This window comes from Urocampus carinirostris, chromosome 3 (assembly GCF_059441175.1).
Source record: "Urocampus carinirostris isolate Australia breed hairy pipefish chromosome 3, RoL_Ucar_1.0, whole genome shotgun sequence".
NCBI lineage: Eukaryota > Metazoa > Chordata > Actinopteri > Syngnathiformes > Syngnathidae > Urocampus > Urocampus carinirostris.
In genome coordinates, this window is record NC_142351.1 from 65,822,533 (window position 1) to 65,894,621 (window position 72,089).

The window sequence follows — 72,089 nt, forward strand, 5'->3', positions numbered from 1 at the left end:
GTGTGGATACACGCTCGTGTAGGAGACTGTTGCATGACTGTGAACACTGCATTTTGTTTTCCAAAACTTTAAGTAACTTTAAGTTGATTTTTGATGAGTCAAAAAAGTATTGGAGAAACTACTGTTACTTAAACACAATTTATTTTTCCATCACATTCCAGTATGTTTTACTCCTGAGTGGCAACAATTTTCATCCAATTTTTCTCAATGTTTTTTTTTAAGATAGTGGTGACCTCAGGATAGGAAGAGCCTGGACAAGGGCCTTTCTCACGGGCAGATGACTGTAATTCCCTTCTCTCCGGTTCCCCAAAAAGAATGTGGCATCGTTTGAAGAATAAAGCCAGCATCCACCTATTATCTCTTAAACAAAATGGGGGTTGTTGATGCATGCTTTCATCCTCTCCCCTTTAGATCGGAATTCCATGCTCTTCCCAAAAAGAATGTTGCTCCCATTTGTTTTTTATCATTTGAAGAATATAGCCAGTCTCTGCTCTTGTATATCTATTGCAAACGCGGAAGTGCTGATGCACATGCCATAAAAGACTATGGGTGAAAATGGGGGGTGGGGGGTTTAAATTTTCCGGCCTGCAGGCACTGCCTTGTAGATATTTACCCATCAGAAAAAGTACAGTACTGCAAGTAATAGTCAAATCACATAAGCAGCAACATATTTTCAAAATAAGAGTTGTAAAATAGATGCATTTTACTATACATGGATAAGATAAATATATGTGTGTACTGTATATATAACCGCGGTGTACCCGCCCCACCAGTGTTCCACATTCATGCTGGACACTATTTGATTAGCACCTCCACTGGCTTTCAACATCGTTAGCAGCGCACTGGAAACTGATCTGAGCTAATCTAATAGTTTCCTTTTCAGTTGACATGAAATACATTTCAGAAGATCAACAGTCACAATACATTTTAAGTAGATACTTTGATCAGGTGATCGTATAGTTGATTTTAACTGTGGTTTTAACTCTTACAGTGAATTCATTTTGACATATTTCTTGGTCTGAATTTTAATCAACATCAACCTTATTTGATATATTTGTGAAAGGCTCCAGCACCCCCGCGACCCTACTGAGGATAAGCGGTGAAGCTAATGAGATGAGATGAGACAATAACTAGTGTCAAACCGGGAACAATTTACACACACCCAATATGATTAGCACTTTGGCTGGCTATCAACGTCTGAGGGAAATAAGCACTTACGTAAATAACGACGGAAACAAAACGAAAATACATCCTAACAGTTGGACAACTATTACATTACTGTGTATGTTGCAAGATTTGTCAGTTTAGTTTTAATGTTGTCAATAAAGTTTTTGCGGAGCACCACGTGATGGCTAACCGTTAGCAGCGCGCTGGAGACTGCTAGCATTAGCCGATCTCGTCATAAAATCTAAACCTTACTCTTACCAGCAGATAGGGCTGTTGGACTCGTGATTGAAGGACACTTATACACAGACTATGCAAACATTTCAGCAGGAATTTCAACAAAAGTTACATATATATGTATATATATTCATCCATCGATCCATTATCTGCACTGCTTATCCTCAGCAGGGTCGCGGGGGTGCTGTAGCCCATCCCAGCTATCTTGGGGCAGTGGGCAGGGGACACCCTGAACAATCGCAGGGCACACAGGGACAGACAAATTACTCGCTCATTCACACGTAGGGACAATTTGGACTGCCCAATTAACCTGACATGCATGTTTTTGGAATGTGGGAGGAAACCGGAGTGCCTGGAAGAAACCGACGCAAGCACAGGGAGAACATGCAGATTCCACACAGGAGGTTCGATCTCATGACTTCAGAACTGTGCCGGACACGCACTAACCATTGCGCCGCCGTGCTGCCCTAAAATATCTATATATTAAAGGACTTCATACGATTGACTACAAGTTACATGTATTCAGTTTGATGTAATAGATATTAAAAGGTTAGGGCAGGCTGTGTGAAATGATGTTTTGTTTAGAACACTTCTGATAACAGGAGGCCTGGGTGTGCTGACGCAGGACGACCAGAGATTGTTAGGCACAAAACAGCTGCCTTGGCACGCCCATGGGAGGAGACGATACGCCATCATGCGGGGAGAAGATAACCAATAAGAGAAAGCTAAAGTTAGCTGCAGATGACACATTGCCAATAGGGGAATAGTAGGATGTCTGCTTTGTTTAAATGTATGAATGATCCCGGGCAACTCGGATGGGGGCCCTCTCCTGTGGGATACACTTAGTTCTGCTGTTAGAAATAATAAACAACCCGCTCCCATGTGGAAATGCTGGCTCCTGGTCATTTCCTTTCTCAAAACGAGCGCGCATAATTGTTGGATGAATGTAGGTCGTGTTTGGTTAATGGAGTTGGATGACTAATTCGAACAATTTTATAAAACGGTACATTCTGATAGTTTAAATCCCAACAATATGTGTATGTATATATATATATATATATATATATATATACATACATATATACACACACACGCGGAAGTATGCTGGAAATCACATGGACAAAGGTAAGACCTTCTGGAGGAAAGTTTTATGGTCAGACGAAACAAAAATCGAGCTGTTTGGCCACAATGGCCAGCAATATGTATGGAGGAGAAACGGTGAGGCCTTTAATTCCAAGTACACCATCCCTACCGTTAAGATCGGTGGTGGTAGTATTATGCTGTGGGGCTGTTTTACTGCCAATGGAACTGGTGCTTTACAGAGAGTAAATGGGATAACGAAGAAGGGGGATTACCTTCAAATTCTTCAAGATAACCTAAAGTCATCAGCCTGAATATTGGGTCTTGGGTGCAGTTTAGGTGTTTCAACAGGACAATAACCCCAAACACTTATCAAAAGTGCTAATGAAATAGTAAGTCCGGCACGAATTAAGGTTTTAGAATTGCATTCCCAAAATCCTGACTTAAACCGCATTGAGAATGTGTGGCTAATGCTGAGGAATTAAGTCTATCTCAGAAAGACATCAAATTGAACTCAAGAGCACCAATTCTGTCAAGAGGAGTGGTCAAAGATTCAACCAGAAGCTTGTGTATCACTACCAAAAGTGTCTAATTGAAGCGAGAATGGCCATGGGACATCCATCCATCCATTATCAGCACCGCTTATCCTCAGTAGGGTTGCTGGAGTGCTGGAGCCAATCTCCGCTATCTTCGGGCAGTGGGCAGGGGACACCCTGAACTGGTTGCCAGCCAGTCGCGGGGCACACAGAGACGGACAACTCACTCGCTCATTCACACCTAGGGACAATTTGAACCGGCCAATTAACCTAACCTGCATGTTTTTGGAACATGGGAAGAAACCCGAGTGCCCGGAGGAAACCCACGCAAGCACGGGGAGAACATGCAAACTCCACACAGTAGGTTGTATCTCATGACCTCAGAACTGTGTCGCACACGCGCCAATCACTGCGCTGCTGTGCTGCCCGCCATGGGACATGCAGTGTTCGCGTTTGCCCGCGTCCCTGCGTCCTAGACGCATCATTTTTTTGACACAAAATTGTCATTATTCCTCGATTACTTTTTTTATTAACGAAGATTTACTGCACTCCAAACTTTTCGTCAGGCAAATCCGCCATTGTTGTTATGGTCTCGCGCCGATCTCGGCAAACGACATTTCGTTGCTTCGAGTCATTGTTGTGGCGGTTGTCGAGTGAAAGAGAAGTATGCCTCCGGAAAAACAGTTGGTATTAGGTGCAAATCAACAAAAAATTTGTAATTTCTTCAGTGTCAGTAATAAGTCGAAACATAATACAGAAAGTGGTAACAACGGCAATAATTCCGGCACGAAAAAACGGCGGAGAAATTCTTGAGAAGATCGTGCAGGCAAGGGAAAACGTGTGTTGAAGCGAACTATTCGACGAAAGAAAATAAACAAAATAATACTCCTATCAAGAAAAGGACTTTTCTGCAAAAATTGACTAAATTATATTCCCGGTTACGCTATGAGGAGCATGATAATGGAGGATACATGATCTGTAATGCGTGCACCCAGCAACACAACACCACCAGCTTATTAAGGTGCATTTTACTAAACAATTGGACCTTGAGAAAGCATTACAACAGTGATGGGACAGCAAACCACAAAGAATATATTAAATGAAAAATCTGAAGTGATTAAAACTGCATGAATATATAGAATAATATTTCAGCAATACTATTTTGTACAATGTACAATATCTTTGAGAACTGAAAAATCTGAAGTAATAACTGCTTTGTATAACCAATTAAGTGTGATGGTTAAAATTGAATGAAAATAGATTTATATTATATATTTGTCGCCGATTTAAAATTTCAACCTCGATAACACTAAATTTTGGGGACCCATAGATCTCTGTCGGGACCCATAGATTTTTGGGCATGCGAGTCCCCGGGACCCATCACTTTTCAGTGTTAAAATGAACACTGGACATGTTACCAAATATTAGGGCTGCTGTATGAATATTTTTGACCCAAGTCATAAAAGAACCAAACCTCGTGAATGTTTTATTGTGACAATGAACTATCTGATCCAATCACTTCATCAAAGAAAATTCAAAATTTTATATATATATATATATATATATATATATATATATATATATATATATATATATATATATATATATATATATATATATATATATATATATATATATATATATAATATGTGTGTGTATATATATATATATATATATATTATATCAGTCTTGTGTTTTTGTTTATATGGTAGCGATGGCCCTCGGAAGAAACTGTTTCCTGAGCCTGTTTGTCCTTGTTCTAAGAAATATGTAGTTTGCCAGAGCGCAGCAAATCAAGGAGGTGATGGCTAGGGTGAGAGGAGTCTTTAAAAATGTTGTTGGTAAAATCCTGCCCACTGGGTATAGAGCAGTCAATGACTTCCTGGGCTGTGTTGATTACCAAGGTTTTCCTGTCCACACCATGCTCCCAACATACCACAACGTAATGCCCTATTCCAGTATGTTCTCCCCTGTGGCTCTGAAGTGATGAATATATGTAGATAATTTTACATTTCTGATTTTAGTTCAAATAAAAACGTAATGACAAAGCAACTACCCCACCCCGATTGACGCCAAAGTCGTTTATTCTCGCGATATCTCGTCACGCCCGCCCACCTGTTAGTTCCAAGATGGCGAATTAAAAGCATCGCGCATTCGAGGTAAGCACGAATATCTTCAGCTTTTAGCCCCTGTTTGTTTTCCAAGACAGTTGGTTGCATGTTATTATATCAAATATGATTCTGCTGGAAACTGAATATATTTTCTTCCTCATTAAATGGAAGATGCCGTTTTAAGGACTCGTACCCGGTGGCCTTTGCGCCTGAAGCGCCATTTTCAATGTAGCCGTGATGGCTAGCTTAGCAAGCTAAGCTAACTGCTCCCGACGTCAACTTTGTGTGCGTTTGTCACGGCAATGAAAATACTATAACCGGGCATAACGTACAATAGGTTGTATGTGTCTCGGTTACCTTAGTGCTCATTTGCTTTTATTCTTGCCTTGGTTTACAGAAGCAACTGGTGACATTAGCTCATAAGGAATTACGGTAACGATAGGAATATCTGACGTTATGTCCCATTTAGTTCAACAATCCTAGAAGTATATTCTAACGGGCCTGTGATGTATGCATTGATCTTTGGAACTACCCAAAAGGTTCATAATGGATACTTCGATGACGTGTGTGATTATTTTCAAGTATTGAGAAAATAAAAAAGGGATGGTGCGTATTGTTTGCCCATTAAATGTTGCTATATTTTTTCTTGCGCAGTGTGACAACGTTACTCACTACGTCTTCCAAAAAGTTACTGAAAATATTATTTTCTATATAGTAAAATTAGTTACTACGGATAGTACATATTTCTGTTTACTTTAAAAAGATGTGGTACATCAAAGAATTTTAGATTTTCTGAGCAGAATTTTAGTCTGTTCACTATAGAAGAACAGAGCCACTATGTTACATTATTGCACCTCACTAGCAACAGATTTATCCTACACTTGAAGTGCAACACATAGAAACCGTGAACGATATAACTATCATCAGTAAAAAACATAAAAATAGTTTAATAAATTAAATCCAACTCTGACAACCTGAGCCAAAGGGTCAAGTATACATATGCTAATGTACTTCCAAGTATTTTCACACTTCAATTAAAGTGTTTAACCATGCAGTTTATAATAAACTGGACAATTCCTGTGGCAATTGTAAGAGTTGTGATTGATCTGGAAGATGATCCCGGCATGTATATATAACCCCGGTTGTTAGCATTATGAGTTAGCATAAAGTTTTTAACTCAGAAAGATGTTTCTGTCATTTTTTACTTGGTTCTGTGGGGGGGGGGACGCCCCCCCACACACACACACCCCTGGTACTGGCAAGTTCATTTGAGATGGGCCCACAACCGTTAGCAACAAGGATATGCCTTGTGGAGGTCTAAAAAAACACAATCATGGTAATAACTTAGTAATAACACTGTTCTCATCTCATTAGCTGTACCGCTTATCCTCATTAGGGTCGCGGGGGGGCTGGAGCCCATCCCAGCCATCTCCGGGCAGTGGGCAGGGGACACCCTGAACTGGTTGCCAGCCAATCGCAGGGCACACAGGGACAGACAACTCATTCGCTCATTCACACCTATGGACAATTTGGACCGGCCAATTCACCTGAAATGCATGTTTTTGGAACGTGGGAGGATTAAAAGATTCAAAATGTACATGTTCAAAAGGAATGAGCCTTTCTATTTGAATCGGCCCATCCGTAATGCATTGAGCCCATTCAATTTCCTGAGTCGTTAGCATATTAGAATTAGAATAAATTTTCAGCATGAAGAAGTTAGCATTTAACCGTTAGCATCACTTTTTAGCATGTCTCCATTAGCATAACTCATCAACATGAGGCCATTAGCATAATTTGTAAATATGAAGTCGTTAAAATATTGCCATTACCAACATTTTTTAGCATGAAGAACTTAGCATTTAGCCGTTAGTATCAATTTTTAGCATGTATATGTTAGCATAACTCATCAACAAAAGCTCATTAGCATAATTAGTAAATATCTCATCTCATCTCATTAGCTGCACCGCTTATCCTCAGTAGGGTCGCAGGGGTGCCTGGAGCCCATCCCAGCAATCATCAGTCAGTGGGCAGGGGACACAGGGACAGACAGCTCGCTCGCTCGCTCATTCTCACCTAGGGACAATTTGGACCGGCCAATTAACCTGAAATGCATGTCTTTGGAATGTGGGAGGAAACCGGAGTGCCCGGAGGAAACCCACGTAAGCACGGGGAGAACATACAAACTCCGCACAGGAGGTCCGGTAGCTGGATTTGAACTCACACAGGAGGTTCCCAAGACCTTAGAACTGTGCCGCACACGCGCTAACCACTGCGCCGCCGTGCTGCCCAATCTGTAAATATGAAGTTGTTAAAATAAAGCCATTATCAAAAATTGTTAGCATTTAGCCGTTAGCATCACTTTTTAGAATGTATCTTTGCATAACTCATTAACATGAGGCCATTAGCATAATTTGTAAATATGAAGTCGTTAAAATATAGCCATTACCAAAATTTGTTACTATTAAGAAGTTGGCATTGCCGACAGTGTTTAGAGCTAGCTTGCGCTAATACTTGGGCTGGCTGTGCCAGCCCAACTCGTCACCAACAGTTTTTACAGCTAGCATAAGTAAGCATAGCATCAACCTCTCATCGCTACGCCAGCCCAACTGACCACCAACAGTGTTTACAGCTAGCTTGCGCTAATGCTTGGGCTGGCTATGCCAGCCCAACACTTTGCTAGCGGCGCACATAGCTGTTAGCATCGTCTCTCTAGCATACACTCTTTGGAATTCACCATTTACCCATGGTTAAAGGTAATGTGGGTCTGGCCCCTTCAAGCCACCCTGGACAGTCCCTGATTACTATGACTACCCTCAGGAAAGCCCTGGTTGCCATGGCTACCCATTGAATTGTATGTATTCTGGATGGGAGATTCTCAAAACCCATTATTTCGGATGGGGACTTTTTTTGAGACTTGTATCGCTTATCCATATTGTCGCACGAGAGTCCTGATCGGGCCGGAATTTTTAGTATATGGATCGTTGGGCTACTCCAAAAGCACTGGGAGGAGTTCCACACGGAATTTTGGCGGAAGAAGATGGATATAATAATAATAGATAATAAGCAATCAACTCTCACAACATGAGGCAACTGGTAAAATAGAAACAGGCAGATGCACTTAAATATTAGTGACTATCCAATCGCTCTCTCTACATCTCTCACTCCTCCCCTCTCTCCCTTGTCTCTATGCTCCCTCTATCCCTCTCCTTCCTGTCTATGATAGCTGACCAGACTTCTTTCAGTGAGGAGAGAGCAGCAGTTTTGGAACGATTTAGTGTTTATAGACGCAGGAACCACCGAGATAGAATCCTACGCTAGTTCCCTCCAAGTGAGCTGTAAAGTATTGTGAATTTATAAGCGCTCTTAACCTTGTTATTACTGTAGGACGTTCTCCATTGTATTAATGTAGATGGCTGCCGAGTTAGCTTGAATGAGAGCACAACAAAGAATAAGCAATAAGATAATCCTTTATTCGTCCCACAATGGGGAATTTTATTTTGTTACGGTAGTAAAAGACGATGAATAACAGTTAAAGAATATCGACAATATAAACAAGGAATAATTATAATTGAAAAAAAATACAAATTACGGATACTTAAAGTAACCAATCATTCAATCAAAACTCTTTATTTGTCCCCAAGGGGCAATTAAAAGGCTCACAGAGTAAGCCTACAGCATAAGAACAAATATTATATAATATATAGTTCCAAAGATGAATGCGACCACATCAAAGACCCGTTAGAATATACTTTTAGGATTGTTGAACTAATATATACCGGAGCCATATACCCTTAGTGGGAGGAGGCTAGAGTCAAGAACACATTCACATTCTTGACTCTTTCTGGGGGGTTGCTTCAGTGGAGGTGATTCCCACCCCCCTAGTTTAACCCAACTGATGTATTCCAAGCCCTAATGCCGGGCGCCAAGCAGGAAGGCAATTGGAAACAATGTTGTAAGTGTTAGGTATGACCCAGCCGAGGCTCGAACCAGTAACCTCCCAGTCTCGGGGCAGGCGCCCTACTTCCAAGCCCACTGATCCTTAGATATAGTTCAATGAAAAATAGGTATCGATTCCACTATGTGAAAGAAATACTAATTTCTCGGCCTGCTATTTTGCACGTTGATTTGACACGATGTGTCCCCAGCAAAAATGATGCGTCTAGGACGCTGGGACGCGGGCAAACGAGAACACTGATATATATATATATATATATATATATATATACTGGACTGTCTCAGAAAATTAGAATATTGTGATAAAGTTCTTTATTTTCTGTAATGCAATTAAAAAAACAAAAATGTCATACATTCTGGATTCATTACACATCAACTGAACTATTTCAAGCCTTTTATTATTTTAATATTGCTGAATTTGGCTTACAGCTTAAGAAAACTCAAAAATCCTATCTCAAAAAATTAGAATATCATGAAAAAGTATACAAGTAGGCTATTCAACTAATCACCTGAATCATCTAATTAACTCGAAACACCTTGCGAGGGTTTCCTGAGCCTTAAAAACACTCAGCTTGGTTCGGTAAACTAAATCACAAGTATGGGGAAGACTGCTGATCTGTCTGCTGTCCAGAGGACCATCATTGATACCCTCCATCAGGAGGGTAAGACACAAAAAGAAATTTCTCAAAGAGCAGGCTGTTCACAGAGTGCAGTTTCAAAGCATATCCACAAAAAGTCTGTTGGAAGGGAAAAATGTGGCCGGAAACGCTGCACAACCAAGAGAGATGACCGCAGCCTTAACAAAATTGTGAAGAAGAGCCGCTTCCAGAATTTGGGGGAGCTTCAAAGACAGTGGGCTGAAGCTGGAGTCCAGGAATCAAAAGCCACAGTTCACAGACGTGTCCGGGAAATGGGCTACAATAGCCGTATTCTCATGGTCAAGCCACTTCTGAACTCAAGACATCGGAAGAAGCGTCTGACTTGGGCTATGGAGAAGAAGCACTGGACAGTTGCAGAGTGGTCCAAAGTCCTCTTTTAAGACGAAAGCAAGTTTTGCATTTCATTTGGAAGTCAAGGCGCCAGAGTCTGGAGAAAGGCTGGAGAGGAGCAAAATCCAAGTTGCTTGAAATCCAGTGTGAAGTTCCCACAGTCAGCAATGGTTTGGGGAGCCATGTCAGCTGCTGGTGTTGGTCCACTGTGTTTCATCAAGTCCAGAGTAAATGCAACTGTGTACCAAGAGATTTTAGAGCACTACATGCTTCCATCTGCTGAAAAGCTCTATGGAGATGAGGATTTCATTTTCCAGCATGATCTGGCACCTGCCCACAGTGCCAAAACCACCAGTAACTGGTGCACTGACCATGGCATCACTGTCCTTGATTGGCCTGCTAATTCCCCTGACCTGAACCCCATTGAGAATTTGTGGGGTATAGTTAAGAAGAAGATGAAAGACACCAGACCTACAAATGCAAATGAGCTGAAGGCCGCTATCGAAGCATCCTGGGCATCAATAACACCTCAGCAATGCCACAGGCTGATTGCCTCCATGCCACGCCGGATTGATGCAGTAATCCGTGCAAAAGGATTCCCAACCAAGTACTGAGTGCATCAATGGACATTTTCAAATGTTTGATTTAGTTTTGCTGTTATAAAATTATTTTTTTACTTGGTCTGAGGAAGTATTCTATTATTTTGAGATAGGAATTTTGAGTTTTTTTCAGCTGTAAGCCAAAATCAGCAATATTCAAATAATAAAAGGCTTGAAATAGTTCAGTTGATGTGTAATGAATCCAGAATGTATGACATTTTTGTTTTTTTAATTGCATTACAGAAAATAAAGAACTTTATCACAATATTCGAATTTTCTGAGACAGTCCAGTATATATATATAAACACAAAGTGAATACAGCAGCAAAGCAGAAATTGTCTATTTGCTTCTCTTCAAGTTTAAAGATTTGAACACATTTAAAGTAAATGCAGCTAACATCCCCTTGATGTTATTCATTCATTCATTACCTGCACCGCTAATCCTTAGTAGGGTCGCGGGGTCTTGATATAATATTCTTTGAAAACAGCCAGTCACTTACAGTCTCCTTTTTTGTATATTTACAGTCGCCATGGCGTAAATGGGGTGGGCTAAATTTCTCACAGAAAGCCAAGGGCAAGGTGGCCAAAGGGCTGCTACCATCATCTGGTGAAATGGTGATTTTTCTTTTTTTTTATTCAAATTTATTTCATACCGCAGTCAACATTTCTGCTGGGCCACATATTATTAATTTTATGACAGGCCGCAGGCCAGTAATAATTTGATCACGGGCTGCTACGGACTTTGGACATGCTGGGTTTAAGGTTTGGATGGCTCCGAAGAAACGGCGCCTGTGAGTGTTTGTTTCAAAAGGATATGTCGCATCTGCCATTGAGCAGGTGATCAAAAAAAGCCTATGATTTTCTTGGTTTTGTTGATGACCCTAGGGCTAGATTAGGACTGCAGAGCTTAAAGCTACATTGAATTAAATGTTTTTGTGAGATTGTTCATATTTCCAACTGAATACGACTTGTATGTGATATTCTTGACTTTTATGCAATCTCCTGCGTGAATGCCATAGTGTCCTGCATGCGCAGAAGAAAACACGTGATGTCACACGCAATGCGCTTAGTGTTTGTGGAATTACTCGTGGATGCTAACGGCGGAGCGTATCTTGCAATTTGAAAGTTATTTTGTTACTAGAGGCTGAAAAGAGTTGTCTCCCAATTATTAATTAAATCCAAAACCTCACTTTCTTTCCGTTGAATGCTCTCATGTTTTTGTCCGCCATCATTGATTTATTTGCTTCCTCTCACCTCGTGAACACAGAATAGTGAGTTTGCCGCCTATTGATGACATGCAGGCCGCATTTATGCACCTCAACTATTCACAAAGCAGTCTCATGCTAAAAGATCTTATATGTATCGGATTTAGGACCGCATACAAAGTTTTCTGGGTCTTTTTTTTTTTTTTTTTTTTTACTGACTTTCTACCACTGGGAGGCACTAAATATTACACACTGTCCCTTTAATTATTTATTTTTTTAACATTTAAATTATATTGCTCCTAGTAAGCTTCATGTTTTTTTTTTTTTTACCTGCGAGTATTTTAAAGCACAGATACAGGTTTCCCTTTGTTTGGTCTTGATGTGTTTCAAGCCACCGTGTTTGATATATGACCAGCAGAGCACCGTTGTCTGCAGCTAAAGAAAACCTAATTGATCAATGTGTAGCAGCTCGATGCCAGGCAAACATGGCGGCAACCACCAGGTATCGATTCCACTATGTGAAAGAAATACTAATTTCTCGGCCTGCTATTTTTTCGGGTTAAGAATTAACAATGGTATTTATTATAGTTCATGGATTTTTTTCAAATGTTTTTTTTTTACTGAATGGAAGTCATCACCACTAGTAGGCACTATATATTACACACTGTCCTTTTCAGGTATAAAAAAATCGTATGAGTAAATAAACAATTCAATATTCTTCACTATACTTCAGGGCGCTTGTCACGTTTGTTTCTCAATTTCGAAAGATAATTTACGGATTTTTTTTTACAAACTAGTCACTTAAGCGCCGGAAGTAATCGCAGAAACCAACCAACGCGCACGCGCTTAAAAAATCTCGCGTAATTGAAAATAGTTTGTAAACACTGGTCAAAGAAAATTACATTTAAAAAATAATTTCCTCTCAGGGTAGGCAAAAAAAGTTTGACTTAAAACGGTATCAAGTTCTAATTGTAGTGAAATATCATATAAAAACGATCAAATCGTATCTGTTGACGGCTATGCGTCCGCTTAATACGTCACTTGAGGTTCTTATGAAGAAACGTATCACCGTCAGTGTACATCACTGTTGCGTATCGAATCAGTTGAGATCCAAGGGTGTTTTTATTGTATATTATTTTTAATACAATCGTCTGTGTGTGCGTGTGTCAGCGCGACGACAATGATTCAGCGACTTGATCCACGCGTCGCCGCTCGCTAGCTAGCTGTAGCCGGCCAGCTAGCGCGTGCTCCGGCTGCCGGATGAGTCAGGGGAAGCGCGGAACCAAGCCGCAGCCGACGCAGGTTAGCCCCGCTGCGATCGCTTCAATTCCACACCTGGAATGGTTTCGGACACCCGGTCATTGTTGTCGTTGTTGTCGAGAAGCGACACCATAAAAAGCTGCGTTTCTTTTTTCATTTGTCGGCCTACACAGCCCTAAGCTAAATTTATGCAATTGTCAAATCCGAATATCGTGCTGCCTTTCTTGACAGTTACGACTATGGCGACGTAAACAACGTTTTTGTTTTTATATCAGTTCCAGGATAATCTTTTTGTGGAATCCGCCCCAACTTGTTTGCATCTGAAGGCTTTAAAACCTGTACATGAAAGCACACTCGAGCGGCACAGGCTAACAGCAATTTTCGCTTCGTTCGCTTGTATCTATTAGATATAGACAAAATATACAAATAAGTGTTTTTCTACATCGATTGCTTCCGTATTTTCACCGAAAGACGTATAAATCACTATGTTAAAAGCGTCCACCTTTGCCAATCGGTTCGTGTTTGTCATCTAGCTGGTGTTAGCATGCTAATAAACTAGCAACGTAGCAGCAACTTTACGCTGTCATCGTTCGGTGATTGCGAGTTCAAGACATCCGAGGAATGGCGGGTGACCTCAGAATCCTACAACCGGGGACCTAAAAAGTAGTTACACGACTTCCCAGTTGAGTTGAATGCAACGTGTTACTAGCTAGTCAGCTGTTAATTAACTCTATTTGGAACAATTGTTTTATGATGACTGTAAAGGACTCTCTCAAAATCCCAATTTGGTGTGTTGTGTGTGTTTAACGACGGATAAGTATACTAAGATAGTTGAGTGATATTATTTAAGCATTTTGTCATTAAAAATGTTTAATCAATTTCTTCCTGACCCAGCAATATCATGAATTCCAACTCGTAATGCATTTTTTTGCTGCACTCTTCTAGGTAACGTGACTTAAACATGGGGATAAGTGACAACTTCCAAATCGTCTGTATGTATAGCTTACATCAGCAATTTTGATTTGCATCGTTATTAATGCAGAGTTTTTTCATCAGGAGCTTTTACCAAATCACCAAACATGAAGGTGGACAGAAGCAAGTTAAAGAAAACGCCGACAGAAGCTGTGAGTGTTATCAATTCAGTGTTCCATTGCAGACTGCATTCGAGATTCCGCTCTAAATGTCTATTTTTTAGGCTAATAGTATCACATTTTAAATATGCAGTTAAGTCTTTCACAGTAAAAAGTAGTCCATTTTCTATTCCAACAATACTTGTTTACATTTTAGAGAGGCATTCAAATAACTTGTGTTCCTTCCAAACAACAGCCTGCTGACTGCAGGATACTAATAGAGAAGTTAAAAGCATGCTCTGATGACCAACTGCTCATTGAACTACAGCACATCAAAACCTGGAATATTGGCAAGGTTTGGACCCCGCTGTTCCTCTTTGATTAATAATGATATGTTTTTGTACATTTCTGAATTGGTACAGCTTTTTTTTTTTTTTTTTTTTTTTTTTTTTTTTGCTGTGGAGTCATAGGTTGTGACGCTTACTTTTTTTTGTCTGTTTTTGCCAGTGTGAGTTATACCACTGGGTAGATCTGCTGGACCGCTTTGATGGCATTTTGTGTGATGCGGGCCAGACAGTTGAGAATATGTCGTGGCTGCTGGTGTGTGACCGGCCAGACAACAGCCAGCTCAAAGCCTTGCTTTTGGCAGTGCTCAACTTCACTGCATTACTCATCGAGTACAGCTTTTCCAGGCACCTTTACAGCTCCATAGAGGTGAGTCTTCAACAAAGATATTCTAACATAATCCATTTTGATGATTAAATCTTTTCAGAAATAACCAGCATAATAAACATTTGATCACATCTTCTTACTTTATAGCACTTAACAACACTGCTGGCTTCATGTGACATGCAAGTTGTCCTGTCCGTGCTGAACCTCTTATACGTGTTTAGTAAGCGGTCTAACTATATCACCAGACTCGGATCTGACAAAAGAACACCACTCTTGGCACGTCTGCAACATTTGGCAGAGGTTGACTCAACATTACTTTTTAAATTATTTCAGGTTTCATTTGAATAAAAATGAGTTTATTTTTGCGTTGCTTCCATTTACAGAGCTGGGGAGGAAAGGAAAATGGTTTTGGCCTAGCTGAGTGCTGCCGGGATCTCCTTATGACTGTAAATTACCTATTCTACAAGACTGTTTTATGTGTTGCTTCAATAATTTTTTTTTTTTCTACCCTCCCCCACCCAAATGGTGCTTGACCAGAAGTACCCTCCCAGTGCCACCACACTGCACTTTGAGTTCTATGCTGAACCGGCTCTTGAAGTCAAAGTGGAGAGGAAGGTAAAAACAAAGTTTTTTTCTTATGACAAAAAACATAATTTCTTCCTTGATTTTATCTATTTTAAAGCATACATCTAATTGTTTTTCCAACAGACAAGCAGTAACACGCTACACTATATTCATATTGAGCAACTTGACAAGGTATCCGCTGAATTTTGGCTTCTCTACAGAAATAAAACCATAATGCATAATTTTAAGCGTAATGTTTTTTTCCGTTTAGATATCAGACAGTCCATCTGAGATCATGGAATCGCTCACAGTTATGTACAACATACCGAAAGACAAGCAGACGCTGCTCTTCACCCACATTCGTCTTGCTCACGGCTTTTCAAATCACAAAAAGAGGCTACAGGCTGTGCAGGCCAGGCTTCATGCCATCTCAATATTAGGTGAGTAGAAATAATTAACTTTGGATTAAGAATCATGTATTGTTAAACCTGCACCAGCCACTACTCAAACTTGCTCTGTTTGACTTTGCTTTCTCAGTGTATTCAAATGCGCTTGGTGAGTCCACCAATAGTATTCTGTATAACGGCTTGATAGAGGAGCTGGTGGATGTATTGCAGATTACAGACAAACAGCTTGTGGTAAGTGCAATAGTTTCGTGTTGATGTGTGTATGTTGATCGTTAAAAAGATGTTAGTACTATTTTTTGGAAGTAGATTGAATATTATAATGAACGCCCCAAAAACGTGTTTTTTAACAATAGTAGTCTGCACAATTGTAGATACCATACTTGACGTGAAGTCATAACACAAATACTGTAAAAGGAATCCCCCTCTCCCTAAATACAACTCAACTGTCCCTGGTTAAAAAAAAAAACAATGTGGCGTCTCTTCTTTTGAAGACATTTTCAAGGTGTTCCAAATTACTGCTTCTAAGCTTGACTAAACCTCGCCAATTTTATAAGAACAGTCTCTCAAAAAAGATCTTCACTTTTTTTTTAACTCATCAAAACAGGTTGTGGTTGATAAATAAACATTTAATTTCAAACTCACTATTTGACTTTCAAGGACATCAAGGCGGCATCTCTGCGCACTTTAACATCCATTGTTCATTTGGAGAGAACGCCCAAGCTTTCCAACATCATCGACTGCACCGGCACCGCCTCCTACCATGGCTTCCTGCCTGTGTTGGTACGCAATTGTATACAGGCCATGATCGGTGAGTGTGACTATTCTCCTACAATTCAATGGACGTCTGATTATGAGTAGTTTTAATTTTCTATCCTTTGGTTCCCAGATCCTTTGATGGAGCCTTACCCACATCAGTTTGCTACGGCACTCTTTTCTTTCCTCTATCATTTGGCCAGCTATGATGCTGGGGGTGAAGCCCTTGTCTCTTGTGGAATGATGGAAGCCCTGCTCAAGGTATAGAATGCTGCTTTAACTTGTCCTCCTTTTTTCAATAGCATTATTATTCTATGCAGGTGATCAAATTTCTGGGAGACGAACAGGACCAGATCACTTTTGTTACAAGGGCAGTCCGTGTCGTGGACCTCATCACTAACCTGGACATGGCTGCTTTTCAGTCACACAGTGGCCTTTCAATTTTCATCTGCAGGCTAGAGGTTTGAGATGTTTTTTTAGCAAAATTGATATTTTAAGCCAAATGGCCATAAATCAATATTGCCTTCTCCAAAACATGCAGCATGAGGTGGACCTGTCCAGGAAAGAGTGCCCATTCGTCATTAAGCCAAAGATCCGAAGGCCAAGGCCTACTGTCGAGTCTGAGGACATGGATACCGACATGGAGAGTAAGTCGGCTGCAGTTAATTTATTTTTGAAAACGTATACGCTAAACAAATTAAGATTTTTTTTTTTGGGCTACACATTACACAAAGCAATTATATGCAAATTGTGTTAGACCTGCATTCATTTGAAACACTAAATATTTACCAAACATTTATTACATTTTCTCAAAAAAGCCTTTTAAGGTTTAAGGTTGAAGATGGCGGCGCGCGCGAGTGCAGCAGCTTCACATGTGTCTCCAGTAAATCTTTTTACTTTTAGTGTTCTTTTATTGCCCAATTTCGTTGTCACAATATGTTAACCCATTTTGTAACAATGACAATAAAGGTATATTCTATTCTATTCTAAACACAGTGGTAAACATGAACCTGCTTATTTTTTTTGTCCTGACATTAGTTTTTGTATATGGATGTTTGCTTAAAAAACTAGTTTTAAAACCAATGGGCGCACCATGTTTAAAGCCGCAGTCTCAGTTGCTGGTTCTATTTCTGTATCCACACATGCATATGGCGCACCTGATTAATGGGCGCTGGTGTCCTCTGCTATGTTTGCTATACAACAACACAGACAATTATATAAGTCTGCATATTTAGAAATACATTGGGAACAAAACTGAGTTAGCCTGTTGTTTAAGTATTGATTACTAAAAAAAAAATAATTATCAATAGGCACAGGCATGGTAAAACATACGGATAAAAAAAAACAAACTGGCACAAAATAGAGTTTGGTACTCTACTCACATTTTTTACCAGTAATTGTTATCAATAAACCGATCGAGTTCTCACCTTCTGTTTTTTCTCTGAATAGTTGCGCTAAATCTCCATCAAACATGCTAGGTTCACTTTTTTCTCTTAGTGACTTTTCGTGCCGGTCGGCTCCTCGGAAATGAAGCCGGTTTTTGCAAAAGCTCGGACAACTGTCCCAGCAGACAAGTTAGCCCAAGCATCTACAATCAATATTCAAATTGTGGCATAAACACGCCCAGTGCTGCTTTTCTACTTTAAGTGGAACTGTGGTCTCCGTTGCTCCACTGTGCCTTACTTTGAACAGTCGGTTCCCACCAATCTCTAAGTTGACGTTCCACACCTCACCCATTAGCATTCTCATGGTGTTGTCTATTACATCCGCCTTACAACACTCAGGACGTACCGCACTTTTTGAAGAAAATCTTAAGACGTTTATGCGTGCCCTATGGCAGTGTTTTTCAACCTTTTATGAGCCAGGTTGGAAAAAATTTGCGGCACATCACTAACCAAAAATATTTTAAAATTACACCGGACAGTATGTTTAATTACAATATTATAATACCCCCAGTTTTTACGGTACAGACACTTGACAATGACATAATATTTGCAGAAAATGATTCATAAATATTCTATAAAATTTTAAGTTTTAAAAAGTGACATTGGATAATTTCTCACGGCACACCTGACGATCCCTCACGGCACACTAGTGTGTCGCGCCACAGTGGTTGAAAATCACTTCCCTATGGTAGTAAAATACGGTGATTGATGATTCCATAAAAATATTCCAAATATTTATTTGTACTGTCTTACAATCAAATTCAACAGCATCCGAGGTTGCTTCAGAAAACAGCCCTGGACCATCAACGTCCTCTGCTTCCAGACCAGAAGTGGAGCAGCGAACATTTAACAGTACTGTACACACGCCCCGTACAGGTATCCATCGAATTGTAATAAACAATTCCCACATATTGCAAATGCATGAGTCGCATTTCTGACCTTTTCTGCAGGGACACAATGTATTCCCCAAAGGGCGGCTCTGTTAAAATCCATGCTAAATTTTCTCAAGAAAGCCATCCAGGACCCTGCATTCTCAGATGGCATTCGTCATGGTGAGTCATCCTCTTCACCCAGGGCTACATATTGACAGGGTTGGGTAGGGTTACTTTTACTTGATTACTTTCAATTACTTTTGGATTACTCCAATACCAAATATGCTAATAAAAGACAAAAGAAACTAAATATGAAAAAAATTATGACTCACAACACGTGGTAAGCTTTCTCTCCTCTTTTTGATCTCTTTGATCTCCAGCAAAACTAACATAAAATGCGACAAACAAAATGAAAATAAATCCAAACAGCTTGCGAACATCATTTTTGCCGTTCCATGTATTCCGTTACTCCCCAAGCCTGCACCAAATTTAGTAATTTTATTCATATTTAGTTTCTTTTCTTTTATTAGCGTTTTTGGTATTGGAGTAATCTAAAAGTAATTGAAAGTAATCCAGTTAAAGTAACCCTACCCAACCCTGCATATTGAGGCGTTGGCCAGTAGTATGGGCTCCTCACCTGCAGGAAAGATAACCGTAATCTTAAAAAGTCAAGTTCAATGTAAAGCAAGTGGAGCAGTCACACACATAGATTAACTGTATTATTATTTTCTGTCCATAAACCTACATTATATCCTCCCCTTGGCATACACTTCCTTCCTTAGTACAGGCAACCACAACAATGTGTGTTGATTTTAACCTAGTCGAATCTGGCATGGCAGTTGGATAATAGAGAAGTCACGTTAATTTGTATAGCCCTTAATTACTACACTTTCTTAAAGGGTTCATTTCCACTTGATGTGGTTGGATCATATATCAGCTAAATATTTTAACAACCAAGGCCTTTTTTATTTAGTTTTTTATTTTTTTTAGTTGGTATTTATCATTATTCTTATTATTAGTATTATTCTTATTTATTTGAAATTCTTTTAGTTGTCATGTTGATTTTGTTAGTTTATGCACAATATCCCTCTTCAAAGTAATTACACTCATTATGTACAGTCTATATTTTAGAATTGAATACTTCATATTAGAGGTGAATACTATTGGATAATTTTTATATTGGTCTACATATTATATATTTTGTCAACTGCTGAGCAACCGTAATTTCGCTGTGTACAATACCATAATAATAAAGGTGATTTTGATTCATAACGCAAGTGTATGCAGTCTGATGCTGTTTTTTTTCCCTCCCCTACAAGTCATGGATGGATCCTTGCCTACCTCACTCAAGCACATAATCAGTAATGCAGAATACTATGGACCCTCACTGTTCCTTCTCGGTAAGTTCCCTTAAACTCCTGGAGAATGCGGTTCTTTCTGCATTATGTTCATTCCATAATAATTCTGTTTTTCTTTCCCTTGTCCCTTTGGGTTTTTAGCCACCGAAGTTGTGACGGTGTTTGTGTTCCAGGAGCCATCCCTGCTTTCCTCGTTGCAGGACAATGGTCTCACGGATGTTATGCTCCATGCCCTGCTCATCAAAGACGTTAGTTCGGCAAGATACTTTATACATTTAAAATAACCTAAAGATTCTTAACTCATTCAGCGCCAGCCTCGCGCCAATCTTTGATGTCTTTAGCCGTCCATGGCAGCGAATGAGTTAAATTTGATGGGGGCACATTGTCATTGCGTTTGACCTTGAAATAATTGCAGTTAAACAAAGCTCTTTGTAAACTTTGACTCTAGGTTCCTGCTACTCGTGAGGTCCTGGGATCCCTCCCGAACGTGTTCAGTGCCTTGTGCCTGAATGCTCGAGGACTATTGTCCTTTGTTCAGTGTCAACCTTTTGAGCGCCTCTTCAAAGTGCTTTTGTCTCCCGACTACCTACCTGCAATGCGAAGGCGACGTAGTTCTGACCCTTTGGGTGCGTTCCATAGTCCTTGCCGTGTTAGTGGTTCTTTTTTTGCCTACTTTGATGATTAATTTTCTTCCTTTTTGCAGGAGATACTGCATCCAATTTGGGAAGTGCTGTTGATGAGTTAATGAGACACCAACCAACTTTGAAGACAGATGCCACTACTGCAATCATTAAGGTCGTTCTGAGTCTTCTCCCCTGATGTTCTGGCAATACCGTGAACCCTAACGGTTGATTCATAATTTTAGTTATTGGAGGAGATATGCAATTTGGGCCGAGCTCCAGAATATGTCTGCCAGAAACCGTCGATCCAGAAAGCAGACGGTACCGTGGCCGTGCCCCCAGCACGCTCTAGCCATGCTGCTGAGGAAGCGTCGAGTGAGGATGAAGAGGAAGAAGAGGCCCTCCACACATTCAACCAACAGCAGGGGGAAGCGGAAAGCAACAGACAGTCAGTTCCACTTAAATTGTATGAAATTTGGTGTCTATTTTAAGAGAGATACAGCTCCAATTATACAAATGTAATGACTTGGAAAATCTGTTCAGACGTTTTTACTCTACATCATTGTAACACTTAACTTATTTCAGGGTGGTGGGAACTGAAGAGCGAATACCAATTCCTTTAATGGATTACATTTTGAACGTGGTGAGTGTTGAAACGGGCGAATGATTTATTTATGTATGCCACAATTACTTTATTAACCCACCATGACTGTTTTTTTAGATGAAGTTTGTAGAATCCATTCTAAGTAATAACACGACGGATGACCACTGTCAGGAGTTTGTGAATCAGAAAGGCTTGCTACCTTTAGTCTCCATTCTGGGCTTGCCCAACTTGCCAATTGATTTTCCAACTTCTGCAGCCTGCCAAGCTGTTGCTGGAGTGTGCAAGTCAATTTTGGTGGGTACATTTCCGATTGAATTTACTTTTAACAAGTCGGCATTCAAAAATTAAAACTAAAACTTTGTTGTTTTTTAATTTTCAAAGACTCTCTCACATGAGCCTAAAGTACTTCAGGAGGGATTGTGCCAACTCGACACGATTCTGACATCTCTGGAGCCCCTTCATCGACCGATCGAGGTCCCGGGTGGATCTGTACTTTTGAGGGAGCTGGCCAATGCTGGGCACGTGACCGACGCAACATTGTCAGCTCGTGCCACTCCACTGCTGCATGCACTTACTGCTGCACACGCATACATCCTCATGTTCGTCCACACCTGTCGCGTCGGACAGGTAATACATTTCAGAGTTTATTTGATCACATTCTATCTGAAGTTTACCAAATGTTGCTGCTTTTCTTACACCAGTTAATTCAGCTGTTTCAATCTAGAACTGTTTACTGTTTGTCGTTGAAAAAGTTTTGATTGTGTGACAGCAACTATTGTTTGCATTTCAACAGAGTGAGATTAGGGCAATCTCAGTCAACCAGTGGGGATCCCAATTAGGTCTGAGTGTTCTCAACAAGCTGAGTCAGCTCTACTGCTCGCTAGTGTGGGAGAGCACAGTTTTGCTGTCCCTTTGCACGCCCAACAGGTATAATCACTATTGTCTCCACTTTTTTCTCATCATGGTCCACTATTACTTTCCTGACTTGTTGGTCATACAGTTTGCCTCCAGGCTGTGAGTTTGGGCAGGCGGACATGCAAAAACTCCTACCCAAAGAGGAAAAACCCAATAATAGTGCTGCAAATACTTCAGCCTCTGGCTCTAGGAGAGCAGGTACCCTTTTTAAATACAGCTATATTTACAGTTGTTGCCTGTATTTAAGAAACACACTTTGCCATCTATTTATGTCTATAGATTCAGAGCCAGAGCCTTCCAGTAGTGGATTGTTGGAAGGAATTGGTTTAGATAGTGATAGCTTGGCTCCCATGGAGACAGACGAACCCACCTCAACAGACCCCAAGACCAAGTCCAAGTTGACCCCAGCAATGGCTACACGCATTAAACAAATCAAACCCCTTCTCTCCGGTGAATCTTTTTTTCGTAACACAACAGATTTTGGATTATATCTATAACTTTTGCTGTTTTCAGCATCGTCTCGACTGGGGAGGGCACTTGCTGAGCTGTTTGGCCTTCTTGTAAAATTGTGCGTCGGCTCCCCTGTGCGCCAACGCCGTTCTCACCATGCCACAACCACGGGCACAACACCAACGCCTGCTGCCCGAGCTACTGCCTCTGCTCTTACGAAGCTTCTCACCAAGGGCTTGAGTTGGCAGCCCCCACCTTACACACCAACCCCTCGCTTCAGGTGAGACCTTTATGACGCTCAAAAAAGGAATGTCCGGAGTGTTTTATGAGCTTTTGTGCTGTGCATTTTTTAGGCTGACTTTTTTCATCTGCTCTGTTGGCTTCACATCTCCTATGCTGTTCGATGAAAGAAAGTACCCATACCACCTGATGCTGCAAAAGTTTTTCTGTTCGGGTGGACATGATGCCTTATTTGAGTAAGTAATTTGAGAACAAAATCTCAACCATCAAACAGGCATTGTGAATTGTGGGATAATCTTTTACCAGGACATTTAATTGGGCCCTTTCAATGGGTGGAAAGGTTCCTGTGTCTGAGGGTCTGGAACATGTGGACTTACCGGACGGGACTGGAGAGTTCCTCGACGCTTGGCTGATGCTAGTAGAGAAAATGGTGAATCCAAGCACTGTGTTGGACTCTCCACATTCCCTGCCAGCAAAGATGCCTGGTGTCACACCAACCACGCCTCAGTTCAGTGCACTCCGCTTCCTCATAGTAACCCAAAAGGTGAATTTCCTTGATTAATCTAGTGCTGTTGTATATTCTTGTTATAGTTATTCCAAATTGCTATGTCTCAATATTACATGGTTGTCATTATTTTAATCAGCTGGTGACAACAACAAATTTTATATGAAACCGTTTCCCCTTATTTAAGGCTGCCTTCAGCTGCATCCGCAGCCTTTGGAACAGGAAGCCCCTTAAAGTTTATGGAGGCAGGATGGCTGAATCTATGCTGGCCATCCTCTGTCACATTTTGCGAGGAGAGCCGGTGATCCAGGAGCGGCTGGCCAAGGAGAGAGAAGGAACAGTAAGACCAGATGACGAGGGGGCTCCTCCTCCTTCTCTGGGGCAAAGTGGAGCTCCTGGTTTATCGACAACAAGTGGAGAAACGCCAGCATCAGCTGCACCAACGACTGGACCTCCAGCTGGGGGGTCAGCTGAGGAGTCCACTAATTCTACTCCAAGACGGGAACCACAAGTTAACCAGGCGCAGCTTACGCAAGTAATATATTTTTATTAATTACACCTATCTGGTTTTGTATTTAGTGTGTATTCATAAGTTTCATGTTAAAAAAAGTTTTTTTTTCTCTTTTGATTCCAGCTGATAGATATGGGTTTCTCAAGAGAGCATGCAATGGAAGCACTATTGAACACCAGTACCATGGAGCAAGCCACGGAATATCTTCTTACACATCCTCCTCCTCACCTTGGGGGAGCAGTCAGGGTGAGATTTATAAACTGCTAACAAAATCTTGAACTGACCAACACTTATTTTAAGGCTATTGACAAGCTTGACTATTTTGGCTGAAGGATCTCTCCATGTCTGAAGAAGACCAAATGATGAGAGCTATTGCCATGTCACTTGGCCAAGAGGTCAGCATGGAGCAGCGCTCCGACTCCCCTGAGGTTATTCTTTATCATTTGTTTGGAAAACTTAAGGGTTGGCATGTAGAGGAACTGACATGCCTAATAGAGAAAATGTTGTGAATGTACAGCGTTAAGACAAATTGTTGACCAAAGCATCTTCTAGGAAGCGGCACGTCGGCGCGAGGAAGAGGACAGGAGAGCCAGGGAGCGTGCAGAGGAGGAAGAGGCCCGCTGCTTAGAGCGCTTCATGGAGTCTGAACCTCTCGACCCCCAGGAGCTGCATGCCTTCACCGATTCAATGCTGCCGGGTTGCTTCCACCTCCTTGATGAGCTTCCTGACACGGTCTACCGGCTTTGTGACCTGCTTATGACTGCCATCAAAAGGAGTGGTCCAGAGTACAGAGACCTCATCCTTGGTCAAGTGGTTGACCAGGTAAGTCATTTTAACTTTAGTTTGTTGTACCACCTTTGAATAGCTGTTATGTACGGAATTATCTCAAAAGCTTTTTTTTTTTCTAGAAATGGTTCCAATAATTTGCAACTTTCAAATCATTTCTAAGCCTAATAGCTACATTAAACCAATGTGGCATCTTGTGTTAATGTTTAAGTTAGGAGTGAGTTCTGTTTAGTTGTAGAACAAAATGGTTTTTAAATGTGTATTGTAAATCGACGTCGGCAATTCAATTATTGAACTGAGGCATATTGATGCATCTGTATGATTGTTTCGAAACTTTGTAATTGTGGTTGTTTACAGGTTTGGGATGCAGCGGGTGTGTTGATCAAGGCAGCTGTGCCTCTCACTACTAGTGACACAAAGACTGTGTCTGAATGGACTAAACAAATGGCCACGCTACCCCAGGCGTCAAAACTGGCCACTCGAATTCTGCTGCTTACCTTGTTATTTGAGGTAGTTTAATGGTCTTTGCAACAGGACAGTAAACTCTTAAATGCAGAGGTTTTTTTCATTTTTGATTTTGATAGGAGCTGAAGCTCATGTGCACCAGGGTTGTAGAAAGGAGTGGCATTCTGGATTTGTTGATCAAGCTGCTGGAGGTGGTGCAGCCCTGTCTGCAGGCTTCAAAGGATCAAAAAGACATACAGACGCCCAAGTATGTTTTTGATATCACCATGATCGAAAAAACTGCTTTGAAATCTAGGGCATCTGTTGATGAATAATTGCATATTAACCTTTCAGATGGATTACACCAGTCTTGTTAATTATTGACTTTTATGAGAAAATGGCAGTATCTTCCCAGCGCAGAACACAAATGAACAAGGTAAAATTTAACTTCTTGATCATTTTATGGAGTAATAAAATGTAATCAAACTAAAATCAAAATACTATAAGTCGGGGCCCTGATGGGGACCTTTTTTTTTTCTTCCTTTTTTTAAAGACATTTTTAACGAGTTTATTCTTGTTTACATTGTTTTCATTTCTCAAAGTATCTTCAGCCTAATGGGAACAACTGGAGATGGTTTGATGACCGGTCAGGCCGTTGGTGCAGTTATAGCGCCTCAAACAACAGCACCATTGACTCTGCGTGGAGGGCCGGGGAGACAAATGTTCGCTTTACAGCTGGACGCAGAAGATACACTGTTCAGTTTAATAACATGGTGCAGGTAATACACACATGGATTTCACAAGAATTTACTTTTTTATGTGGTGTCCACACTGTTCTCCTAAAATCTTTTATCGTTGTAGGTTAATGAAGAAACCGGTAATCGCAGGCCAGTGATGTTAACTGTGCAGAGAGTTCCACGCTTATCCAAACCAGCAAAGGCTGGATGCGTAACAGACGCTGAGAAAGAAGAGGTAGATCGGCGCAAAGCAGAGGAAACTCTGACTGATCTGGACACTGCGGCCACAGTGGAATTGAGTGCCCCTAAGGATGTTTCCAGCCAACTCAAGGAAGAGACATATTGCTCCACACCTTTCCAGGAGACAGAAAATGTGCAAGACTCTAATATTGTTGGCCTGAGTGATGACATGACTACTGTTCTCATCCGGGCTTGTGTCAGCATGATAAGTGTCCCGGTAGACCCTGACACACTACATGCTACACTGCGCCTCTGTTTGCGTCTGACACGAAAGCACCACTATGCTATGATGTTTGCCGAACTGAAAAGCACTCGAATGATCCTTGGCCTGACACAGTCCTCTGGTTTCAATGGTTTCACACCTCTCGTGACACTTCTTTTCAGACACATCATAGAGGATCCGGCTACTCTGCGCCACACAATGGAAAAGGTTTAAGGCGCTCATTTTGATTCCCTTTACTTCCTATTTTATGGGTTGGAGTCGTGTAAAAATATTTGATTTTTTTTTTTCTCTTCTACAGGTGGTAAGATCTGCTGTGACTAGTGGAGCAGGGAGTACCACATCAGGAGTTGTGTCAGGCAGCCTTGGCTCAAGGGAAATAAATTACATTTTACGGGTTCTGGGGCCTGCTGCGTGTCGCAACCCTGAGTGTTTTGCTGAAACTGCCAGCAATTGCGTCCGCATCGCCCTGCCTGCACCACGCGGTGCTGGCACAGGTAAATGAGTTAGGATTTCAGTGCACAATTCAATTTTTTTTGGAGCGTCACTCATTACATGTTTCTGTGTTTCTATAGCCTCCGACGACGAGTTTGAAAATCTACGTATTAAGGGACCAAATGCTGTGCAGTTGGTAAAAACAACTCCTCTGAAATTGTCCCCACTGCCTTCTATTCCTGAAACAATCAAGGAAGTGATATATGACATGCTCAACGCCTTGGCTGCTTATTATGCTCCAGAAGAACGTAAGTTATTGATTTGGGAAAGACTGGCTATCCTGTTTAACTACTTGCAATCTTTGTTCACCAGTCTTCTTCTTCTCATTTTCAAACCTCCCATGTTTAAAGTTTTAGGTAAACCACAGTACAAATGTAATTTGTATTTGTTTGACTCATTAGTAGACTTCTAAAGTCATGTAAATCACTGCAGCCCTGTGGTGATCACATTTGATTTGAGTATTTTCAATATGATAGTTTAGCATGGTTTATGCGGTTATAGCTGAGCGTCCAGATGAGCGTGTGGCAGCCGTTCCTGGTAGCCAAGACCTGTGCCAGATGTTACAAGACGTGGGTGATGATGTTTACCAACAGTACCGTCTCACTCGGCAGGGCAGTGACTTTGACTCCCAGTCTGCATTTCATATCAATGTGAGTTTTCTTAACGATAGGGGGCATTCATGAAAATGTTGAGGTTATAGCAGGGAACTCTTTTATAGACTCAGGTTTTTGCTGCGGATGGAGCTGGGGCAGAAACGTCTCAGTCTGGAACACCACAAGGAGAAGGTGACTAGCTTGACGAGCAATATATTAGTCTGCTTAAACAACTGTTGAAATTTACTGAAGTCCACCTTAAAATAGAAAAATATACAAAACCATTGCGGTAATTTTTTTTCTCAAGTTAAAGTACAATGTAAATATTCTTAGCCTCCACACCTGAAGAAATGCGGGAGGAAAAGAAAGAGCAAGAGGGAGATAAGAATAGCAGCTCAGAGGAGGCCAAAGCTGCAAAGGTTAAGGCGAGCAAACCTTTAATGCCAACTTCCACTATCCTGAGACTTCTGGCTGAGCTGGTGCGCTCGTATGTGGGCATTGCCACACTAATTGCCTCCTACTCCTACACTGCAGGGCAGTCGGAGCTTATTAAGGAGGTGGGTCATGACCTGTTGTCAGCAGTTATCCAACCTATTATTATTATTATTATTATGTTCCTCATAGCATTTGTATTCTGAACAGGATTGCAGTGTGCTCGCTTTTGTGCTCGACCACTTGCTGCCTCACACACAAAATTCAGAGGACAAAGACACTCCAGCCTTGGCTCGCCTTTTTCTTGCCAGCTTAGCAGCTGCTGGCACCGGCACAGATGCTCAGGCTGCTTTGGTGAATGAGGTGAAGGCAGCTCTTAGTCGAGCATTAGCAATGACAGAAGGTGCTGAGAAGCATGCAAGGTACGCAATATTGATTACATACCTTCTGGTATTACCAGTATGTTTTAGTAAACTTTTTATGCATTTTTCATCTGCTTTTTCCATGATCCGGCTTCCACAGACTTCAGGCTGTAATGTGCATAATCAGCACCATCATGGAATCATGTCCCTCCACATCCAGTTTCTATAGCACAGCAGCAGCTAAGACTCAACACAATGGCATGAATAATATCATCAGGCTATTTCTCAAAAAAGGCCTGGTCAGTGACTTGGCACGTGTGCCTCACAGCTTGGACTTGTCCAGGTATGTCATTAGTTAACCGTGGTATTGCTGCTTTATTCCACAATTGTAACACATTAAAAGTGTACTGTATATTTAATTTTTCTTATATGATTGTTTTAGCCCCAACATGGCCAACACGGTGAATGCTGCCCTGAAGCCTCTGGAGACGCTGTCTCGCATCGTTAATCAGCCTAGCAGTTTGTTTGGGAGTAAAGGTTGTTCAAACAAGAACAAGACTGATCATGACACAGCAGGCGCTGCCAGAGATAACAACAGTAACACGCAAGATCAAGGTTATTACAATAAAATTCTATACTTCACAAAAGGACTATTTAGAGAAACCATTGCGAAAAATCTGGCACTAGGCCACTTCCAAGTAGGACACCTGCCCCAATGTGTAACCATGTTGAAATAAGTACGGTATTGTTGTTTGGCATCTGTTGTAGGAGAATCTGGCGAAGCAGAACCGGTCGAGGGCAACCACAGAGTGCAGGGAGCAGATACCGACCTGATGGATGGAGAAACGGAGGGAGATACAGTAGTCATTGCTGGTCAGCCAGAAGTTCTCAGTACGCAGGCCATGCAGGTGATAGGCATTGTTTTGTTCTATCTATTTGTAATGTTTCCGTGGTAACACGTCTACATGGACATGACAAGATATTTACATGTGCTTCAAGGTTGAGAATGAGTTGGTGGATCTGATTGATGAGCTACTTGAGAGAGACGGCGGCACTGTCAATAGTACAATAATAGGTAAGCCTGTTTGTGAAGTCAGCATTTATTTGTGCATGAGGTGAAATGAAAAAAAAAGGCAAAGATTGATTCCATTTTCTGTCAAGTCGGACGAAGTGCTGAGGATGAATCACAAGACGATGTGCTGATGGAGGAAGCCCCCTCCAATATCAGCCAAGCTTCCACTCTTCAGGCAAACAGAGAAGGTAAGTTGGTAAGAATTTTTGGTCATTGATATTTTTAGAATTATAAAATGTAACCTTCTCTAATTAGATTCCATGAATATCCTGGAACCTGAGGACGAAGAGCACACACAAGAGGAAGACTCCAGTGGAAGCAATGATGATGACGACAGCCAGGATGAAGAAGAGGAAGAGGAGGAGGACGAAGAGGAAGACCCGGTTAGAATAAACATGATTTTTAAAATTTTGACCTGACCAGTGTTGCTTGTAAATACTCATGCTTTCTACTTTCTCGCAAGGATGATGAGGAAGGGGATGACGATGATGACGACGAAGGTTCAGAGATGGAGTTGGATGAGGATTTCCCTGACATAAATGCTGCACCTCACATCCGCTTTGAGAGATTTGACAGAGACGATGACCTCATTATAGAGTTTGACAACATGTTCTCTAACAATGGTAAAACTCCTGTTTGTGTCAAATATTGTTAAGTGAACTGAAAAAATGTTAACACATTCTGTTCCTTAATATGTACCTATGTTTATGGTCCATCAGCTGACATCCCACCCTCCCCAGGCAACATTCCTTCCTCTCACCCTCTGATGGTGCGCCATGCTGATCACGGTTCCCTCACACTCGGGGTGGCCGGCACAAGCAGTCGTCTGGCGCAGGGCATGGGCCGAAGCCAACGTACGCTTAGGCAGCTCACTGCCAACAGCGGCCACACCATCCACGTCCACTATCCTGGTAACCGGCAGCCCAACCCTCCTCTCATCCTACAAAGGTAAGGGCCAAGTTTGTGGAAAGTCTCTGCCAGAAAATTAAAACTCTTTAAACCAATCCGAAATTAAGTTGCTATATTTTGTTGGACATAAATAAAAGCGGGGGTGGCACAGCGGGCTGGGTGGTTAGCACGCAGCCCAACGGTGCAAGATCCATGGTTCAATTCCAGCTACCACCGTCTAACAGTGTTAAGTTTGCATGATCTCACTGCGCCTGTGTGGGTTTCCTCTGGGCACTCTGGGTTCCCAATGTCTTTAAACTTAGTCTTACATTTGTTAACTGGAGATAAAAGCATTGAAAATATTTGAAATTTGGTCAACAAGTTTTAAATTTCACTCCTAAAAGTGTTAAAGAATCAATGTCTCATCTGTGTAATAGATTTACAAACTATACCATGTTTACACAACCGTAGGGCGCACCGTGTTAAAGAAGCGTAGTCCCAGTTGCTGGTTCTATTTCTGTATTTAACACATGCATATGACGCAGCTGTTAATTGGACGCGGGTGTCCTCTGCTACATCTGCCTACAGACAAGGTTTACAAGTGCGTATATTTGAAAATACAGCAGTAGCATAACTTAGTTGGGTTGTGGTTTATTTAAATATTTCGTACAAATTACTAACATTTTTTTATTAATAGGCGCAGGCATAGTAAAACGCACAGACATTTTTTTAAAGAGCTTGCTCCTGCCACCCTAATTGAGGATGAGAGGCACAGAAAATGGATAGATGAAAGACAGGGAACTCATGATTTGCAAATCATTTTTAAATGTATAATTAAAACGCCACTAAAGTTATACCTTCAGAGATTTCAACATATCGACCTTCTGTTTCTAGATTGTTGGGTCCCAGTGCCGCAGCAGACATTTTACAATTGTCAAGCTCTCTGCCCCTGCAATCCCGTGGTCGAGCTCGTCTATTGGTGGGAAATGAGGATGTCCACATCATTGCACGTTCTGATGATGAATTTGACGACTTTTTCCATGAACAGAATAGCACAGGAGGTCAAGCCGGTGAGGCTACTAATTTTCCTGTGATGGTTGACGTTGTGTCGAAACTTATTGTTAATCTTAACATTTTGTACTTTTTGTTTCACCAGGCACCCTCTCAAGCATTCCTACTGCTCTAACCAGATGGACAGATGAGTGTAAAGTCCTAGATGCTGAAAGTATGCACGACTGTGTAGCAGGTAGATATTAACAGTTTAACCAAGTTTTGATGCTTTTCCAATGATTTCCTGTAACATGTGTGGTTGTTTTCAGTTGTGAAGGTGCAGATCCTGCAGCATCTGGAAAGTCTGAGAGACGAAGAGTTAGAAGAGCGTAGGGAGAAACGGAGGCGGCAACTGGCCGAAGAGGAGGAGGCAAAACAAAACGAGCGGAGGGCCTCTGGCGCTGAGCAGACCAGAGAAGCGAGTGTGCCGGTGGGTTTTCTCCTTTGAATTGTTTCATAACTTGCATTGTCAAACATTTTCAATTGTTCTTTTTCTTCTGTATAGGGTTCTGGATTGGGTACGCTTAATGGTGTGGAGACCACTGCAGGTACTCGTATGTTGAAAAGCTGTCCCCATGTTTTTATTTTAAATGACCAGGCAGCAAAAATCAACAGTGCGAGCTCTGGGATGAGGTAGTAGTTTGTATAGTTTTAGGATCATACCAGATCTGGGAGATAACTATACAGTCTACTGTCTTTCTTAGGGCAGCGCCACAGCATCTTGGCCAAATCCTCTGCAGGAAAATATACATATTGTCATAATTTTGAAGCTGGTTATGCTGTGGTGAGGTAGTAAGTTGTGTTGTTTTGGGGGAACAGGATTCTACACCCCTTTCGGGAGATAACTATACAACTTGCTGCCTTCCTCAGTAGAAGTATTTGACAACGTGTTGATATTAATGTAATCGATTGAATCTTGATTATATTTTTGGCCATCTGCAAACAAATCATGGCCATCTTTGCCATGGCCATAACTCAAATTTTAATTGCTGGAATCTTTGGAACAGATCTTACTGATGTTGCTAGTTCTACACTTCTACAACAAATACACTAACTTGTTGTAATATGCAATAAAACAATTTTTGTGATAATAAAAGTTATAATAATAAAAATTATTTTATTTTCATGATCTTGTGCTAATCTCCACATTGTTCAGAAAGTGAGAAAATAGTTGGTGACAAGTGTTTTCTGGACGCTGTACACAGTATTTTACTGCAGTTTTAACAGCAAATATGTATTTGCTTACCTGCCCAAAAGAGAAATCATTTTTCGTACATTAACCACTGTTCTAAATGTTCTTGTTTTAGAGGGTGAGCAATCTCAAGGAAGTGCAGCATCTGGTCTGGAGCCACCTCAGGTATCTGAAGGCTTCCTCACTGCCCCTCCTTCTGGAGAAGTCACCCCCACTACCCCAGCACCACACGAACAGGCCCTGGTTTCTCTGGAAAGTGCCATTAATCAACAAGTCCACCCACCGATGGCAGGCTTACTCTTGGCAGAGTCACACGCTAGCTCATTGGCTGCTTTGGCGGGTGCACACCTTCCTCCATTGTCTGTCACTGACAGGCCCAACAGTGAAGCTGAGACATCACAGATGGAAATGTCTCCAGCACCTACGATTGGTGAGAAATTCAGTAGAAGACATACTGGTCGTTTAGAAGAAGCATTGAATGAGGGCAGGGAAGGTAGGCTAACTTACCAGCTCAGTAGCCTAGATGGTAGGGCGCCCGCTCTGAGACTGGGAGGTCGCTGGTTCAAGCCTCGGCCGAGTCATACCTAAGGCTTACAAAATTGGTACTCATTGCCTCCCTGCTTGGCGCTCAGCATTAAGGGTTGGAATTGGAGGGTCTGGTCACCTAATGACTAAAATGGCTGCGCCCTGTTTGGCTGCGGCTGCATTCGGCTCGCTACAGTTCAATTGTACGGTTCAGGTGTATCGACATTTCGTTCTGTGCATTCTTACAAAGAATGACGATAAAAGTAAATTCTATTCTTCTTCTATTATAATCAGCGAGTAGTTAAATCAGCAGTGTTTTTCAGATAAAAATCTTCATTTTAGGATGCCTTATAAAGGTATATACTTATACAAGGTTTCTGCGGATCCTTGATACGTCTTAAAATACACTTCAATCATTATTCTAAAGATATAAGGCCTTAAAATGTCTTATATCCAAATGAGAAATTCTTAAAAATGTGAACACATTACCAAGATTCATATTTGTTTGAACTTAAGAATCTACGTAACATTTCTCGATTATCTTTTTAATAATTTACCGATTTACTTTCATGGCAACATCGCGTGACCACAATAACGGAACTATCAAATTAGGGATGTGGTTTCTGTCAGGGCCTTTTAGAGCAGACCCATGTCTTAGGTACGATACACATATCAACTTCAAACGGTGATGTTTTCTTTGGATGAGTAAATTTAATGAGAAATGGCTGTCTGCCGAATGTTTTTCGCCATGGTTAAAAGCTTTGCCAGGTAATGAGGCAAAAAATGTTTGTTTCAATTGTGTTGTTCTTTCTGACTTGCTTTTAAATTTGTTTTCAAAAGACATTAAAAAGTCTTGAACTTACCTTAAGCAGTAGGAATCATCATAGTCATTTCCACAATTCTTTACGGACTGAAATGACATTCTTTTCCCCTCTAAACTTCTTTCCCCTAGCTTCAAGCCCAGATATGGCGGAGAGCTCCGAGCCAACCCTTGTGGGTGTATCACGACTGGAGGGTTCACCAATGGACACGAGCAGCCCTGCCTCTGCCACTCAAGACGAAGCCGTTTCCAATCAGGCCCAGACTGCCCTTGTCACCCAGGATCTGTCTGATACCGGGGAGATTGGTTTGACTGAGAGACAAACTACAGAGACTGGGTGAGTTTCTGCATATCTATTTTCATTGTTAATTTAAAGGAAATAGATTGTGAAGAAATGGTCTATATCAGCTCCATTTTAGTTTCATCTACTGGCGAAGCCATAATCAGGAGTGACAGTGCTGACAGCCGATCCCGAGCTATTCAGGAAGAGCCTCTCCCATCCACCAGCAACGTGGAAGAGGATCCACTTGCGGGTATGAGGTTTTTACAATTGGCATTTCAAAAATTTGTCTAAGCTTCTAGTCTTCAAAGGAATATCTTCCCTTTAGTTCACAATCAATTTGGTTAGTGAGAAATTGATTAGAAGTGATTCAGGGTTGTGCTGTCTTTCCCGAGCCTTTTGATGTCTCATGTAGGTCAGGTGCCAGTTTTGCATACAAATTTATACATTTTACTAAGGTTGTCACTTCCCACAAAAGCAACAAAACATGATAATGTTTGGATTTGAATCCTTCAAAAACACATTGCATTTATCTGTAATGAAAATACCAATGCCAAAAACAAAAGCTTGCACCTCACCAAACAATTCACTTTGTATTTTTAGAATATAATTACAACTAAGAGGAGGAGCAAAAATGGTATTCGTCCACTTAAAAAAATATTTTTTGAGAAATATTTTTAATTTGATCAATTTAATGAAATGATACATTTAAAATTCAATGTAGTTTAATGCTACGTTTGTAATACTTAATCCAAATTATAAACCTATTACCGCATCTTTTGAAGAAAAATACTAAGCAACATTTCAAATTTACATTAAGCACTTATTAGCACCCACCCTATCTACTTTTACCACCCAAACTTTCACCCCATATGACTAGGCATTGTAATTGTGTTTTTTATTTAAATGCAGGAATCAGTCTTCCGGAGGGTGTGGATCCATCTTTTTTGGCAGCTCTTCCTGAGGACATTCGTAGAGAAGTGCTTCAAAATCAGCTGGGAATAAGACCGCCATCGCGCTCAGCCGCTGTCACCAGCCTGCCGTCATCTGCTGCTTCATTACTAACTGGACCGGGGGTTACAGAAGTCAGCCCAGAGTTTCTGGCTGCATTGCCGCCTGCCATACAGGAGGAAGTGAGAACATGCTTTATAACGACACCAAAAAAGGCAGACTTTGATTGCAGAAGTTTAAGTTTTTCATTGACTTTACAGGTCCTTGCCCAGCAGAGAGCTGAGCAACAGCGAAGGGAGGTTTCTCAGCAGCCCACACAAGGAGATACTCCTCTGGATCCAGTAACCTTTATCCAGACGTTGCCCTCAGAGCTGCGACGCAGCGTCCTGGAAGATATGGAGGACAGCGTTTTGGCTGTCATGCCACCCGACATTGCCGCTGAAGCAGCTGCTTTGCGCCGAGAGCAAGAGGCGCGACAGCGGCAGCTGATGCACGAGAGGCTCTTTGGTCACAGCTCCACGTCAGCACTTTCGGCCATCTTACGCTCCCCAGCCTTCACCAGTCGCTTAGGGAGCAATCGTGGCGTACAGTACACCCGATTAGCTGTGCAGAGAAGAGGCCCATTTTCAGATGCGAGCTCTAACCTCAGGTAATTTTTTTTACCTTTATTAAAGGAATAAAAATGTTTTTGATTCTGATTCTTAATGTCATTCCTGCAGACCATCTAGTTCCAGTGTAGATTCCTTGTTGCGTTTGCGCGGTCGTTTGCTGCTTGATCACGAGGCCTTGTCCTGCCTGCTGGTGTTGCTTTTTGTCGACGAACCCAAGCTCAACACCAGCCGTCTTCATCGTGTGCTCAGGAACCTGTGTTATCACTCTCAGACACGTGGCTGGGTCATTCGCAGCCTCCTGTCCATCCTCCAACGCAGTAGTGAGAGCGAAGTGTGTGTGGAGACCTCACGCAGCGAAGATTCTCGTGGGAAGAGGAGCAGCCAAGCTGGCTGTGGAGGGAAACCTTCAGCTACCTCCTCCCTCTGTTCTTCCGCTTCCTCCTCCTCTCTAGAGCTTCTAAACCGAGTGGAGTCTCGTAGTTCGAGCCAGCTTTCTTGGCTTTCTGTGTCAATGGATGCAGCATTGGGCTGCCGAACTAACATTTTCCAGATTCAACGGGTGTCTGGTAGGAAACACGCAGATCGGCATTCGGCTGCCAGTTCTACAGCATCCGGAGCTCTTGGAGGAGGAGCTGTGTCGGGAGCTGCTCCCGGGGTCGCGTGTGCAGGAGGTGGAGGATCTACTGTGCACATTCATCCGCAAGCTGCCCCTGTCGTCTGTCGGCATGTGTTGGATACACTTATTCAACTAGCAAAGGTAAAACTTGCATTCATTTTTTTTTTGCATTTGTGTTCTTGACAATGTGCAAATTTGCCTGCTTTTCAAAGCGGAGGTACCCTAAAAACTATCACACAGGGTTCGTACGTCATTCTTGAATTTTAATGTGTTTTCAAGGTCAGAAAAGTGCTTGAAAAGGTTTAAAATTCTTGCCATTTTTCTTGTCAGTCTGACTCCAAGACCATGCATTAAACAAAAAAAATGGTTTGCACTTTGTCATGTGAAGTGTCGTCGCTCCCTACAAATTCATTACGTCAGGTGCATCAAAGAGTGCAAATGTTTTCGGCTCCAAATCAGGACGAAAGAGCACTCCACCTGGACTCATCTGACGTGAGGAAGACCCTGAGAAGGGTCAACACAAGGAAGGCTCCAGGCCCGGACAACATTCCGGGGCGGGTACTTAGGGAGTGCGCCGATCAGCTGGCTTGTGTACTAACAGACATTTTCAACACCTCGCTAGACCAAGCCAAAGTACCATCATGCTTCAAATTTGCCAACATCATCCCAGTGCCAAAGAAAACCCAGATCTTATCACTCAACGATTACCGGCCCGTTGCACTGACTCCTATCATAATGAAGTGCTTCGAGAGACTGGTTAAAGAGCACATCACCTCCAGTCTCCCCTCTTCATTCGACCCCTTTCAGTTTGCCTACAGGACAAACCGCTCCACCAGGGATGCCATCTCCTCTGCGCTTCACCTGAGCCTGACACACCTAGAGGAGAAGAACACCCATGTGCGGATGCTGTTCCTGGACTTCAGTTCAGCATTCAACACCATCATCCCACAACATCTGGTAGACAAAATGGGGCTTCTGGGTTTCAACACCCCCCTGCGGAACTGGCTGCTGGACTTCCTCTGTGACAGACCCCAATCTGTGCGGATAGGTCAGAACAGTTCAGATGTCATCTACCTCAGCACGGGCTCCCCCCAAGGCTGCGTCCTAAGCCCCTTGCTGTTCACCTTGATGACACACGACTGCGTCCCTAGGTCCGCCACAAACCACATCGTGAAGTATGCTGACGACACAACGGTGGTGGGCCTCATCAGGGATGACAACGACCTGGCCTACAGAGAGGAAGTGGAGCAGTTGGTGGGCTGGTGCAAGGACAACAGCCTGGTCCTGAATGTTGACAAGACTAAAGAGATCATTGTCGACTTTAGGAAAAACCAGCCCAACCATGCCCCACTTTGCATCAACAACAAGGCTGTGGAGGTTGTCAGCAGTATCAAGTTCCTAGGGGTGCACATCACAAACAAACTCACCTGGTCCGTGAACACTGCATCTCTGGTTAAGAGGGCACAGCAGCGCCTGTACTTCCTGCGGAGGATGAGGAGAGCCCACCTGCCCCCACCATCCCTCATCACTTTCTACAGGGGCACCATAGAGAGTATCCTGACCAGCTGTATCTCTGTGTGGTGTGGAGGCTGCAGCGCTACCGACTGGGGTAGTGTGAGGAGGGTAACGAGGACAGCGGAGAAAATAATCGGGACTACACTTCCCTCCATTCAGGACATTGGCCAGAAGCGCTGCTTATCCCATGCTAAGAACATTACCGGGGACCCCTCTCACCCCCATCATGGACTATTCACTCTGCTAGCCTCTGGGAAGAGGTACTGCAGTGTGCGGTGCAGGACCACCAGGCTCCGCAATAGTCTAGTCCCCCTGGCCATTAGACTGTTAAATGGTCAATCTAACATATAGTTAACTTAAATCTAAACGGCTGCTAATTTGACTTTTGCACTAGTGGCAGTTTTTTTATAGCTTGCCACTCCTTGCACATTTGATCTCTGCACTATTGTTACTTACAGTGTTATTACTCACAGTGTTATTGTTTACAATATAATGGTACTGTGTACCTGACTTGTTAACCTGACTGCCCATCTTGCACATCTGGTTAGCGTCTCTTCTTGCACTATCGGCACTATGGTAAATAACACAATACAGCTTTATTTATATCTGTACACTGAAGGACACTGAGGGAAACTGTGGGAGTCAGATCCATCGACATTTCGTTCTGTATACACGTGTACTAGAATGACAATAAAGTAGATCTGAATCTGAATCTGAATCTGAATCTGATTTTTTGCCAACGGTTTGCCCCACCTAAACAGGGCACTATCCATCCATTATCTTCCGCTTATCCGGGGTCTGGTCGCGGGGGCAGCAGCCTTTAAAGGGAAGCCCAGACGTCCCTAACCCCAGCCACCTCCTCCAGCTCATCCGACAGCGTTCCCAAGCTAGCCGAGAGACATAGTCTCTCCAGTGTGTCCTGGGTCGTCCCCGGGGTCTCCTGCCGCTGGGACATGCCCGGAACACCTCCCGAAGGAGGCGTCCAGGAGGCATCCTTATCAGATGCCTGAGCCACCTCAACTGGCTCCTCTCAATGCGGAACCCTAACCCCACCCTCTTGTCTACCGGGGTGAACCCCAACATACAGGCCCAGAGCCGTGGAGCAACTTATATGCCCACATCGGCTCTGCACCTCTCACCACGGGCAACTCCAGAGTGGAAGAGAGGACTGGTACCTGAGCCCAAGCCGTGTGTGGAGGTGAGTCCGACTATATCTAGTCGGAACTTCTCAACCTCACCAACTCAGGCTCCTTCCCTGCCAGAGAGGTAACATTTCTTGTCCCAAAAGCCAGTTTCTGTAGCCGGGGATCTTTGCGCCAAGGACCCCTCCCTTGGCCGCTACCCAGCTCTCTACGCACCCGCCCCCTTTGGCCCCTCCTACAGGTGGTGGAAGAGGGTCCCCACGTCATCCCTTCGGGCGGTGCCCGGCCGGACCCCGTGAGCAAAGGCCCCTAGGCGCTCGCCAGCAGACCCCACCTCCAGGCCTGGCTCCAGAAGGGGGCCCCGGTAACCCGCGTCCGGACGAGGGAAATTGTGGACCAACGTATTTTCTCTTCACAAGGGGTCTTCTGATCTGCGTTTTGTCTGGCCACTCACCTAGAACCCGTTTGCCATGGGTAACCCTACCAGGGGCTTAAAGCCCCCGACAACATAGCTCCTAGGACACACAAACTCCACCACGATAAGGTAGCAGATCATGGAGGAGGGCACTATAAAAAGTGTATTAATGCAAGCGTTATGTATCAGTTATGAACATTAGTTAAGGGCCATGTAAACATTGAAAGTGGCTTTTCCCAGCGGTAAATTTTAATGGAGAGAACTTCAAGCAACTGAAAATGTTTGTTCCATGTTAAAATCATTTTTACCCAAATCTCATACTTCAATTGCAGAGATGATCGTGTATCGTCAAAATACACATTTCACACCGAATTGATCTTTTAATGATACTGGAAAAATTGGCCTTTGAAAATGCCTAAAATTTGCTTGAATTTAGTTATGAAAAAGGTGCTCAAGCCCTGAACACATGAGTGAAAGATAAAATATCTCAACGTGAATATCAGATGGAATGACTGTCCTCATGTTTTCTAAGCATAACTAAGGAACTATTATAACCTCTTTATGCCACTATTCCAGGTGTTCCCCAGTCACTTTACCCAGCAGCGCTGCAAGGATCTATCAGTGTCGTCTTCTGACCTGGAAGCCCGTCTTTGTTCAAGCTCTACAGGCGTAGGAGGAATCGGTGGAGGATCAAGGTCAAGTTCCCAAGCTCAAAACCACCCCAACTCCAATGTTTCTAGTGCACAGAGCACCTTTGGCTCCTCAACAGTCACTCCACAGTCTCTGGGAATTTCCACTGATTTCTGGGACCTGCTGGTCAAGCTGGACAACATGAATGTCAGTCGCAAAGGAAAAGCCTCCATGAAGACTATGCCTTTAGGGGGCAACGCCGAGGCCGAGGGACTCCAGCTAAGCCTAGAAACCTCCCCTCTTGGTCAGTTGATGAACATGCTCTCCCATCCCGTCATCAGGCGAAGCTCCTTGCTGACTGAAAAGCTGCTGCGTCTGCTTTCTCTCATATCCATTGCCCTGCCTGACAACAAGGCCACGGAAGTGCCCGCAGGCCATGCTACCCCACAGCCAGCCAACCCTAGCACCGTCATCAACTCAGGACCCACAGCCCATGTCGCAACACAAGGCACATCTATGTCAAGCATCCCGCCCACAATTGTGACCTGTGGTGGACCTCAGGCTCAAAGCACCTCCTCAGGAGCAAGCCTGCTCATGTTTGCAACTTCTACCCCATTACCAACATCCACTGGGACAGTTTTTACAGGTAAGTAATGTAGTGTAGGGCTGCCATAACTAATCGATAACATTAATTTTTGAAAGCGTTAGAAACTATGTTGATAGTAGATCTGTTACATGGTTTTTGGAATATCGCTTAAACCCTGTCTTTTGTTCTTCCAGGAACCTAATTTTCCAACAGTCATTTAGTTACGGTAAATTCGATAGTGCCTGTAAAGCAGGGGCGCTGGCTCCCTCATTTTAAGAGTGTTAAACCTTTCGTAAAATCTAGGGTTGCAACAACTAATTGATTAAATCAATTAGAATCAATTAAAAACGTTGGCAAATATTTAGATCACTGATTTGTTGTATCACATGATCTATGAGCCACTAAGTACGTTAAATCTATGCAAATAAGAATGCACACTATTCCGTTTTACCACCTAAATCCAGCAGAGGGCGCCAAGATTTTTCAAATCTTTTTTAGGGTTAAACATCATTACGAACAAAATTAGCATAAAGTTTCAACTTTGTTGTGTTAACTTTGTTTCATCATGAAACAGTCTAACTATTTTCAAGGGAACAGAAAGTGCTGTAGAAGCACGGAGAAAAAAATTCCATAAGTAACGTAAAAAGAAAAATAATTACATGTTTACTTTACACAAGGGGTTAAATTCTTAAATGTATGCCATTTTCATATTAGAAATGTTTATCATATTCAAGGTTTAACCCAAAAAAATAAATTTGTTGACATTTTAAAAAGTGGATGTGCATGTTTGCTATATTTTTGTGGCTAAAACAATGTGCGATACATTAAATAGAATTCATTGCTCTTTTTTTTTGTTTTGTACAAGTTCAAATATAATAATGATCTTTGGACAAGGTGGTAGGTAAAGAGTATCTTGCATATTTGAAGGTGTATAGTATATATTTAAGTTAATTGACACACTTTTTAAAAAATGGTTTATAAAACATTCTGTTTTGTGCACTATTTATCAGTCCAAAACTTTAATATTTGAATAGAGGATGGAATTAAAATGGTCTCAAAGCAATCTTTCATCGATTCATTATAAATATAATCAACTGATTTATCAATTATACAGTTAATTGTTAGTTGCAGCCCCAATGTCGTCATCATATAACAAGAGTGGTTCTTAATTCATGTTTGATTCCTACAACACAGCCAAAACAAAGAACGCTTTGGTAAATACCGAGAGTGATAACAAGATTGCTTCTGCTGGACTTACAGAAAAACAGCTTCAGCTGTCAGTGGAGGTATGAGAGGGTGTTGTGGGTTTTTTTTGTTTAAAAATTTCAATGTGAAATACACTTCTCAATCTTCTAGGTCTTGACTTCTCACTCATGTTCTGAAGAGGGCCTGGAAGATGCAGCGAATATTTTACTGCAGTTATCCAGAGGCGACGGTTCCACCAGGGACACTGTTCTCAGACTGTTGCTAAGTGGAGCAAGACATCTTGGTTACACCCTCTGCAAACAGATTGGTCAGTCCTATGCTGATGCATAAGTTTTTGTTAGGGCTTTTCTCAAACCCTTCAAATGGTACCCCTTTTAGGTACGCTACTGGCTGAACTTCGGGAGTACAACTTAGAGCAGCAGAGAGGAGCGCACGCTGATTCGCATTCCCCTGATGCCCCACCTGATGATTCTTCACTCGCTGCCAGACTGAAGGGCAAAATGACCAGCAGGTAGACCAAACAAAAATTACTAAGTTCACATGGTATCAAGACTCATTCGTTGTATCAACAATTACCGCAACCTTTCTTGCGCTTCTTGTTGGCGGCACAGGTTTGACGGCGCTGAAAGTGTCGTGATCGTGGCTGCCCAGAAGCGCACACTTGGCGGGAGAGAATTACAACTCCCCTGTATGAGCTCGTTGACGTCAAAGACCTCCACGCAGAAGTTTTTCTTGCGAGTATTGCAGGTTATTATCCAACTCCGCGAGGATACACGCCGTGCCAACAAAAAAGCTAAGCAAACTGGGCGTATAGGTAAGACAATTGCTCGCCAATGAAAACATTGCAACAGAGTTTTTACCCCCCTCTCGCTCATTGGCCAGGCTCGTCCAGCCTTGGCCCGGCCAGCAGCATCCAGGCAGCCGTCCGCCAGCTGGAAGCGGAGGCTGACGCCATTATCCAGATGGTGAGAGAGGGTCAGCGAGCGCGTCGGCTCACACAGGCGCCGGCGCCCACTGCCGCATCATCAGTCGCGGCATCCATTGCCCCTGCGGGTGCGGCTCCCCCTGCTGGCACGGCTGCTCCTGCTACGGTTAGCACTGGCCGCGTCGACAGCAGAATAATCTGCAAACCGAACGTTTATTGGGCTTTCATAAGTTGAAACCAATGGCTGTAAAAAATGGACATGTTATTGGTTGACTTACCCAGGCTCATTATTAAGTGTAGTTAAAATTTTGAAAAATAAAAAATATAAATAAAATCAATTTCGATGTATCGTTCAAAGATATACTTCTAAAATAACTTGTCCGTAACACAGCAGATATGCGGTCTCCGCATAATTGTAAATATGTGACTGCACCAAACACCTAAACCTGTTGATATTCAGTATCGGCAGTTGCAGTGGTGGCTGGCTAAAGTTGCTTCATGCTTTATCCTCATTGCCATCATTAATTCTATGTCAAGATAAAATCATGCTAATTTGATGTTTGTGTGTCAAATTTCTTTGTATCACCAATGGGATTATCAGTCCGAAATTCAGTCAGTGTCCGAGGCGCAGATGGCTCACCGGGATGAGACGCCAATGGATGTTGACCAGCAGTCTATGGACCTGGACTCTTCCATTCTGGGTAAGCCACCCATCCTAATTGTTGTGAAATTTTGAGAGTTTGAATGGCAGACCAAATTGTCCTTAAAAGTGTTGAGCAGTCTTTATGGTCCCAGCAAGCTCCTCCTAGCATCACTTTTTCTTTCAGCAACTATCAAAGCTGCATTATCTGTCCAGCCTTATCTTACGTCTTACCGTGTCTTGTCTGCTCCGTGCAGAGAATGCAGCAACTAAATTCATTGTGAACATGTTTGCTCAGATGAAGAAGGAAACAGCCAGTCTGACAGTGAGGAGAAACTCCCAGACCTCCCTCTGCTCAGCGAACAGCTCCTGCTTGATGAGCTGTGGGACATGCTCGGGGAATGCCTGAAAGAGTTAGAAGAGTCCCATGACCAGCATGCGGTGTTGGGTAGGTGTAATACGCAGTCGCTCAGGACGTCTGTGTGCTTTAAAAAAAAAAAAGTAATTCATTATAAATACCACCTGGAATCTGTACTCTGATTTGAGAGAATATATCCATTTAAAAACAAATAGAAAAGACGTAGGCCTTTAAATACACTCAAGTACCGTATTTTCCTTTTCAGTTTTTTCCATATTTTGCCTGGGGGAATGACATGTACTACAGGTGAAACTTGGATGCAAAATTATTAACACATCATTTATAGCATTGATGGGTATGTGTGTACTTTATGCCAAGGTTACAAGAATAACGCTTAATATGCTACGTCATTACTTATGTACCGTATTGGAGCGTGTCCAAGATGTACACGTACGTGTACCGTGCCATATTGAGTTCGTATTATATTTCAATTTTACATTGCCTTTAAAGATTACATATATATTGTTGGTTTTTATCAAATTATCTCCCCCCAAAAATGTGACTTATAATCCAGATGTGAATTATGTTGTATCTTAATTATGCATTTTTTGGTTGGTGCGACTTATACTTCGGTGAGACCCAGAAAAAAATATGCTATATTTTCTGGACTATAACAGTTTTTTTATTTGTGGTATTGTTATCAGTTCTGCAACCTGCTGTAGAGGCGTTCTTCCTCGTCCACGCCACTGAGCGAGAGAGCAAACCTCCTGTTCGTGACACTCGGGAAAGCCAGTTGTCCCACATCAAAGATGAACCTCCGCCCCTGTCGCCAGCGCCGCTCACACCAGCGACACCATCATCTCTGGATCCCTTTTTCTCTCGGGAACCATCCTCCATGCACATATCCTCTACCTTGCCGCCAGACACTCAGAAGTTCCTGCGATTTGCTGGTAAGAACGAATATTCTCTACCTTTATCCGAGCACATACAAGTAAAATCCTACCGGTTTTCGTTCTGTCTTAAGTAAGATTGGATGTATGTCTAAATCCATTACAATGGCGCCATCTACTTGGGGAGTGTAGTTGTAGATGGCTGCATGAGAGTGAGATGCTAGGAAACCGTGTCCCCAAATTTGTCCTAAGTGTAGCCGAGCTGCTACATGCTGCGCTAGCAGACATTGAAGTGTAAGATGAGCATCTGCCGGGGGCTGGCATAAGTACAAGTTAACCTTAGTCAAACAGGTCACTAGCAGTGCTGGGGATAATGCAGTTCTAAAAAAACGGTATTACGTAACGGCTGTATTTTGTCAGTAACGGGGTGATCCAACTACTTGATTGACGTTAAATGTCTTAAATCCATTTTTTATAATTCTTAAACATGTAAATACATTAACATATGTGTTTGTTTAAACTAAAAATAGAGTAACATTTATCAATTGTCCTTTTTTTTTTAATTCACTGAGTTACCTTCGTGCCAACATCGCATGACCAAATTAACTATCAAAACTGTGTTGGGGTTTTAGTCGAGCCTTTCAGAGCAGACACATATCTTGGGTCTACCCACAATCCACATAGCAACTTTGGACAGAGAAGTTCACTTTCGACTATGGGAAAGTGTAAATCGAATTAGAAGTGGCAGTTCAACAAACAGTTTTTGCCATTGCTAAAAGCTGTGCCAGGTAATGTGTACAAGGCACGATGTCTTGTGTGCAAGAAATCCATCCATTTATTATCTGAAACGCTTATCATCAGTAGGGTCGCAGGGGTGCTGGAGCCCATCCCAGCTATCTTCTGGCTGTAGGTGGGGAACCGGGTGCCCGCCAGCAGGGCACACAGACAAGACAACTCATTCACTCATTCACACCTAGGGACAATTTGGACTGGCCAATTAACCATATATGCATGTTTTTCAAAAATGGGAGGAAACCGGACTGTGCAAAGGAAACTCCCAAGCACGGGGAGAACATGGAAACTCTGCACAGGCCGGCTGAACTCATGACCTCAGAACTGTGCCTTGGACCCATTAAACACAAGAGCTGCCCGTGTGCAAGAAATATTTGTTTTTTGTTTCAGTTGTGCTTTTTTCGTTGTTGGTTTTTTCGACTTGGTCTTAAATTTTATGTCATAAGACAAAAAGTAGTCCTAAAAAGTCGTGAATTTATTTTAAGCTGTAGGATCCCTGTTTTTAGTGAGCGGACCATGGAAAAAAAAGTCTGAATTCCCAATTCTCAGCCGAAACTTGTGTTTTGGCTTTTTGCAGAAAATTTGAAATTCTTTGACATTCAATTTCTTTAAAAAGTAACGGAAATTCCCCTGGTAACTGGTTACATTTAATATAGAGTAATTATGTTACTAACTTAGTTACTTTTTGGAAGCAGTAGTCTGTAACTATAACAGTACTTAAACTATTAAGTAATGTGCCCAACAATTGCCACAAGTAAGAAATTGGTTGTATTGACACAAGGCATAAAGGAACACATGGCTTTTGGGTTCATGGGATTCTAAATTCAGTACAGACCCAGAGAGATATTTTGGCTTTAAAACAAATAATACATTATAGAAAAGTAATGAAGTCTGGTTTAACCCATAGTGCATTTAATTAAGTTTTTTTTTTTTTTTTTTTTTCCAAGAAACCCACCGCACAGTGCTCAACCAGATCCTGCGTCAGTCCACCACTCACCTTGCCGACGGACCGTTTGCAGTCCTAGTTGATTACATTCGTATCCTGGACTTTGATGTGAAGAGGAAGTAAGTGTGATCAATTAGATAAAAAACAATTAAAAGCTTTATGAAAACTAAAAAAAAAATCTCAGGTATTTCCGCCAAGAGCTGGAACGCCTGGACGAAGGCCTCAGGAAAGAGGACATGGCTGTGCATGTTAGAAGAGATCATGTGTTTGAGGACTCATACCGAGAACTTCACCGCAAGAGCCCGGAGGACATGAAGAACAGGCTGTATGTTCGCTTTGACTGCTGCCGCGTGTTTTTTTTTTCATGAAATGATCTGCATATATATATATATATATATATATATATATATATATATATATATATATATATATAGCGCTTTTCTAGTCAATGAAGACTTCCCAAAGCGCTTTAAAATGTGCTTCACATTTACCCATTCACACGCACTCACACACCAATAGCGGCCGTGCGGCCTCTTCTAAAAAGCATGGTGGCATTGCCTTGTCATTGCTCTTTTGCAGGTACATTGTCTTTGAAGGAGAGGAGGGCCAGGATGCCGGCGGCCTTCTGAGGGAGTGGTACATGATCATCTCCCGAGAGATGTTCAACCCTATGTACGCTTTGTTTCGCACGTCTCCAGGGGATCGGGTCACCTACACAATCAACCCCTCGTCTCACTGCAACCACAACCACCTGAGCTACTTCAAGTTTGTGGGCAGAGTGGTGGCCAAAGCCGTCTACGATAACCGCTTGCTGGAGTGCTATTTCACGCGCAGCTTTTACAAACACATCTTGGGCAAGAGTGTCAGGTCATTAATTGGAGCTTTGAGGCTGATTCGCATGCTGTTGTATAGTTTATTATAATTGCTGCTGCTTCTCAGGTACACGGACATGGAGAGTGAGGACTATCCCTTCTTCCAAGGGTTGGTCTACTTGTTGGAGAACGATGTCTCCACTTTGGGCTACGAACTCACGTTCAGCACAGAGGTTTGTGCTTACTAATGTTCCATATATTGTTTCCCAGTGGAAAATGATTTGTGGAGAACTTAAGTGAGTTAAAATGTTCCCTTTGTGTAGGTGCAAGAGTTTGGGGTATGTGAAGTGAGAGACCTCAAGCCAAACGGTGCCAACATTTTGGTCACGGAAGAAAACAAAAAGGAGTATGTGCACCTGGTTTGCCAAATGAAGATGACTGGTAAGATATGTGGATCTCAAATGCAATAAATGAAAAGCTCTAATCTGATCAGATTTTCAAATTTTAAGAAGTTCTTGCTACAAAGTTTTGTGTCCCAACCCAACTAGATACAGGAGGCGGGGCTGATGAGGACTCAATTGTTTGTAATATTAAGTGTGATGTTTTCCCACTCTTTTGAACAAATGCTGCATGCATTTGAATACAACGCCTAGCAAAAAGTATGGAATCATCAGTCTTGGGCAAGCCCTTACTCAGACATTTTGTTCTGTAGAAAAAAAAATCAGATTACAAACAATCGGGAGGTCATTCCAAAGTGCACCATATTGGCATTTGGTAACATAAAAATAAATTAAGAAAAAACATTGCAGTGTTCAGTAAATGTTACTTTAATAAAGCAAGTGCAGGGAAATAAATATCGAATCACTCTATTCTAAGGATAAAATTATGAATCACTGCATTTTGAATAGAAAATAAGGACACAGCAGGTCAATTTCCTTTCCTTAATTGGGCACCTAATTTAGATTAAGTCTGCTTGTTAGTCAGCAGTTAAAAACTGCAGTTATTACACCTTGGAGGGCTCATGGACTAAGTGGATTGGAAAGAATCATGGCTCCAACAAGACATATCTCTTAAGACTTTTTGAAGAAGGCAACTACTCTTATGGTTGCTGAAGATTTGGGCTGTTCAGTCAGCTGTATTGAAGGTGTGGACCAAGTACAAACAGCATGGGAAGGTTGTTAAAATCAAGCCTACTGGTAGGTCAAGGAAGACATGTAGGCGTCAAGACAAACAACTAAAGGCCTTCTGTCTTAAATACCGAAAATGCACAACAATACAAATGAAGAAGGAAATTGGAGGAAGTTTGAGTCACTCCATCTATGTGACATAACTGCAAAATCTCCTAAAGGAAATGGGATTTTCATGTAGGAAAGCTAAAGAAACCATCCTTGATGCTTAAACACAAAGGAACAAGACTGCAATGGACTAAGGAGAACCAATCATGGACTGTGGATGACTGGATGAAGGTCATCTTCAGTGATGAGTCACGAATCTGCATTGGATAAGGTGCTGATGCTAGAACTTTTCTTTGGTGCCGTTCTGCTCAAATTTTTACAATGAGGACTGCCTAAAGAAAACATTCCCACAGTTCCCAATGGTATGGTGCCGCTTGTCATGCAAATGCACTGGTGAGATGGCTCTGGTGCATTTTTTGCAGATTTGACAAGTTTACATTGACATTTTGTACAGCGTTTTTATTCGTTCAACTGATAAAATGTTTGGGGATAATGAACTCATTTTCCAAGATGACAATGCATCATGCCACAGAGCAAAAACTGAAAGCATTCCATGGAGGTAGACTTGTCCAGTCAATGTCATGGCCTGCAACCCAGTTGAAAACCTGTGGTGGAGATCGAAAATGTCCACAGCAAGACTCCGACCTGCAAAGATGATCTGGCAACTGCAATCAATAAGAGTTGGCACCAGACTGATGAAGAATACTGTTTGTCACTCAAGTCACTCTGTCTCAGAGACTGCAAGCTGACCAAAGCTTATGGTGGTGCAACTAAATACTAGTGATATGTTTTGATATGTTATTTCTTTGTTTTTCATGATTCCCTTTTTCCCCTCAGAATCAAGTGATTCCATATTTTTCGCCTGTGCTTGGTCAATTTACTGTTGTTTTTTTTTTTTCATTTATTTATTTTAGTTTTTCTGAATGCCAAGGATTTGCACTTTTGAAAAACTATCGTTTCATGCTTTTAATCTGAGTTTGTTCTACAGTAAATGTCGGAGTGAGTACTGGTCCAAGACCAATGATTCCATACTTTTTGATAGGGGTTGTAATGTTAGGTATTGGATAGTCTTAAGTCATTTATGAAAACGTAGTGAACACTATTTACAACAAGAATACCCATGACTCTCAAGGATAATCAAGGTAAATGCGTAGTAAAGACCAAAACGACAAAAAGTGATAAAAATGTCAGGATGAATAAGGGAACACGGTAGTGCTCGGAAGTTGAGAATTTAACATGGTAACATACGCATATTAAGGAGAGAAAACGCCATGAATGAATTTTACTTGCAAGAAGAACAGGGAAGACTGTACAAACCTTCATGTATTCATGTTCAGTCTGTTCTGAAAGTTCCCTCTTTTATTTTTATTTAGATTCTATAAGGTTTAATGAAATAGCCCAACCCTAAAGGGAGGGTAAATCACGGAACATCAGCATGGCTGGCCTCCCTGCGCGATAGTGGGTAGAGACTAATTTATTTGTGTAAACAGTGGTTACAAATAGTCCAACAATGAGTAATCATTTTCCATGTGTCAACAAAGGAATTGTGTTATGTGTCAGCATTGAAAGGTTTCTTTACTGTCTAGTCTCTAGCGGTAAAATTTTCTGTATGGAGATTAATACATAAGTTTAAACAGTGATTACAGGGTTCCCATAGATCCATGAAAAGTCTTAAAGGCCATGTAATTTATTCCAAAATGAAGGCCTTAATTGGCATTAAAATGTCTTGAATCCAATGTTCAAAAGTCTTAAAAATGTGAATAAATTAATGAAATGTATTTTTGTTTAGTTACATTTTTTTTATAACTTTTTATTTCTCACACACACTTTAACAGAGGTTTGATTCCTCCATCATGCAGCAACACAAACAAAACATATATACAATATAAACAATTGACATACCCTATTTAGTTACATTTATCAATTGTCTTTTTTTAATAATTCTCTGATATACTTTCGTGGCAACGTTGTGTGATCACAATATTGGAACTATCATGTGGTTTCACTCAGGCCTTTCAGAGCAGACACATATCTTGGGTGTACCCACATACACATCAACTAACAATAGAAACATTTACTTTGAACCCTGGGAATGTAAATTTAATGAAGTGGCTGTTTGACGAACGTATTTCTCGATGGTTAAAAGCTGTGCCAGGAAATGTGTACAATGCACGACGTAGTGTGTGCAAGAAATGTTTTTGTTTTGTTTGTTTCAATTGTGATTTTTCTTTGTCAACTTCATCTTACACTAGATTTCAAAAGACATTAAAAATTATTGAATTTAACTCTAAGCTGTAGAAACCCTTGATTACAAACAGTCTGTAGATATATCCTCATGATGGTCGAAAGGCCAAGGCACTGCAAAGAATTTCTTCATTGCAAGTGTTCAATGATTGAAGTGTAGCAATGTTTTTGCCAAATGTATATTAAACCTAAAATTATCATTTTCCCAATGTTAAGGTACCCTGTCAAGTATGAGCCCAACCTTTCATCCATGACACTGTATTAAAGTGGTTTACATCATATTCTTTGGTAATACCTTCTCCACGGACCTTCTGGTTGGCTTTTAATACTCAGTAGTATGAGAACACTTTTATCATGTTCTATCCTGGTGTATTTTGTTTTTATCTTTTGTTGTTTGATTTTTACTTGTTGCTTGTCTTAGCTTCTGTACAGCATTTAAGTACACCGAAAGTACTGTTTTAAAGGGCTATATACATAAAGTACAGATGGTCAGAGAAAATTAGAGGTTTTTGTGTCCTCACTGAACGCTTGGTGGTCGCAGGGGCCATCCGCAAGCAGCTGGCAGCTTTCCTGGAGGGCTTCTACGAGATCATCCCCAAGAGACTCATCTCCATCTTCACTGAGCAGGAGTTGGAGCTGCTCATCTCTGGTCTGCCCACCATCGACATTGACGACCTCAAGGCCAACACAGAGTACCACAAATACCAGTCCAGCTCCATACAGGTAAAAAAATAGGGTTGCGCTTTTACTGCTTGTTTTATTTTTCTTTAATAGTAGTTTTAATATAAATATGTCTCTTTAAATTTGTGTTAATTCCTTTGAGACTTCTTGTGATCAAGCTCTTTACAAATAAACATGACTTGACTTAAATTTTGGAAGATTTTTTGGATTTACACATAAACTTAGTAGAAATGGGCTTAATACAGGTAGGGATAGATCAAGTTAATAGCGGAAATGGAAGAAATACTGTTGATTTCATGTAATGATTATTAGCCTTATTTCAAGGTGAAATGCTTACTAATGTTCCCTATATTGTTTCCCAGAACAGTACTAGGTTAACTAACCAAATATTTAAAAGTCTGTAATAAGTGAAATGGGACTTGTTTTTTTGTTGTTTGTTTAAAAATGATAAATGGCAACATATTTGCATTATTACATTGTTTTATGCCAACTTAACCAGTAGACATTTTAAACAGCAAATGGGTTTGAATGTAAAATGTGGCATTATTTTTATACATTTTATCAAATCATCTCAGGTCACACAGTGAAATAAAATGCTCGGAAGATTAGCTTTTATCTGAGGAGCAGGTTTGGCAGTTTTGTGGAATTCTATTTTAAGATATAGATTGTTTTTTTATTTTTATTTTTTTTAAATCAAAGTATTTAGTTCATGGCTCTTTAGGTCACATAGGTTCTCACCCCCTGCTCTCAATGGCACTCTGTTTAAACATGCACCGGAATTGCATTGGACTAGTCTCTGAATTTAAATCGAGAGCACTATCTCGAAGAGTAATAATGAACATTGCGTTTTCTTTCTTTTTCTTTTTTTAAATCCAATTTTTCATAGAAAAATGTATTGAGTAATTTGCTAAAAACTGGTGGAGTGATCCATTTGGAGATTCTTGGTAATTGTTAGCTCTGCCTTGATGTTGTTCTGGCCTCACACCACTCTTTTCGTTTTCCACCCAAGATCCAGTGGTTCTGGAGAGCCTTGCGTTCCTTCGATCAGGCGGACCGAGCCAAGTTCTTGCAGTTCGTCACCGGCACCTCCAAAGTTCCCCTGCAGGGTTTCGCCGCCCTGGAGGGCATGAACGGCATCCAGAAGTTTCAAATACACCGCGACGATCGCTCCACTGACCGCCTTCCCTCTGCTCACACTTGGTAAGTGAAAAAAAGAACAAATAAGTATAGTAAACCCTTGTGTTTCAGGAGGGTTACGTTCCAAATAGAACCAGTGATAGGCAAAATCTGGGAAGTAGAAGTCCTTTTTTAGCAAGTATTATACAATTGAATAGTCTACTTCACATAGAAATGAAAGAAAAAAAAGGCAAGATAAAAAGCAACAAAATAGATTTCAAACGAAATAACACAAGATAACAAAACTTCTTAAAATACACAAGATGAAATATGACAAAGTAGAGATTTCAAACTAGATAATGCACGAGAACACCGAGCAAAATACACGACAATAAACGTCAAGATAAAACATGACAAAGTAACAAAATGGATGAGATAAAACGTGGCAAAAATAAGCAAAATAAAATGTGACAACGCAGGCGAATTCAAATATGGCAGAATCAGTCCTCCACATCATCGACACTTTGTGGCTTTGCCATTTTTGCCAATATTACATCAATCAAAAATTCGAAATTGCAAGAGAATTTGCAAATACATAATGGAAATCTGGCAAGCTGTTTTAGGTATGTGTACATATTAAACGCTAATGTGATCGATTGCACAGCTTGAAAATAGGCAGAATGACTGTTTAAGCCAATCAGAATGCAGAACACAATTTACCATGCGAATCTGAAGTTGCAAAACTGAAGAGTTAACTGCCTTTTACATAACTGATCCGTCTTTTTCTGTGCTCATAGTTTCAACCAGCTGGACCTCCCTGCCTACGAGAGTTACGAGAAGTTGAGACACATGCTGCTGTTGGCCATCCAGGAATGCTCTGAGGGTTTTGGTCTGGCTTAATCCAACACACAACAAAAACAACACGACACAATTGGCTCTGACTACTTGTAACATTTTTCAGGACATGCCCACACTCGATAGATAAGACGAGATTGTCTGTTGTTTTTTTCTAGATGCAAACACAACAGATCAAATTTGCCAGTTAAATAAATGGTAACCACGATGCTTGCTCGCTTGCTCATCACGGACTAATATAAGAGACCTTTTTCTTAATCTAGTTTGATTTTCTCTGTACAAAAAAGTTTGGGAGTTTATTGTTTTTTTTGTTTCTCTGGCTGTGTAAAAAGAATGTTTGAACAGGATGGTTATAAAACCTTTGGGGAAACATGTTGGTGGTTTCTTGTTACAAAAATTTCAAACCTCAAAGCCTTGACTTTTTTGGGGGGGGGGGAATTTTGTGGGGCTGTATGAACAACTTGACAAATTCACAAAAAATGCACTTTTCATAAACATTTTGTGGCATTTTTAAGGAACGATAGTACACTTGAAGCGAAAACCCGAAGGAGTTAGAAAAATAAAAATTAAAAAAAAGAATATCCAGAGTATTTTTGAGTATTGAGTTCCTGAATCAGCTTTTTGAATTGATTTGGAATAACCACATCAAATAAATGCATAGAATTGCGTCTATTGTATTTTGGATGTAGGATGAATTCCCAAAAGCTTGGTGGGTAGTCAGTTTAAACTGTGTACTAGTTCTTCCAGGATGACCAAGCTGAAACAGAAATTGCATTTGGTGACAAATATAGGTAATTTGTAAAATGGTTTAAGAAGTCAATGACAATGACGCAGCTTTTCAGCACAGTCGGCTGGTTGATGCAGATGATGAGTTATTTTAGGTATAGGTGCTGGTCCGATGACTCATTCCAGTTGTTCTCCCTTATTTCACAACCAACCAGGCAGCCGGAAAGGACAGGAAAAAAGTCTGCATCAAGCATAAGCTATAGAATAGAATTGTTTAAGTCAGGGGTGTCAAACTCATTTTAACTCGGGAGTCACACGATAGAACAAACATTCTGCCTGGAGCTGGACTAGTAGATTGAGAAGGAGAAAAAAAGTATCAGAGAAAGAGAAAAAGGGAGATTGTGGAATAAGGAAAGAGCGAGAGATTGTGAGAAACGAGATTAAAATAAATAGTGAAAGAGGAGGAAAAAAAAGAAATCCCAAGAGAACCAGAAAGGAGAGAAAGGTAGGAGGGGAAAACAAGAGGAGAGATGGAAAAGAGTAAAAAGGCACAGGGAGAGAAAGACTGGTACAAAGAAAGAAATACAAAGTGAGAGAAAAAGGGAGGAAGAGGGTGATAGAGTTAGAACTACGAATACAGCGTCTTTGTGAAAGGCACCTGGCTTTGGCAACACTATATTTCAACCTGCAGCTCGTTTTTCTTTTGCGCTCTCCTCGGCCTTGTCTCGTGGGCTGGATTCAATCCCTTAGCGGGCCTGATCCGGCCTGCGGGCTGCCTGTTTGATAGCCCCGGTTAAAGTCAAGATTTAAAAACTTACCTAGAGGTTACAGAATTTATTTTAAGAGGTTGAGCAATCCACAGCACGGGCGCCCGGATGGATAACACTTTCAACCTTCCAGATTTCTTCTTGGCTCTGGAGTCACAAGTAGAACACACACAAATGTTGACTTACAGCAGAAACATAGGGGAAAATCGAATCATAAAGCTAAGAAGGAGAAAGTCCATGCAAACATTTGTATGTCAGTCAAATAACCCCATTAACATACATAGAATTACATCTATTGTATTTTGTATGAAGGATAAATTACCTAAAGCTTTGGAGGTAGTCACAGTATAAAGTGTGTACAATCAAACGATATCATATACAATATTGTCAGGTTCATCCGAAAGGACATTTTGGAAAAATCGCCAAAAGAGACAGACAAAAATTCAGGTTTTCACAGAGAAATACTGTTGGCCTATTTCTTTGGGCGGCAATGCAGCATTTCTCCCAGTGGTTTATTTGGACTGATTTTATAGGTGCAGTACATCAGATTAAATGTTGCATCATCATGGTTTGACAGTCAGAAGAGCGCTTAAGGGTTGTGACGTTGAGGCCTGAAGAAGGTTCGTCAACATCCTTATCAGGCGGCTGCTCAAAGGTTGCATTTGCTGGGTTTGGAAGTCAAACCTTAACTGAAAACGCTGAATATGGAGTTACTAACACAGCAAATATATATTGTGATCACAGAAAATGTATGATAAATAAGTTATTAAAATTGGTCCTACATAACCCCCCTGTTTATCCTACATTTACCCCAAAATATGTCATCAAAATAACCTCCCTAAGGCTTTGTTCTCGTGAATCATTTGTTGGTTAGCAAACTTTGATGTTGTGAGTTCTTGTGAAGTGTCCAATATGGTTGTAGGAAAAATCACATTATCAGTTTGGTCATTGGTGTCACTTCCATTACCACTATTCCATTGCACTAGCAAAGGGTATATTTCTTGTATTTTAGAATTTGTTGGAGCAACGGCAGTTGAGATAATTTGCACTATCAGCGTGCGGATACAGGGAGTACAACAACATCCACACAAGACAAGGATGGAGGTAAACATTGTGATTGATATAGTCACAGAAAATGTCAGATTTTTTGCACTTTCCAAATGTCTTCCCACCACTCATCCCATGCAGAGATAGAAACACCCGAGTTTTCTTTCATTTTTCATTTAAGGTACACAAGCCTTCGATGGCCCTTGTAAGGGAACCTTCAGGTGATGTAACAGCACAAACGTCACCTTGCTCTGCAAACAGCATATTGACCGCAATTCGGTTCTGAAATGCCATGAGTGATGTCGCAGCCGATTGTTCTACAGCTATGAGACTTTCTTTAGTTGCCCCATTTTTGTACATTATATTGGATGTAGTTGATGCGGTTTACATTTTTATTTGTTGTAATCCATGTTAAAATGGACTCCCACCCTGCCGCGATCCGAATGGTCAATTTATACTGATCTGGAACGCGATGAAGGATCCCAATCGCGTCCAAATAGGTTGGCCTGACTTGCGACCAGGAGGAATCCCAATCTACATATCCCATCTCTTGTAAAATAGCCACTTTCTTTTACTTACAGGGTCTCTTCTGCCTCGGCCTCTATTTTGATTGAATCCTCTTTTCCGTTTTTTAAAGTAGATCTGGCCCTCCTCAGTTTCTACATTAATGTGTCTTTTTCTTTATAGCCTGCATCACTCTCTTGGCTTGTTTACCTTGGTTAATGTGTTGCTCAAGTGTGCTTGTCGCCTTATCTACCCAATGCATTTCTACCCATTGATTAATGATGTGATGTGAACTAGAATTGAGGGCATTTTTTAATTGCTCCTCAAAAACACTTCCTACATTCCGATCTTCAGGAATGCCACTGTTGGCTCTGAAACATGCAGTCATATTCACTCTATAAAACATAACTTTGTTCTCATGCCTTTCTCTTTTCCTTATTTATTGCTTCCATACTCTCTCGTTTTCTGTTCCATTATCATCCAAAATTCTGTATCCTCACATCCATCCTTCCTCATTGTCTTTTCCTTATTTTTTTTTTTTATTTTATCTTGCAAGTCAAGTATTTTTTGTGCTGTGGAATGCTCTTCCCCCTGAGATTTGATCTGCAACCTCAGTGGAAATGTTTAAATCTAAGCTTAAAACACACTTCTACTCTATACCATACGAATAACCTATATTTTATGTTGATAATATGTATTATTTGCCCTCATGTAGGTTTTAGATGAGAGGATGGTGTCATTATACGTCGGCTGTGGGTCTTGGACTATACCGATATGTAGCTTGGCCTTAGCAAGGCTTTGATGCTAGGTCCTTAGCTTGGCCTTAGCAAGGCTTTGATGCTAGGTCCTTAGCTTGGCCTGACATTACTTCTTGCCATGATCTTTGTTTTTTGCAATCCGGAGATGGAATAAGAGCTTGCTCTGTCCACTCCACGCATCGGCCCGGTATTGCAGTACCTCCGGGAACGGTGCATTCGCAATAATCGCAGCAAGGCTTTAGGGCTAGGACCTTAGCTTGGCCTTTTGGCTGAGAGTAAGTGTCCCGGCTCCTAAGCTTTGTAGCGTATTATGTACTGACCGATAACGGATAATGGATAATGAATAACGAAAATAGAACAATAACCCTTAAAAACCCCATTAATAGTCTGTAGTTTACAATAGTTTTTTATCCGTGCAGCCCTCTGAGAATCATTGTGATTAAGGGCTATACAGTGGAACCTCGGTTTTCGAACGCCTCTCGGTTCGAACAAATCTGAGTCCGACCAAAAATCTCGAGAAATTCTTGCTTTGCTGTTCGGTTAAAAAAATCGGAGTTCGAACGCCGGTAATGTGTGAGTGCATACTCTAGGGTGTGATGCTGAGTGGCGTACGGGTGTAGGTTGCTCTTTTCGTGACCAACTGTTATCGCGTGCGGACGTGTTTTGCTTTCGCTTTTAATATAGGTGTAAGTGAATTAGCCCCTAATTATGCCTCAGAAGAAAGTCAGTGCAAGCAGCAAAGTTGCTCCAGGTGAAAAAAGAAAAGTGGTGCGTACAACTATTGCATTTAAGAAAGTAATAATAGCAAAATATGAAGGAAGTGTGCGAGCGCTTTCTGCTGACCACCACAAAGGTAACAAATCTTTTCATAATTCTTTTCTTTATCCTTTTTTTTCCCTTCTTCACGTTCATGTTAGCATGATCTTTCGTACAGAAGATTACGAAAACGCGAACGTACGATTAGCCTGGGTTAGCTTTAAGTTTACGTTAAACATTCAGGGTGTTGGAACGGAGCCCCCTTTCCAATGAACCGCTCACCACTTGTTGTGTTAGGTAATTACTCTTTTCACTCCTTTCCAGAACACTTTTCTCCTTTCCTCAAAGTTCACTCTTATCTTTTAACACCATTCTTAATTTGCTTTCCTTTTCGCTGCTTCAACTACCGCTTTATCCAACCTTTTCTTCTCTTTATACCTTTCATACGCATCACCACTCTTATCTAGCAGCCACTCCTCAAAGGTATGTCTCTTCTCTGTCACAGCCTCTGGAGACCTCATCATTCACCACTTCCTTTCCGAATACCTCGACCAACTTTTCTCATTGCACACACTTTTTTTGCACTCCTCAACACTGCCTTTTAAACCACTTCTATTCCATTTCCACACTCTCCTCTTCTAATCTGTGTATACTCTTTTTAAACTCTCTTTCCTTTTCTGCCTTATTCAACTCTTACATTTTCACCTCTTCTCTCACACTTATAACTGTCCCTCCACGATCCATCTATTCTCAGTTTTCCTTCCACATAAAAATGATCAGACATACCACTCATTTCACCTCTGTAAACATGCACATCCAACAATCTACTTAACATCCCTTTCCTAACCACTACATCTCACCACCATCCATTCTGACAAAGGTATACTTATTCACGTCCCGCTTTTTAAACAATGTATTTCCAATCGCCAACTCATTTTCCACACATAACTCAATCAATTTCTTCCCACTCTCATTTCTTCCTGGTACTCCATATCTACCAATCACATTTTCAACCGTTTCATCACCCACTCTAGCATTCAGGTCACCTAGTATGACCACTTTCCATCCTTCTTTCGCACTTGCCACACATTCGGACAAGTCCTTCCAGAACTCCTCTCTATCCTCAGCGCTTCTTTCTGAACCAGGTCCATATGCACTTATAAACATCCATACTTCTACACCCCACTTCAACCTCACCCACATCAATCTGGAAGATATCTCTTTCCACTCCACCAGTTTTTCCTTTGCTTTCTCACTCACTCACTCACTCACTCACAAGCACTGCAACTCCTTCTCTAGCATGCCCACCCATAACCCCAGACTTTCTACCATACATACCTCCAAGCTGTAATTCACCCTTTCCTTTCATATTTGTTTTACTCAACCTTCCTTTTAGTCATCATCCATCCGATCTCCTTTTTTTTTTTCACTCAGTCACTTTACTTCCACATCCTCTCACATTCAGTGACCCTATACCTAGGGTTTGTGAGACCTTTTGGTCTCCCGCCCCCTTTCTTTGCCTTGCTGTCTCTTAGGGAATAAAGATAGAGGGGAGAGTGTGGTGTCGTGTAATACACTCCCCTTCCTGCGGTGTCGCTGATACCAATGTGCAGCCTTGTACTTGTGCTTGAGAACTACCGAGAAAGAAGTGAAGTAAACACTCTATGAATGTACTGTCCGTGCCTGTTGTGAATCCTACTACAACTCTACTACATACACAACATATTGGCGACGAGAATGACTTGGATTGGAATCTCACAACCCCCTGCTCTGCTTGAAACCCTGGGTGAGTCTACGATGTTGTACACCACGTGGATTCAGATGTTCGAAAATTACTTGCTAGCATTGACTGCAAACGACATGCCGGACAAACGAAAACGCGCACTACTGCTGCACTGCTTAGGCACAGAAGGGCAGAGAATTTTTCTTTCCCAGCCCGAGACTGGCACTTCTTACAAATCCGCCTGTGATGCGCTAAAAACTTTCTTTGTACCGAAGATGAATGTCGTGGCTGAGCGTAGCAAGTTCCGTCGGCGTGCTCAGAGGCCGGGCGAGACCACTGCTCAGTTCATTGCTGCATTAAGGGAATTAATAACTGACTTTGGCACGTTTGCTGATGAAATGATTAGGGATCAATTCATTGAGAAGATGTCCTCTTCGAGGATCAGAGAACGCTTGCTGTTGGAAACGGACTTAAAACTTGACAAAACGATCGCTATTGCTACACAAATCGAATCCGCTATGACAGAAGCTAAGAATATTGCTCCTGTGCACGTGCCAGACGTCCCTGTGAAGCTCGTGCAACAAAGAGATAAAAGGAATCGGAGCAGCACGCATACACAGCGCTCGAGAGTTAAAAGGAATCAACACAAAACCTGCTACCGTTGTGGCCTTTAACTCTCATCTAGCAAATGACCCCAAATGCCCTGCTAAAAATGCAAAATGCAACCAATGTGGAAAAATTGGACATTTTAGTAAAGTGTGCCGCAGCAAAAATCCTACTCGATCAGTGAGAGAAGTTACTGTCCCAGACCTTACTGTGTGTCATGTAGCCCCTACAGCTGCAGTCCCAAAGCGCCTTACGTGTACAGTTGCTCTCCATGCGAATGATGAACAGTCAATTACTACTGATCTGCTTGTGGACACTGGTTCAGCAGTCTCAATTCTCCCAGAGGGAATTTACAGACATTCATTCATGCACGTGCCTCTCTCAAAGCCTACTGTATGCCTGGTGACCTACATGAAGAAGGCAATTCCAGTGTTGGGCTGTCTTCAACTTACTGCTACATACTGCAACCAGAGTGCACATACTGATTTCTACGTAGTTCCTGACAGTACTCCACTACTGGGAATGGACCTGTTCACTGCACTTCACATACAAGATGGGCAGATTGCAACACCTGCCGCATCGGAGATGAGTCACACTGTCAACACTACAAATGCTTTACGCGTTGCTACAAAGTTAAAGTGCGTGCTGATGTTCCTCCAGTCCAGCAAAAGCTACGCAGACTCCCATATGCCGTGCGTGACAAGGTGTCGGCGGAGCTGACGAAACTGGAAAATGATGGCATCATCGAGAGAGTGGACGCGTCTGCCTGGGTGTCGCTTCTGGTGGTCGTGAGCAAGAAAACAGGTGGCCTTCGTGTGTGTGTGGACTTACGTGAACCAAACAAGGCTGTGGTGATCGACAGTCACCCTCTGCCATACATTGTGGAGGTGTTCACTGAGCTCCGTGGTGCTACAATGTTTTCCATGATTGACCTACAAAATGCATACCACCAAGTGCAGCTACATCAAGCAGCAGAGATCTTACAGCGTTTATAACACAAGATGGACTGTTTCATTTTACACGAGTGCCTTTCGGCCTGGCATCAGCACCCGTGCCTTTCAACGCATGATGTCTCAGATCCTGGCTGGTCAAAAGGACATGCAGTGCTATTTGGACGACATCATTGTCAGTAGGGAGACGCCTGAAATACATGACGCCAGATTGAACGCCGTCCTCAATTGTTTACAGGAGAGTGGGCTGAAGCTCAATGCTGCAAAATGCCACTTCAGAAAAACAGAGTTGTCCTTCCTTGGGCATCTCATCTCTGCCTCTGGTCTACATCCAGATCTTGGCCATGTACGGGCTGTGGTTGAAGCTCCCCCTCCAAACGACGCTCAATCTCTGCAATCTTTCCTAGGCCTGACTGCGTGGTACTCAAAGTTCATCCCCAACTACGCCATGCTTGTGGAACCTCTCCGTGCTCTACTCAGACAGTCTGCTACATTCCACTGGTCTGAAGAGGCGCAAGCGAACTTTTACAAAGTGAAGGAGATCATCACTACTAGCTCTGCACTCGCCTTGTTCGACCCTTCCCTGCCAACTGTCGTGACAACAGATGCGTCAGACTATGGCATCGGTGCTGCGTTGACACAAATGAAAGGTGACATAGAACAGACCATTGCATTTTCTTCCAGGACGCTGACTGCATGCGAGCGAAATTACTCAACAGTCGAAAAGAGGCTTTGGCATGCGTCTGGGCGACTGAAAAGTGGCGTAATTATCTCTGGGGCCGTCACTTCACTTTACGGACTGATCATAGCCTTTGACCACTCTACTCACAACCAAAGGCCTTGGACGTGCAGGCATGAAAATAGCTCGCTGGTCTGCTCGACTGCTGTGTTTTAACTACATAATCAAATACAAACCGGGACATGAGAATGTTACTGCAGATTGCTTGTCACGTTTGCCTCTCCCCATCACAGACGACCACGAGGAGATGGAGTTGGAGATGGTGGCTGCTGTGTCTCCTGATTTTGCTGCAGTCACTGCTGATGAGCTCTCCAGTGCGTGTGAGGAATGTCTGGTGCTACAGAAGGTGTGACACTACATGCAGAAGGGATGGCCTCGTACTGCAAAAGGCCTTGACCCCCTCATCGTGCCATACTTCCGTGTGCAAAATGAGCTTGCCGTGCAGAACAGTGTCATTGTGCGTGGCACTCATCGTGTTGTGATACCACAACAGCTACAGGAAAAAATGATCCAACTTGCTCATGCTACACACCAAGGGATCGTCCGCACAAAACAAAGACTGAGAGACTTGTACTGGTGGCCTGGAATGGATTCTCACGTTGAGCTCGCCATCAAATCATGCACCACCTGCTTGCAGCATGACAAAACCGCAACCACACGTACTGCTCCATTACAGCCTGTGCCTACCCCAACTGCTGCCTGGGAAAAGGTTGCTGTGGACATTGTTGGTCCTATTCACTCTGCGCCTGCTGATTGCCGCTTCGCCATCACCCTCATTGACTATTACAGCCGATGGCCTGAGATTGCCTTCTTCTCAAATGTTACTTCTGCCTCTGTTATGACTTTTATTTCCATTGTGTTTAGCAGAGAAGGTAATCCACATGAAATTGTTACTGACAATGGCCCTCAGTTCGTGTCGACCGAGTTTGAAGCATGCCTTAGTGACAGGAACATCACAGACCGTCGCAGCTCTGTGTACTACCCACAGGCCAACGGTGAAATTGAGCGTTTCAACAGAGTCTTCAAGGACTGTCTACAAACGGCCAACATCGAAGGTAAACCACTGAAAGCCTTCTTCACTAAATTTTTACACACTTACAGAGCCACACCACATGCCGTGACTTCAGTCACAGCTGAACTGTTGCATGGCACTGAATACAAAGCTTCACATCACAGGTCTTCACTCCATGCGCCCCACTGCTGACAAAGGCAACATGCTACAAAACATACAAAACAAACAACGTAAGTCAAAACAATACACCGACAAACGTCGCGGTGCAAAATCACCCAGCTTCCAGATTGGCTCTGCGGTTCGCATCCGCAAACCTGGAATCATTGCCAAAGGACACTCAAAGTTTACCAAGCCACTGACAGTGGTAGCCCAAAAGGGTCCAGCCACTTATCTGCTGTCTGATGGAAAGGTGTGGAATGCTTTCCACCTTGCCCATTCTTCCACCTGTGCTGCTGCCTCAGCGCCACAGCCTATTGATGCTGATGCTTGCCTCCTGCCAAGCAACCAAGGTGCTGAGCCACCTGAAACTGAAACTGTGCCCTCACCACATCCCTCTCCGAGTGCACCGAGAATACGACATGCTCCTGCATGGCTTCAAGATTACGTGACTTAAAAAAAAAAAGATACAGAAAAGATGTGGTGATGTTCAAAAAAAAAAAAAGACATGATGAATGTTCATTGTTTCATTGTTTAAAAAATTGTCATGTTTGTTTATGATGTGATCCTCATACAGTCTGCTTACGTTTACAAGGTTTACACACTTTTGCTTACCGATATTGACAGTATAGTTCCTTACAATATTGCTTACCTTTGATAAATATTTACCTTTAATCTGTCGTGAATCCTACTACAACTCTACTACATACACAACAGAGAGGATCCCCAGTTCCCTCGCTCCCTCCACTTTAGTCACCTATTGCGACACACAGAGGACCACGGTTGGAGAATTCTCTCACCTCCCAGGGGGAGAGGGCCCCTCACCTCAGGATTGTGATGTGGCTGCAGCTGGTGGAATGGAGTGTGAGGTATTGCACAGAGTGAATCAAGGAAGCAAGGTTCTGGGTGCTTTGAGGAGAGTGATGAGCAACAAGAGTATGAGTATAGATGTTAAGAGGGGACTGTATGAGAGTGTGATTGTGCTGACTCTGTTGTATGGTGCAGAGACTAGGAGCCTGAATGCAGATTTGAAAAGGAAATTAAATGTTTTTGAGATGAAGTGTTCGAGGAATATGTTAGGAGTGACAAGATTGGATAGATTAAGAAATTAAATTGTGAGAGACGAAACTGGAGTAGTAGTGGATCTGAGCAAGCGTGTGGATAAGAGAGTACTCGGTTGGTTTGGACACATGGAGAGGAGGATTGTCTAGTAATTTTCTTTACATGCGTTTCAAAGGATAGATCAGGGTCAAATATAACACCTAAATTTTTAACTGAGTCACTCTGTGGGATGTGACATTTGTCAATGTTCACAGCAGTTTTTGAGAATAAGTCACGGCATTTAGATGGACCAATGACTAACATTTTGGTCTTTTCAGAGTTAAGACGCAAGAAATTGAGTGACATCCACTCTTTTATCTCAATGACGCAGGCCTCCAGATTTCCACAGTTTAGTGTGGCAGATTCCTCCAACGGAAGATATAGTTGAGGGTCGTCTGCGTAGCAGTGGAAACTGATATTGTACTTGCGAATAATTTCACCTAATGGAAGCATCTAAATGCTGAAAAGAAGGGGGCCAAGCACTGAACCCTGCGGAACACCACAGGTAACATTAAAGGGCTCAGATGTCATTTCGCCATATTTAACACAGTGCGTCCTATCTGAGAGGTAGGATCTGAACCATGAGAGGACGGTTCCTGAGAGACCAATCAATTTTTCCAACCGTTCTAGTAGGAAATTGTGGTGCACTGTATCAAAAGCAGCACTAAGATCCAGCAGCAGCAAAAGTGATGAAGCGCCAGAATCCATTGCCAGTAGTAGATCATTTGTTACCTTGATCAGAGCTGTCTCAGTAGAGTGGTTATGAATCCTGATTGCATAGATTCAAAAAGGTTATTCTCGGATATGAAATCATTCAGCTGCTGTGCCACTACTTTTTCAAGTACTTTAGAAAGGAAAGGTAGGTTTGACACAGGTCTATAATTACTTAAGATTTCTGGATCAAGGTTGGGTCGTTTCAGTGTGGGTTTAATAATAGCGGACTTAAAAGCTGCTGGACCTACACCTGAGGAGAGTGATATGTTCATAATATTTGGAACTGAAGGTCCAAGGACGCCAAAAAGACCTTTAATAAGTGAACCTGGGAGCAGGTCGAACTGGCAAGTTGTTGGTTTGGCCGCATTCACCACCTGTTTGAGATCATCAAGTGACAGTTCACTAAAACTGGACAAATTCCCTGGACAGCCACCCTGTCGTGCATCTGTAGATTTCAGCCCTTTAATATGTATGGTATTAATGTCTTTAGCAATTTCTTCTTGTATGTTTTGAATCTTCTTAGTAAAGAAGACCATTGAGTCATGAGCAGAGTGGGTCGAACTATCTGCGATAGTCTTGCCTTGTAAGCGATGCTACAGTGTCAAAAAGGACTTTGGGATTGTTCTTTTGTGACGCAATCACCTTCGAAAGGTAGGCCGATTTTGCAGAGGCAAGGGCCGCTTTATACTTGAACAAGCTGTCACACCAGGTTTGATGGAAAACCTCAAGCTTGGTAGCGCGCCATTTTCTTTCCAATTTCCTGCATTCTTGTTTAAGGGTTCTAGTTTCATCAGTAAACCAAGGCGTGCGTCTTTTAGGGCATGATTTAAGCTTTATGGGCGCTATTGAATCCAGGACACTAGCCAGGGTAGTATTAAACTCATTCATGAGTGACTCAATAGAGCCATTGTATGAAGGAAAGGACGCAACTGCTCCAGGAAGGAGTTCAAAGAGCTCAGAAACTGTGCCAGTGCTTATATTGCGTCCGCTAAATCCTTCAGCTTTTTTAGCACTACATTTAGCTAGCACCTCAAATGTAACTATATAATGATCCGAGATAACGGTAGTACACGCTAACACCATAATGTTTGAGGTTAAAACTCCTCGAGTCAGAACCAAGTCTAGTGAGTTTCCATCTTTATGGGTTGGCAAATCAACCAGTTGATTAAAACCAAATGCATCAATTAGAGACCGAAACGCAACAGTAAGTGAACTGAGTGGGGAGTTCATATGAATGTTAAAGTCCCCCATAATTATAATTTTGTCTGCATAGGTTACTAGTTCAGACAAAAGTTCTGCAAATTCATCTAAGAAAGTTGTGTATGGCCCAGGTGCGCGATAGATAGTTATTACATAAATTGACAATAGAGAGGACCGCATCACAAGAGCCTCAAACGTCATTTGACTTAGCTGAAGTCTTTGTAGTCTTTGTAGAGATCGTCACAAGATGTCGCCGTTCGTGAGCGTTGAGTTTAAAGCGTCGGTTGTCCGGCGAGGAATGAATGGTGGAATTAGTCACATCTTCGCGTCCTTCTTGCTCCTTCGACTTCGCACGCTTCACGCATTTACCCGCACGGCAACCACGCTTCTGTTTCCTGTCTTTACGGCGCCTTTGTCGTCGTTTAGTAGGAGGAATAGTTGTCCACAAAGATGCCGGATCTCTTTGAAGCTCGTTCGGGATATCATAGGCGGTGTAAAAAGTGCCCGAAAGGCGAAATTTAGACACCCACCCAATCGAATAAGATCGTCCCTACTGTAAGTATTTTTGGCCACGCATGTGTCCAAAAAAGAAAGCAAAAAAGACAAGAGAACGGTAGTAAATAGAAGATTTGCTGGAGAGCATAGAGCCGCAGCATCCATTGTATGCGCCGCCATCATAAATAAAAAAATCGTTGGACAAAGTACAGTGGAACCTCGGTTCTCGACCATAGTCCCTTCCAGAACCCTGTTAGAAAACCGATTTGGTTGATCACCGAAAATCGTTTAACATGAACGTAAACATGAAGCTAACCCAGTCTAATCGTACGTTCGCGTTAGCGTAATCCTCCGTACAAAAGATTACGCTAACATATACGTGTAAAAATAAAAAAATCAGGTTGTTTACACGTCATTTAGCACCCGGGTCTCCACAACAAGTGTCTAGCGCTTCATTGGAAAGGGAGCTCCGTTCCAACACCCTGAATGTTTTACGTAAACAAAGCTAACCCAGGCTAATCGTACGTTCGCGTTATCGTAATCTTCCGTACGAAAGATTATGCTAACATGAACCTGTAAAAATAAAAAAAGGATTATGAATAGGGTTTCTTACCTTTGTGGTGGACGGTGGGGAGAGAAAAATCCTCAAAAGTTTTTCAACCTCTTCCAAAACTTGTGGCTTGCTTATAGCGCAAACTTCCTTAGCCGCATCACTCGATTTCACAGCCTCCTTATTCTTTACTATCGTACTGATAGTAGATTTAGCCATGCTGTATTCACTAGCAAGATCGGAAATTCGTACAGCTCTTTCATATTTAGCTATTATGTCTTTCTTAAAGGCAATAGTTGGACGAACAACTTGTCTTTTTTCATCTGCCCTGCTTGCACCGACCTTCGGAGACATAATTAGGGGCTAAAACACCCGTATGCCGCTCAGCATCGCACCCTAGCGTACCGGCGTTTGAACTCCGATTTTCTGACCGAACAGCGAAGCAAGAATTTCTCGAAATTTTTGGTTGAACACCAATTTGTCCGAACTGAGAGGCGTTCGAAAACCGAGGTTCCACTGTAATTTGAAATGGCGGACTTAATATATAATAAGTTTGTCTCACTTATTGGAACATCACAAGAGTTCTTGGACATTGTTTAAACAGTAAAATGGCTGAAATACCTTGTAATATCATAAACCAAAGTGTGGATACACACAATTTAAGAGCAAGCACAATTAAGAGCAGGTTTTTCCAATGTGGTGCCCCCTAAGGACAGTTGAGGTGTCCGCAAACCTCTTCTGGAAATAGCTTATTAAGCCAGGTCATTGTCATTTTCTCGTGAAATTTTTTTTTTTTTTTAGTGTTCGATTAATTCTATTTAACCCCATCTATCTATCTATCTATCTATCTATCTATCTATCTATCTATCTATCTATCTATCTATCTATCTATCTATCTATCTATCTATCTATCTATCTATCTATCTATCTATCTATCTATCTATCTATCTATCTATCTATCTATCTATCTATCTATCTATCTATCTATCTATCTATCTAGGTCATATCCCTCAAGAGGGGTGACCAACAGCAAGACAAACACGTTTACAAAAACAAAGAAAATAAAAAGGAAAAAGTAGCATAAAACACATTGGCCAACCCAAATGTCCAAACAAGTTAAGCACCTCGGCACCCAAGTCGGTCATGCTTTCGTCCCTCCAGATGAAACGGGACACAAGAAAGCGGCCGTGACACTCGGGTCAGCGTAACACAACACACTCTTCTGTTCAAAAGCAGGGCCCGACAGCTTTCACTGGTTTACCCCTGCCGCATCATACAGGTGCCCTGCCCATCCCTTAGAACACGTCTAAAACATCCCGCTATCCGTTTGCAACACCTCTCCACTCATTCCTATCACTGACACTTATCACTATCACTCATTCCTATCATCTATTTAACTTCTCAATAGTTAACCTGGTAATGACATTGTTACAATTTGGACTGCGCTAAATCAAATCTACTGGACTGTCTCAGAAAATTAGAATATTGTGATAAAGTTCTTTATTTTCTGTAATGCAATTAAAAAAACAAAAATGTCATACATTCTGGATTCATTACACATCAACTGAACTATTTCAAGCCTTTTATTATTTGAATATTGCTGAATTTGGCTTACAGCTTAAGAAAACTCAAAAATCCTATCTCAAAATATTAGAATATCATGAAAAAGTATACAAGTAGGCTATTCAACTAATCACCTGAATCATCTAATTAACTCGAAACACCTTGCGAGGGTTTCCTGAGCCTTAAAAACACTCAGCTTGGTTCAGTAAACTAAATCACTGCTGATCTGACTGCTGTCCAGAGGACCATCGTTGATACCCTCCATCAGGAGGGTAAGACTCAAAAAGAAATTTCTCAAAGAGCAGGCTGTTCACAGAGTGCAGTTTCAAAGCATATCCACAAAAAGTCTGTTGGAAGGGAAAAATGTGGCCAGAAACGCTGCACAACCAAGAGAGATGACCGCAGCCTTAACAAAATTGTGAAGAAGAGCCGCTTCCAGAATTTGAGGGAGCTTCAAAGACTGTGGGCTGAAGCTGGAGTCCAGGTATCAAAAGCCACAGTTCACAGACGTGTCCGGGAAATGGGCTACAATAGCCGTATTCCCATGGTCAAGCCACTTCTGAACTCAAGACAACGGAAGAAGCGTCTGACTTGGGCTATGGAGAAGAAGCACTGGACAGTTGCAGAGTGGTCCAAAGTCCTCTTTTCAGACGAAAGCAAGTTTTGCATTTCATTTGGAAGTCAAGGCGCCAGAGTCTGGAGAAAGGCTGGAGAAGAGCAAAATCCAAGTTGCTTGAAATCCAGTGTGAAGTTCCCACAGTCAGCAATGGTTTGGGGAGCCATGTCAGCTGCTGGTGTTGGTCCACTGTGTTTCATCAAGTCCAGAGTAAATGCAACTGTGTACCAAGAGATTTTAGAGCACTGCATGCTTCCATCTGCTGAAAAGCTCTATGGAGATGAGGATTCCATTTTCCAGCATGATCTGGCACTTGCCCACAGTGCCAAAACCACCAGTAACTGGTGCACTGACCATGGCATCACTGTCCTTGATTGGCCTGCTAATTCCCCTGACCTGAACCCCATCGAGAATTTGTGGGGTATAGTTAAGAAGAAGATGAAAGACACCAGACCTACAAATGCAAATGAGCTGAAGGCCGCTATCGAAGCATCCTGGGCATCAATAACACCTCAGCAATGCCACAGGCTGATTGCCTCCATGCCACGCCGGATTGATGCAGTAATCCGTGCAAAAGGATTCCCAACCAAGTACTGAGTGCATCAATGGACATTTTCAAATGTTTGATTTAGTTTTGCTGTTATAAAATTATTTTTTTACTTGGTCTGAGGAAGTATTCTAATATTTTGAGATAGGATTTTTGAGTTTTTTTCAGCTGTAAGCCAAAATCAGCAATATTCAAATAATAAAAGGCTTGAAATAGTTCAGTCGATGTGTAATGAATCCAGAATGTATGACATTTTTGTTTTTTTAATTGCATTACAGAAAATAAAGAACTTTATCACAATATTCTAATTTTCTGAGACAGTCCAGTATATCGCGATGTGACATGGCCTACTGTTATTTTGTCATCACAAGAAACAGCTTTTTTTCAAAGATTTATTGTTTAAGGTTGTTATTTAAGTGATGGACTGTTTGACCAACAATGAGTGTCACAGTTTGGGTTTTAACAGCGCTGGCCAATCAGAGGCATTGTTTAATAGCACGGCCAATACAGCCGGGGACAGGTTTGCATGCAATGTGTGCGTGACTTTGATAGGTTGGTGTTGGCTTTCACAGGGAAACAGCTCTTCCACAACTTTACATTGTAAAGTCATTCATCAATTAAATGGGACTCTGAGGCAAGTCAGGAATGTGCAAAAAAAACTGGTCCACAGCAGGTGCTCCGTGCATTGTTATTGAGTCGGAAGGGAAAGCAAACAGCTAGGCTAACAACTCTCAAGCCACCACGGCCCAACATGGCTAGTCACAACGCCAGATCCATTACCCATGAAATGGATGAAATGGAGCAACAATTCAAAGAAAACGTGATTTCTTTCTGCACACATTTCTTTTGTCATTACATGATATTGTTAGTAGCACATCGCCCCTGTCCATGGCAAATATCTGCCTTTTGGCACGTTTGGCTGAAAAAAAAACCTCAAGCATGATTGGGATGTAATGTCTGCTAGTTACTGGCATTTCTACATTAAGTTACTCCCTTGGTGACATCCCACCTAACCCCTTGAATGTGAATTAAACCCACAACCATGTGAGTGTAGCTAAGGAATCATATCAATTAAGCTACTAATGTTTTTAGGTTCAAACCAGAACTCTAAACCTTAACTTGGCTCCAACCAAAACCCTTGTCAAAAATTTGTACTGCCTTGACTGGGAATGATTGAACCCACAACCATCCATCCATCCACTATCTGCACTGCTTATCCTCTGTAGGGTCGCTGGAGCCCATCCCAGCCATCTCAGGGCATTGGGCAGGGGACACCCTGAACTGGTTGCCAGCCAGTCACAGGGCACATAGAGACAGACAACTCACTTGCTCATTCACACCTAGGGACAATTTGGACTGGCCAATTAACCTGACAAGCATGGTTTTGGAATGTGGGATGAAACCGGAGTGCCCGGAGGAATCTCACGCAAGCACGGGAAGAACATGCAAACTCCACACTGGAAGGTTCAATCTCTTGACCTCAGTACTGTGCCGCACACGCGCTATCCACTGCACCACCTTGCTCCCGAACCTACAACCAAGTGAGTGTATTACAGGATTATTATCAATTGAGTTACCAGTACCTTTACATATAAAAACCAAACCTCCAAACCTAATCCGTGCTCCAACCAAAACCTTACATGTAGACTGGGGATTTAACCAACAACCATATGAATGTAATTCTTGACATTTAGCACCTGAGCTGTTACCAATTCAAGGTGGAACTCTATACTTATCTGTGTCCCCAGCCAAGCCATAACCCTAGCTACAGCTAAAACTCTTATTACTGAATTTCCACTGCCCTGACTGAGGATTGAACCAACAACTATGTGGTTGGTGAGGCAGAATTCTTACCATTTGAGCTACCAGTGCCTTCATAAATTTCTACCAGAACTCCAAACCTAACACTGGCTCCAAACAAAACCCCCCAAAAAGCACATTTTAGATTTTGCACTGCCTAGACAGGGAATTTGACTCACAACCATGTGAGTGTAATAGACAAGTCTTACCATTTGAGCTCCGAGTGCTGTTACAAATTCAAACCAGGCTTCTAAACCAAACCCTGGCTCCAACCAAAATACTTACTATTGAAAAGATATTGACTGGGGATTGAACTCACAACACTGTGAAAATAATA

The 72,089-nt window shown here is 41.9% G+C and overlaps 2 protein-coding genes and 1 pseudogene across 4 annotated transcripts in view; all 3 read left to right on the forward strand.

Moving 5' to 3' along the window:
* The window catches only part of phf8 (PHD finger protein 8), a 56,258-nt gene extending 55,876 nt beyond the window's left edge, over positions 1-382 (forward strand). Inside the window, exon 23 of the mRNA XM_088333038.1 lies at positions 223-382. The gene's annotated coding sequence lies outside the window, so the exon portion shown is untranslated. The remainder of the gene's footprint in view (positions 1-222) is intronic.
* A 13,691-nt stretch (positions 383-14,073) lies between these two features.
* huwe1 (HECT, UBA and WWE domain containing E3 ubiquitin protein ligase 1) lies at positions 14,074-53,795 on the forward strand. Of its 3 annotated transcripts, none has more exons than XM_088333039.1 (80): positions 14,074-14,126; positions 14,191-14,258; positions 14,461-14,559; positions 14,712-14,918; positions 15,024-15,176; positions 15,260-15,322; positions 15,414-15,491; positions 15,585-15,632; positions 15,712-15,880; positions 15,978-16,078; positions 16,505-16,655; positions 16,734-16,861; positions 16,921-17,061; positions 17,142-17,247; positions 18,814-18,921; positions 18,996-19,097; positions 20,237-20,317; positions 20,417-20,523; positions 20,724-20,901; positions 20,979-21,070; positions 21,141-21,343; positions 21,481-21,538; positions 21,617-21,793; positions 21,881-22,126; positions 22,293-22,426; positions 22,500-22,612; positions 22,694-22,864; positions 22,928-23,144; positions 23,218-23,340; positions 23,411-23,648; positions 23,797-24,144; positions 24,244-24,366; positions 24,453-24,548; positions 24,673-24,942; positions 25,264-25,416; positions 25,491-25,618; positions 25,705-25,786; positions 25,953-26,129; positions 26,212-26,757; positions 26,849-27,044; positions 27,123-27,290; positions 27,544-27,692; positions 27,761-27,827; positions 27,969-28,192; positions 28,278-28,489; positions 28,590-28,772; positions 28,872-29,044; positions 29,198-29,337; positions 29,429-29,504; positions 29,591-29,689; positions 29,757-29,884; positions 29,965-30,124; positions 30,221-30,449; positions 31,284-31,459; positions 31,546-31,635; positions 31,709-31,869; positions 31,945-31,987; positions 32,747-33,061; positions 34,109-34,313; positions 34,385-34,509; positions 35,169-35,389; positions 35,468-35,856; positions 35,927-36,575; positions 40,083-40,782; positions 41,917-42,008; positions 42,079-42,235; positions 42,307-42,439; positions 42,540-42,742; positions 42,811-43,019; positions 43,455-43,554; positions 43,792-43,941; positions 44,556-44,801; positions 46,481-46,598; positions 46,664-46,804; positions 47,059-47,346; positions 47,419-47,524; positions 47,615-47,732; positions 51,312-51,493; positions 52,461-52,651; positions 53,365-53,795. In XM_088333039.1, the coding sequence occupies exons 2-80, from the start codon at positions 14,214-14,216 to the stop codon at positions 53,465-53,467; spliced, it is 13,575 nt and encodes a 4,524-aa protein (XP_088189165.1). In that variant the 5' UTR covers positions 14,074-14,126; positions 14,191-14,213; the 3' UTR covers positions 53,468-53,795. The 3 variants fall into 3 exon arrangements, with proteins under 3 accessions (XP_088189165.1, XP_088189166.1, XP_088189167.1); XM_088333040.1 differs by having other exon boundaries at positions 30,242-30,449; XM_088333041.1 differs by having other exon boundaries at positions 24,453-24,515.
* A 3,534-nt stretch (positions 53,796-57,329) lies between these two features.
* LOC148370508 (U2 spliceosomal RNA) lies at positions 57,330-57,445 on the forward strand (annotated as a pseudogene).
* Positions 57,446-72,089: the final 14,644 nt, after the last annotated feature.

Coding starts and splice junctions, on each gene's coding strand:
- huwe1 (XM_088333039.1), top strand. CDS start 14,214: ATGAAGGTGGACAGAAGCAAGTTAAAGAAAACGCCGACAGAAGCT. Junction 18,922..18,995: donor TGTACACACGCCCCGTACAG/GTATCCATCGAA, acceptor CCTTTTCTGCAG/GGACACAATGTATTCCCCAA. Junction 40,783..41,916: donor CACTGGGACAGTTTTTACAG/GTAAGTAATGTA, acceptor CCTACAACACAG/CCAAAACAAAGAACGCTTTG.